Here is a 69,932-nt window from a genome sequence, read left to right as displayed (position 1 = left end):
AAGATGCTGTATGCTGTTCGTAGTTTGACAGCGCAGCTTCACAAAAGCAAATTTAAGCAGCTACCTACCAGGAGGGCTAAAGAGATTGTTTCTGTGTGAATAAATTCCTTGGAAGGCACTTTAAGTTCCACAGAGAGCAACAACAACAGCAACAAAAAAGCATCAATTGTGCACGTGTGTAATACTTCATTAATTTCCACTTTAATGCGAAATGTGAAATGCAGGAGGTCCCTCTCATGTGATTGAGTACAGATTCAGTAAAAAAAATAAATAATAAAATAGATTAAAAGCGATCATAATCCTCAATTTTGATTGACTTAATGTTGTGGTTGAAGTCAATTCACAGCTGCAAAAGAGCAAAGTGCAACAAAGTGAGAGATGGGGGCGATTATAGAATCCCATTTTTAGGGATGCTGGGATTCTTCTAGTAGAAACGCATTTTTGAGGCAATGGTCGGGGGGTTGCTGTATTTTTCTTGTTGAAATATTGCATTATAACCCAATACTGTGGTTTACACTTTTCAAAAACTTTTTTTGTTTGTTTTTTTTCCCCCCAAATTTTAGCGGTGCTTGGATTCATTTTAAGGCTGCTTCTGCAGTAATGGGCTCGCAGTAACTAAATATTAGAAACATATCTGAGTTTGTCAGGGCGAGCCGCAGACGTCACGCGCTCTTCGCGGACCAATGAAGTGGAATCGGCTCATCTTCAGCGGCACCCTGATCGATCCCTCTGATTGGCAATCGCTGACCTGCAGCGTGTCAGCTTGCTTCCTGGCTTGGGTTTGAATGCTCGAAACGAAGACTTTCGATCATTCGTCACCAAGGATGTCGAATGTTGAATGTGGTTGGCCATTGACTGCACGTCCGCTCATGAAGAAGTCTGCCCCCATGTGGGATGACGGGGAAAAGTGATTGATTTTGCAGGGCATAACTGGCAGTTATTATTATTATTATCACGTATCAAAAGTGTTATATAAAGAAAATGTGATTTGATCATACAAATGAAATGCCGTTAAATCTGAAAAAGTCATCTTTAAACAGCATTTTGTATTTTTTTGATGGGGGGGGGAAATGTGTTGGTTTTTTGTTGTTGTTGTTTTTTGTCAACACATGACATCCCCCCCCCCCCCCCCCCCCCCCCAAGTCTTAACATGCTGTTTTTAAAAAGCCTCCCAGGGAAACGTGTGTCTCTGCCCCTGTAGGTTTTAAAGCAGCTCGGTATACTGTTACTGAATTTATTTCAAAGGTTCTGGACCAATGACCTTGTATTTGTTTTTTTGTTTCGGTGCGCTTATAAATAATCACAAATCCACGTCGGCCTACAGTACATCGGGTCATCTCAAGCCATTGAGACCTTGATTCTTTCCAGAAAAGACAAGTGGCCTTGTTGCTGTCACCTCGATTCAAGGTTTCATAAATACTGTTTTCGTGCTTGGCAAAGGTTTTTAGCGGCATTGTGTTCGAGTGCCGAGCTGCTATCTTGACATACTGCAGTATGTAACAGCTCTTCATGATTCATTGTGTGGGTCGTCTGCCTCTTGGCTACACCGCTTCTGACTCCAAATGCTTGTATTTGGATTTTGAAGTTAGACCTGGCATGAGAAGCTCTCCCGTTTTTGTCAGCAAGCCAGCAAATGCATTTGTCTTCTTCTTGTCCACTTGTTGCAATTTGTGCAATGATTCCACTCATTCATTGATCCGCCTCTCTGTGGCTCCATCCTCCCCGTGTTCCCTCTGACCTTGATCTTCCAGGAAGCTGCTGAACGTGAAGATCATCGACGACGAGGAGTACGAGAAGAACAAGACTTTCACCATTATATTGGAAGAGCCCATTCTGCTGGAAGTGGGTCAGAGACACGGTGAGAACAGTGGACACGTTCAACACACTGACATGTTTTCATTTTCTATCCATGCCGCTTCACACGTGTGGGCACGTGCTGCTCATTTTCACTCTTCACTTTGTGATGCCTTTAGTACTTGCCTCCCACATTAGACAAGGTCGTGGTTTCATCATCTATCCATCTATATCTACATTTACGAGCTTTTAACCCCACTCCTAATGAGCCGGTGGTATAAACAGGACCAGTGATTGATAATCTGCCTCATTAGTTCTTTTTTCCAAGCCGTGCGAGGGACACACCCAGGAACCCGGGCTGACACTTGTCCTCCTGCGCAGGAGACACCAACGATAACAAGACACCGATAGGGCCAGAGGACGTGGCAAAGATGGGCTGCCCTTGTTTGGGGGAGCATACGAGCCTGGAGGTGGTCATTGAGGAATCGTATGAATTTAAGGTAAGAAGTCCTCACCAGATGCGGGATCCACCTCAGTCTTCAGGCTGGGATGCTTGTAGCGACTCAATTTTGAATTGACCGCCCATCTGCTCGTGATCATTGTGGTCAGAAGCCTTACTTCGTTCGTTTCCATGTTTTGCTTGTCCGTTGAAATAATAACTCGATTTCTACCGCACTTTTCCAAACAAGTTGCAACGTGCCGTGTAATCCGCAAACAGCGATAGACAATCATTCACGCTCACATTCAAACGTCACCCGAGTGGGAACTGAACTGAACACTGCTTGCACCCAAGTCAGGCGAATGTTTCACAATCAGTGACTTCAAATCAACGTTTTTGTTTTATTCTAAATACCACCACCAGACACACACACACACACACACACACACGCACACACCAACACCTTTTTATTTTTATTTTTTTTAGCATAGCGGGCCTTGTCAAATGTCGTTTTTCCTAAATGCAGCGGGTCATTAAAAAAATGGACAGCACCCCATGAACTCGAATTCTCTCTCATTAGACGCTCACGCAAACCGCAATCATCTTTTGAAGCCGTATCGCCGGCAAGATCAATTGGATGATATCAAGACCATCATTCCGCTGTCTTCGTTCGAGTCAATGTCATCTTTCTCAATTTCAAGATGTATCATTTTGGAGGCTTTAAGTGCTCACACTAAGAGCTCTATTTTCTAGACTGGCGGGGGGGGGGGGAAACAACAGCGTGATGCGGGGAAATAGGCTTTTCCCCCAGAGGGACACTTGATTCTCCCTTGCATCTATTTCGTGAACTCAACGCGGACGACGCTGTGATTGGAGGCAGCGTTAGTGACACTTTTTATGCAATATGCAAGCGATTTTAGGCAGCGCTTCATTCCCTTTTTTTGTCTTGTGTGCAGAGCACAGTGGACAAGCTGATTAAAAAGACCAACCTGGCCCTGGTGGTGGGGAGCAGCAGCTGGAGAGAACAGTTTGTTAGTGCGGTCACCGTCAGCGCAGGTGAGTTGGCGCGTCCTAAACCGTCTCATCACTTCACTCGTCCGTGAGCCAACCTGCGGAAGGTCGACACCGTGGGTGGGATTTAGTTTCAAGAACTGCCGCTCACCGGCATCCGAAATGTTCCACTTTGCCAAGAATTGCTTTTCAAATAACCTAATGACCTCCACCGAGCAAAAAGAGTGCAAGGACAAGAGGTATTGGTTTGTTTGTATGTTTCCCAGCACTCCGTTTATTTGACTTTTCGTACATGTTCCCTCTGCCCCAAAATAAAAACAAATGGTGTGTGGCTTCACAACAAAGGTCATTCATTGAGGTACAGTCCACTGCCTCGTTGTTGTTAGAGCGCACACAGCTAATTGCAGCAATTGCTGCTCACCACGATGCGGTCGGTCAAAGAAGAACAATTCCAGCACTCCGCGATGTTCATTTGGACTTGTATTCTCGTGCTTTTTTACTTTTTGCAAGCAAACATTTCTGCAGCTCCGTGCTCATTTCTTGCAATTCTTTTCCCCAACCCAGACAGTTGATTAAAAATGCATGCGGTCCATCATTAAAAACGGAACGAGCCGGCTCTCCCCTGCCTCTACGATTAATGGCCATCAAGTATTTATGGCAACGCTTGCGCTATGGTGAGCCTCTTTCTTTTTTAATCGGGTTTCATTCGTCGGCTTTCCTGATCTTTCAGATCGGCAGCAGTGAACATAGCATAAGCGCTGATAAAATTTTAAAAAATACATTTTTCTTAACACGTTCTCCCCCCCTCCCCGACCCCGAGTTCACCTACGTTTGCGTGCAGAGTTTATAAATAGAAAGTACACTTCCTACACCTTTGCAAAATAAAGATGAGATCCAGGACAATAGCTGAATGCAAGCCTGGCTTGCTTTTGACTGAAAGTAGGTGACGCTAGGCTTAGGGGAGCATACAGCGTGAGTGATCTTGTGTAAGTGTCTGCGGTGTACAGTAGGTGTCTCTGTTTAAAGGTTTTTGTATTATGTTGTGGATTTACTGTACCTTTAATGATCATTTTGTAATACTTGAGATTAGACTGTGTGTATTGTAAGGACAGACTTGATAATGAGATGATGTATCATAAGGAGCTATCCTCGAAGACATTTTTTAACAAAAGGAGCAGGTAGCTCCTAAGGCTCAGCAGCAAGTTCAACTTCAACAAATCAATAGCTCCCTCAAGTTTTCGACACGAACTAAAGTTTTCCAAAATGTCAATATAACGGAAATGTTCGTCCTTCACTTGTCTTTGTTTTAAGTTGAAACAAAACCAAAAAGTGCAAGGAGTTCGTTCCCAGGGTCAGCGGCAGCGTTGGAAGAGAAATCAAATGTTTGTCACGGTACGGAGCGGGCGCGTACGGGGTTTAGCCTTCATGCCAGTCTCTTCTACTGTTCCTAGGCGACGACGATGAGGAAGAAAGCGGCGAAGAGCGCTTGCCCTCCTGCTTCGACTACATAATGCATTTCCTGACGGTTTTCTGGAAAGTGCTCTTTGCTTTCGTCCCACCCACTGAGTACTGGAACGGCTGGGCCTGCTTCATCGTGTCCATCTCGTTAATTGGCGCCCTGACAGCCGTGACCGGCGACCTGGCCTCTCATTTCGGGTGCACCGTCGGCCTGAAGGACTCGGTCACCGCCGTGGTCTTCGTGGCCCTGGGCACGTCTGTCCCAGGTGGGTTTCGACTGTTGTTACGTCCGATGTTCATCGCCGCTGCAGGAGCAGCTGTTTGGGAAGAGCTGCGTAACCTTTGCCCGAGTCTTAACGAGTTCCAGCGCCTAATAATAACTTCGCTCTGTGCCGAGTCGCTGCCTCTCAAACCTTGTCTGGAACTTTGATTTTTAATATGTTCTGGGTTAGCTCTCAAGTGAGTTTGGGGGTGAGTTGAAGGAAGGTGAAGGTGGGAATTTTGATCATTGGGAAGTGTTGACTTCAATCAAAACGGAGGCCCTTCAAACAACACTAAAAAAACCCATTTGCTGATTTTATTTACAGAACGTATCCGCCGTTGTTCAACTGTGCACTATTTTGTGCTAAGGCCAAAGCAATAAAATACAATGATTTTTATTTTACTTACTTGTGGCATCTTGGTGCCAAGAAACTATGTTTCAGTGAGTTGAGGAGCTTCATTTCGACAAAAGTTGTGCTTTGCCGCCATCTTGTGGCACCTACAGTCTGGCAAATATAAACCATCTCAATTTTGGCTGAGTTTCTTTAAATAACGGTGCCACTACATTGCTGGATTAAAATGTGTCTTAATTTCAGTAAGGATAAGAGGGAAATAATACAGAATGTTTACATACATACGTCGTCTGAGTGCTTGCTTTGAGCGTCACACAATAGATACATTTTTGTTTCTCTTTTTTTTAACCGTACAGTCGAGCAAATGCTGAGCGCTCAGGATTTGTACACAATTCTGCTGACTTACGTCGATGGAATGGTTTCGCTTATGCCACAATGTGCTTTTTTTTTTTTTTTTTTTTTTGCATGCGGGGGCGAGGTTTATGGAAGTTGCCGATGGAGTGGAGCGCATTCGGCCTTCTGCGTAGAGTGCCCTTCAGGTTTGATAATAGTCCGTGGTTTTTATGAGGGTCCGACAATATTTTCAGAGCTAAATTGGTGTTGTCGTCGTTGCCACTTCATGGGGTGATAAAGCGATTGTGCGTGGGTTGCTTTTCGGGAACGTTGATGATTTGGTTTTGTACATGCGACGAGAACATTACAGCATTGATGGCCTTCATGTCAGTCGATGGTGTTGTCCTGGTAACGTAATCGTCAGTCAATTATTTTTAAATATTTAAGGAATAACTCCAAAATCTAACTTGTTTATGGATCACACATCACATTGTTTTAACAGGGTTCTTCAGAAGTACGGTTTCAAAACAGGACTGGGGTTTCAAAACAGGGTTAGGGTTTCACAACAGCGTTTGGGTTTCAAAGTAGGGTTTTAAAACAGGATTAGGGTTTCAAAGTAGGGTTTCAAAACAAGGTTAGGTTTTCAAAGTAGGGTTTTAAAACAGGGTTAGGGTTTCAAATCAGGATTAGGGTTTTGAAGTCGGGTTGAAAAATGAAGTTGGCTTTCAAAGTAGAGTTTCAAAACTGGGTTAGGGTTTCAAAAACGTCAAATTTTCAGTTGTGTTCTATCCTCACGGGCCAGATTGGACCCCACGACAGGCCAGTCGAGTCCCGCTGCCCATATGTTAGACACCACTGTTCCAGAAATGAAAATATGATCTTTTCCAGTATTTCTTTTTAACTTCGGCAGCAAGAGTTTGCGTACTCGCCGCACTGGTCAATCACAGGGCAACAAAAGTTTCCTTGGAGCGGAATCTTTTGCTGTCTCAAGTTGTGTCGGACAAATTGTTTTACCTTTTTTTTTTTTTTGTGCGCTCCAGACACGTTTGCCAGCAAGGTGGCCGCCATCCAGGACCAATACGCCGACGCGTCCATCGGGAACGTGACGGGCAGCAACGCGGTCAACGTGTTCCTGGGCATCGGGGTGGCGTGGACCATCGCCTCTGTTTACTGGAAGACCAGCGGCAAGAGTTTCAAGGTGCAGCCGGGCTCGCTGGCCTTCTCCGTCACGCTGTTCACCGTCATGGCGCTGGTGTGCGTGCTGGCGCTGCTCTACCGCCGCCGTCCCAGCGTCTCGGGCGGAGAGCTCGGCGGCCCACGGACAGCCAAGCTGCTCACCTTGTTCCTCTTCCTCTCCCTGTGGTTCATCTACATCCTGCTGTCCTCGCTGGAGGCCTACTGCCACGTGCCTGGCTTCTAAGACGGCGAGGAAGGCCCGAACGTGGCCCTTCTCCAACCAATCACATTCTTGAAGGTTCAAGAATGTGATTGGTTGTTTTGGGTTTGTTTGTTTTTTTCTTTTTCTATTTTCACCGACGTTTACAGCTATAGTGTCTGTCAACATCACGCTGCCGACAAAAACAGCAATCCCTTTTAACATATTCATCGGAGATATCCTAACATCATTGCTTCCTGTCATCTTTAAGTTTCTAGGCAGTTATTTGTGTTTTTACATTTTTATGATATGAATTTCTATACAATTTATATACAAATTTAAACTAGTGCACTGGTTGACAACTTGCATAAATGGAACGATATCACTGAAGGGAAAGTAATTGTTAAGCATACGTGTGCATTGATATTTATTACTTGAGCTTTCCATTCAATATTCATTGTATATCACGTAACAAATGAACATTGTGTGCGCGGATTTTGTGAAAGACTCGTTTTGGTTTTTCTTCTGCACGCATCAGATAAAGACTTTCCTGGAACTCTATTTTAAAGTACAGTATGTAATGTTTGAACAATGACGTGTTGACGTGCTCCTGTAATGTGAATCTCGGCGGTAATCTTTCAATGCTCTTCATCAGTCTCATTGTTTGGTATTTGTCAGAGCTAAAATACAATTTCTTTCAAAAAAGAAGAAAAATACAACAATAGGTCCCCAGGGCAGAGTGCCTGCTTTAAATTGTGTTTACAATTTGAGCGTGTTTACATTTGTGTGTTTGCGAGAACAAATTGGTGAAAGGCATCTTATCCTAGTTCCACAGATGTTCCACTAATGTTCAGTGACACGTCAGTATTTCTTATCACACTGACACTGTGATCATTTGCTAACTTCACTTGGGGGGAAGCAACAGTTAAAAGCAAAAGTCGACTTTTGCAATGCGTATAAGCACAATCACTGAACTGGTTTGTTGTTGGAGATGACGTGCCATAACAAAAGACAAACTGTACTTACCTGAGTGTTCTTCTTTTCTTCTTTTTTATTTGTAAAGCCATATTTACAGAATAATTTCAATAGAAGTGTTACATTTCAATCTACTGATACGCATGTTTAATGTATAAAAAATGGAAATAAATGTTGGTAATTTATGATCATGTGAGATGTCTTCAATTTCCAGAGTCCAAATGACGCCCTCAAAGCATTGCGGTTATTCTGAGCTGCGCCCTCATCGGCCGCATATGATGAGACACAATCCAAATATCGGGTTATTTTGGTGACTTGTGTTGTCCGATGAGTGACGTGTTTCCGCCCAGGTGTGCCCCAATCTTTGCACTAAAGGGTTGTACCTGCGCGGTAGCTCCTCTTCAAAACCATATTCGATGCTGCGCCCACACTTGGCGGCGCAGAGACGCAAAAACAGACCGAGACAAATAAGAAGCATTTCGACGATGACGACAGCCGAAGCCTCCGAATCCACTTGAGCGCTGAGAAGGAGACCTCGAGGCGCCGCGAATACTTTATGATCATTTCCTGATAAGCGTGAGATCGTTGTCGCGACAACTGCCTTTTGTCATCTGCACCGAGGAGGAGCCAACTAGCGGATCGTCCATGCACTACGCAATGCAGCGGTAGGTGCGCATCCTATAGAGTGATGAAAAAAAGATTTCCCGTAATAACAGCATGATTACAGAAGATATTTAGCAACGGAGAGGAGTACTCGGACAAAACGATGACTTTTGTTGAGCATCGCCCACTTATCAAATAAATGTAGACCGTGGCTGCTTTTTTTCCCGGTCATTCTCAACGTGTGGTACTACTGGCAAGCTCCCTCTAGTGGTAAGTGCAGGAATCGCTGCCCAAGTACCATTCAGTTGTATTTAACTTTTTAGGAGCATACATTTTCTTTTAACCTTTACGAACTGTTTGTTTGAAAACTTGGATTTCGGTACAAATTTTGTATTTGACTTTCGCTCACACTTTACCGCAATGCTTTTATACTAGCGGTATAAACTGCGTCCTATTCATTGAGGCCAACTTAGCAAAATTTCAGCGCGACATTTTATCGTGAAGTACCGCACAATGAACACAAATCGAGCTTGACTTGAGAACTTGTTTGGAAACTTTTGAAAAGGGACTCAAACGCACAACTTTCCCCTCTAAATACACAAAATGATTTGATGAAACAAATATAGATACAAAGGTATGATCAACATTGCAGATAAAAACATCATTTGAGTCATGGCACTGCGCAGTCTCGACGTAATGTTCGTTGTAATAACACAATGAGACCATCCCGCAACGGACTCCCTACATTTGAACGCAGATGCCTGTACTTTCTTCTCCATACTTTGTCACAACAGGCGTGTTACTTTGTTCAACCTTCTGTACACAACATAAAAAAAAACAACAACAAAAAACTACGTAAATACAGAACGGTAAAGTCGATTTCGGTTGTGATGTCGATCGATCGATCGAGAAATTGAGATTTTCCAGAGTTATAAGGCGGGAAGACGTGAACAAGTGACACGGAGGAACTTGAACGATGATGCAACAGAGTCGGAGAAGCAAGATATTCCCCATTTCACAAGCCTTGAATCAGTAGCTTACTTTCTGTCTGTCTACTTAAAGTACACGGTGAAAGAAAGAAAGAAAGAAAGAAAGAGGGAAAAAAACAAATGGGATGATGGACGACGAACGTGAGCATGACGACATGCACGCCCGTGGCCCTTTTCTCGATCTCGTGCGCTCGCCCATTGGCCTGAGATGACGTCATGCGCAGCAGAAACAATAGAGCCCACCTCCCCACACGCACACACGCTCACTCCGCCTAGCAAGCGCTCCACATGCCCGCCCCCCCCCCCCCCTGCTCAGTCAAACAATCCATTTCTCGCTCTCTCTTTTTTTTTTAAGCATCTTCTTCTTCTTCTTCTTTTTTGAAGCCTCATGACCACGCGGGCGCGCGGACAGGCTCGGCGCCGCGCACATCTGGATCCGACCAGATCCGTCGGTACCGGCACGGGCATGAAGACGACGAGCGGTGACGCTGCATATAAAATGACGAACACACTGCCGGGCTGCCTCTCTTGATGTAAGTGGCTCGCTTCGGTCCGGTTCCGGTCGGGTCGGGTCGGCCTTGCGTGCTGCACGCGTGCACGCGCCAAGTGTGACATCTGGGCGCTTGTATTCGGTGCTGCTTTGTGGGTTGAACATTCAGCGTTGAATGCGTGCTTCATTTTGAAAGTCTGCTGACCGGAGAATGTCGGGCTCAGGTTATGTGCGGTGTGTTTTTCTTTTTTTATGATGATTTTTTTGTAATTAGTCATAATTGCTGTTTGAATGAAAGGATTGTGCAGCGCAGGCCTCAGAGACGCAAAGTCTGTCAACATAGTAAAAAAAAAAAAAAAGGTGCGATTTAATAATGGAAAATCAGGTAGTGGCTCCATGTGCTGTAGTTTCATGAAGACAACAAAGATGGTATTATGATTTATTATAAGGGCGAATCATCAAATTATGTTTGATGACATTACAGTTTAATTGATTCCACATCCAGTGCAAAGGTTAGCAATCTAGGGCAGAACGGTGGGCACAAGGGGTCGCCCACGTCTGCCTCGTGCTTCTGGGGCCGCGGGTTCGACTCCCGTCTCCAGCCTCCTTGCGTTCATCTCGGGGCGTCTCGCTTTTCTTAGCGGGGACGTTTTTGAGCAGTCAGATGTTCCGTCAACACGCAAGCAGGCCACAAAACGCCGGGATCTCATGTGCGCACGTGCGTGCCATTGCCCAATGTTTCGATTACCTCATTGCAATGAATGTCAGTTATCCACTTTGTGAAAGTCTTGCGAGTCGGATCGGCGCGAGCGACGACTGTAATTGTGCACTGTGAACAAATACGCACACGTTTGCACATTCTTCATGTTGAACTTATTGTTGAATGAATTCCTCTGTGACAGCGTTAATGAAAAGTGAGCAGTGTTTATCTTGCAGTTAGGGTCACGCGTGGCAATGACTCTCCAAAACGAACAGCGGGGCTTCAGAAGCCCATCCCTCGAGGAGATTATTCTTTAAAGCATACTGTGGCTGTTGGGTTTTGTTTTTGTTCCCCCCCCCCCCCCCCCCCTGCAGCTGGCAGAGGACTCAAATTCCAACTTTATTTTCTAAGGAGCTTTTCTTCTGTCGCTATTCTTAGCGGTCTATATCAGGCCACTTTTTTTTTTGCTCCTTCTGATGAACATGCACACGGACGGCTTCGACAAATCAGAACGCTTTGCAGGAATAAAATGTCACCCTGCTGCTGGTTACATTTATAATATCCACTGATCAGCAGTGGTCTTGTCTGGAAATGACTTCTTTTGGTTCTATACTTTTAGACCCACCTCCACACAACAACAGATACATTTTCTGGGTCTTCCCGTTGCGTAGGTGTCACGTCTAGATGTTCTAATACTTTGGAGGTTTGTCGTGCAACCTAAATTGGGAGTAGCTCAGAATAATGTTGAAGCGCCCTGAGCGGAGACCAATGATTTTTTCCAAAACTACCCGTCCATTTTGTCCATTTTTGTCCCCCTCAACACAAATGGTCCTCATTAGATTTGTGGGCGAGTTGGACCCTATCGCAACTGACTTGGGGCGAGAGGCGGGGCACACCTTGCCGGCCAATCGCAGGGCCACGTAGAAACAGACAACCACTAGCGCTCACATTCGCACCTATGGACAATTTGGCCATTCTGTTCGGTCGCTGCCGAGCGTGTCATTATTCTGAGGTCCTCCGGCTCGCCGGTCGCGAGCACGAGCGCTGATGAAACGCGGAAACGAGGCTGGTGATCACGACGACGCATTTAGAAAATGGTCTCCTAACAGTCGTTTGGCTGTAGCTGAACGATTGGCGCAACGTTGCTGCAAGTGCACAATTTGAAATTAAAAAAAAATAAAAAAAGACAAAAACAATTGGATTGGAAGTCAGCGGCATGATGAATTGTGGCCATAATTGAAAGCGACTCATAATTGCATCGGCCACGCCTCTGAGGCTGCACACACGCTCTCGGTTCCCATTGAGCTGCTCAGGCCACTCGCTGCATTTCAGATGTGCTTTTCAAATCCCGCAACATATCACCATTTGCTCAAATCGAGGATTCACTTCGACTCGATGCAGATGATGTCGATCCTTTGCACCGTGCAGGCTCACTCGACGTTGAGCAACGCTGATTGCGCCTCAACGCTCCGTTTCTGCTCTCAACTTTAATTACTGTGAAGATGCACAGTGTGCCTGGTTCTGATGTGCTGGGAACCAAATAGTTAAAGACATTTAGGATGCGACGTCTGCTCCACGTGCACTTTGGCCAGTTGCCAAACAGAGCGCAGGCCTTTATTACCATTTATATTACATTTTGACCGATTTACTTTGAGCTGCCTTCGCCCTTCGACAAAGAATCCCTCTGCACTTACGCGCGCGACGCTTAAACTCTTCAAATGTTTGGGTTGCGACCTGACACGATGCAATGACACCAGTGTGAATGTCCACATTTTGTGAAAATACAATTCTTGCTTCATGAAAGGAAGAGTGCTCTTGTTCAAATATGTTACGAGCATTTAGCAGGATAGAGAGATTTTCTTTTTAAATAACAAATGACGGGGAAGTCTTACATCATAGTTCATCAAGTCCATTTTTCCCCCTCTATGTTTCTGTTTATAAAAGACTGATTACAAATTCACAAAGATTACAAAAGGTGCCACAATTTATATCAACAGAAACAAAATACAGTATGTGGACGCAGCGGCATGTTTTTTTGTTTTTTTTTTATCCTTTGGTCATTGTCAGGACAAGTTCATCTGTCCATCTTAAAATACAAGGCACATCAGTGCCCTCGCAGCATTCTCCAACCCTGGTGTTCCGTTTGATTATTATTATTATTATTATTTTTTTATGATTGTAAATGTTGAAGTGAACGTAGCCCATCTGTAACATGACGTAGTGCATCGTTGTCATTGTGTGATCATAGAATAACTGCATTATTACGGAATGTGGTATTGCATTGCATGATATGAACGTCAGTCCAAAAGTGTTGGAACAGTGAGGAGGAAAACCCCTTGACTTTTGCTGGACTAAAAGCGTTGGAGCTTGACGTCAAACGATCAATATGAAACAAGAAATCAATATTTGAGTGATGTACGTCTGGCATCTGATACAGAACTTCGACGATAGCGCCTCATGTTCAAGCCGCCTGTTGGGCATGGGAGTCAAATTATTGAGATCATGTTTTCTTTTCTAGAATGTTTCATCCAAGGTATTGACATTACCGTAACAATATGGCGTAGAACTGCACGGCATCATATTTTGCCCCAAAACCAGAATAAATTGCACTGAGAATTATCTCAATGAAAGTAGATTTATCTTCGTTAGATTGTGCTGGTTTAACGAGTTCTGTGGTACGAGTGTACACGCGAAGCCTCATTGTAAAGTTACGTACGGTAAGTGATGTTTGCAAACCCCGTCAATGCACTGGAAGGTCAAATGGGTTTATCGGAATCAGAATCAGAATCATCTTTATTTGCCAAGTATGTCCAATAAACACACAATCTGCAGTCCGACAGCTGCTCCGTCCACGCACAATTTATGAAGAGGTTGAACTCACCGCCATTGTTTGAACCAAACTACTGTATAATCACAACTCCGATTCAGTCATTCCAAACATCATCCCAAGAAGCCTCTACTGTGATTAAAAGTCATCTTTTCGTGCACCAGACTAAAACGATTATCCACACTGTGCCATTTCTTCCCATATTGATTTAGCATAGCCTTGGTCTTTCCTGTTTGGAGTCACACAGCGTGTCCTCTCTGTTTCGCGCCGGCTGCTTTCAGGCACGTGTAATGTATTTGACCACAGGCAGAAGAAACACAAAGATTGTTTTGAATCTTTTACAGGCAGATAACCATCTGTTCCCCAAAAGCTCCCTCAACAGCTTCTCCCCAAAACACTGCACCATCTTTGAAAGCAGACTTAACACGACAATACATCTGCTCTGTGAAAGATGACTACAGCGCCCAGAGCTAATCGCTGGAGTTCTGCTCTTACGTCTGTTGAAGACAAAGCAATACATTGGAAAAAGGGAGCCAAAAAAAAAAAACTCCGTTGCAAGGAACTCAGGCGCCGTAAGAGGGAGTGCTATTTTTCTTTCTCAGGGGCAACATACCTGGCGAGGAAGCGCTATCACTCGTCACATTGACAGATGGGCCAAATATTGCTGCAAGGTTTGCACTTTTGTCTTTGCAACACAAGCCGCAACACGAGGTACACATGGAGAATCTAATGAAGAAGAAAAAAAACGGACACTCTCAGAGATGCGGTATACAGTGGTTACAAAAAGTCTACACACCCTTGTTCAAAAGCCATGTTTTCGGGATGCCAAAAAATGACCAAGCTAAAGCGTTTCAAAACTTTTTCCACCATTCACGTGGCCTCTAAATGATGCAACCCAATTGAGACAAAAATGGAATCTTTTCGAGAGTGGAAGTAAAAATAAACAACTGAAATCACGTGGTTGCACGAGTGTGCACACGCTCATATATTTGGGACGTGTTCATTATTCCTACATCGGACCATAACAACATCCCTCAAACACACTAGGAAAAGGTGTTTTGGTCCGATGAAACCAAGGTTGAACTTTTTGGCCATAACTCCAAAAGGCACTCGTTACTAAAAGAACACCAAATAGTACCTACAGTGACACATGGTGGTGGCAGCCACATGCTTTGGAGCTGTTTTTCTTCAGCTGGAACTGGGGCCTGAGACAAGGTGAAGGGAATTATGAACAGTTCCAAATAGCAGTCAAGTTAGCACGAAACCTTCCGGCTTCTGCTAGAAAGCAAACACATGTCAGACAAAGCCTACTAGAACAGCTGAAATGGATTTGGGGTTATTCAGAAGCACTTTGAACGGTGGAACATTTAACATGAGGTGGAATGTGATTCATGCTGAACAGAAGTTATAAGAGGGTGTACACAGTTGTGCAACCACATTAATACAGTTGTTTATTATTGCTACCGCTCAAGAAGATGAGAAACAAAAAATCAATTACATTTTATCGTTTACATGCCACATTAATAACAGAAAGAGTTTTGAATTATCTTGGTTGTGTTTTTTTATATCACAAAAACCTGGCATTTTTAAAAAGGGGGGTGCAGACTTTTTGTATCCACTGTATATCATTATTGAGGTTGTAGTGGTGTAAAACTGTACTGCATAAAACTGAGAGCCTCCAAAGACTCGAAACATGGACGTTTGTTCTTTTTGGATGATTTTATACACACTTTTGAAAGAATGTCGAAAGATTTGCAGGTTGAGCTGTGTCTGGTAATGCAAAAATTTCAATCGGTAACAGAGAAACTCGGCTCGTCAATCTAATTATCCAGTGAAATTGTGCACCTGCATCACTGTCTCTCTTGAGTGCCGATACTGGAGGCACGCTAGCATGGCCTTCTCCTTTTTTGGTGTGATCCTTGTCTCGGTGACTCCGACTGTCTGCTGTTTAAACAACTCTGAGGGAGTGAAAAGGCCACTAGCCGGCCTTCAGTGACTGCGCGAGAGAGCGGCGATCAGAGAGATAGCGGCTTCCGCCGTGACAAATCTGGGTCAATGTAACCCCCGCCCCTCCACCCCCCACCCCCTCTACCACAGGCTAAGCTGAAAAAGGAAAAAAAAAAAAAAAAAAAACCACACACTCACCCAAGACGAAGACGCCATCAACAGTGCGTGTGCGTGGACGTAAGCATGGGGATACCAGAGATCAGGTTGCCTTCTCTATGTGTCGCTATTTGTTTCGTGTGGGGATGGAGGGCATCCCCAGAATATTTGGGATTCGTTTGTTTGGTCAATTTGGCACACACACAAAAAAAAAAAAACGAGTGATGTTTGATGCATTTCCATATAACCTTGTCTAATGCTCCTAGCCATGCACATTGGTTGGGTTTTTAGTTGTCCACACAGTAAAGGAAGACACTTTGCAGGGCAGGCACTTTATTTTAGATCAACTAAGAAATTGGTATCAGCCAATTTCAGTTCACTATAGCATATAGCAAGGATAGGGGAAAAATCATAAAAATAAATGACAATTTTGAATAATGAATGCAATGTTTTGAGCAGACAAATTCTTAATTTTGCCCGTTGCACGGAGGTCAAATCAGACGGCTGAAGGAGCCATTAAACTGTGAATTACAGTCGTGGCTAAAAACATTGGACCCCCTGGGGTGCCAATGTTGTCAAATCTGCACACAGAGATTAGGGAGGGGCTTCATCTTCTAGTCAGCGACACTGGCGAAAGGCCTTGTCAACCGTCATTCTCTGTGACATTGATGCTGGCGGAGAATCATCTGTCATGTCAATCTGTCAATCTCACCGTGTGAAAAGGCTTCATGCAGTCCGAATGCAGCGCTGGTCTCAATTGGCTTTGCAACTCAGGTGAAAAAGCGAGAACCGCTTTCAAAGAACATTCAAGCCTGCAGCCACCTGTATTACGCAGAACGAAGGTTACTACCAGGTCTGATAAGCCGAAAAACTGCGCTCTTCACAGTATCAAGGACATGAGCCTACTGTACAATTTGCCACCAACTGAACTGCGTGGCCACCGGACCCACTTCCTGTGTGGTTAAAAGTAAATAAAGTATTTAATCAACAGATGAATGAGTCCTGGAGGCATTAAACATCACAGATGATCCTCATTCATCAGTGTGTGTGTGTGTGTGTGTGTGTGTTTTCTGTTGTGGTGTAGTGTTACCAACAAGTCATTAAATGTTAATGCTGACTGTGGTCATTAAATGACTCAAATAAATAGAAAGTTGCCTTTTAGTGAACTGTGATCCATCGCTCCTCTGTGCTGTGTCGCGTTGAGGAAAAGTTGAATTGTGGTGTGTGTGTGGTGGCCTGTTTACTGCCCACCTTGGCCAAGACAAATAAATGCACATCTCTGATTGAGCCAACCAGTTGGCATCATTCTGTTCAGATATCAGCAGTAACCATTTTCAAGTGGACTAAGAGGCACCGTTTCAAATGTTGTGTATGGCCCATCTCCTTCGAAGGTCGCAAAGACGGCCTTTTTTGTTCAGCGCTGCACATTTATCATCGGCCACGGCGCCATCCTTCACATCGGCAGATGTGTCTCGTTAAGACTGATGAATCCTCTGAGGGAGGAAGCTTGCTGCACGTTCATCACGATGTTTGTAAATAAGCTTTTAAGAAGCCATTTTCCATCCTGATTAACATACTCTTGCCCCTTTCTGATTCGATCTTTCATCCTAATGGCACCTCCTGTTGTTGCGGTGTCGAACCTTTCGATATATCGATGAACATTCAGTTTGTGGCGAGTGGCCCTGGCGCAAGGGAGCAGAAAGGCGGACATGCACACTGAAATGGATTTGGCAAAGGGGGTAGTTCCTTGCAACAATGTTCTCCATTAAGGTCAAACATGCACCAGCGGCTGTAATCTTCATATCCCATTTGTGCGGTCAGTGCGGAAGGGATTCCGTGTGACAAATTCACGTTCAATCCGAGATGTGACATTGTCGATGTCGCATCTGTTGACATGTTTTCATTGACCTCAGATACCGGAGGTGACTCATGAAAATGTGAAAAACATACTGAAAACTTTTCCAGCGTTGTGTTTTCTGCGGTGCTTTTGGGGTCTGACTTTACATTTCATCAATAATTGAGGGGCTGTGCCAACAATGAAACGACAAACGGCACTGTTGAAATATTAAAGGGCAATGATCATAATTGGGGGACAAAATCAATGGAATTTAAAGTCTGACCCACATTTTCTTTTTCTCTCTTTCCCTTATCTTTGCCTAAACTCTGCCTTCGTCTTTCTTCCTCTTTACTGGACAGCTTCCCATGAAGCCAGATGCCTCCTCTTCCTCTCGACGAGCGCATCGTGGTCATCCAGCGGCCTAAAAACATAGCCTTGTGTGAGGCTTCGCCTCAAGCCACCCCACATCCCTCCTCGCAGATATCCGCCTCTTCCAACGGACAAATTAGCCGTGCCCCTCGTCCTCACTTTTCTCAGCCTCATTTCTACTCACCCACCTGTAAATCTCTGACTCTGGAATGCAAACGCAGAGCTTCCCGTCCGCAGAGAACCACGGCCGACCGTTCCGTCGTACCGCCCGGCTACAGGCGCGTCCCGAGCCACTGCCACAGCAACGGAACCGTAACACTCAGCCCGCGACTGCCGTCCCACACGCATACTATCGATATCAGATTGACTCTGGACAAAGGCGGAGCAGGAATCAGCAACTCGCTCGGCCGGAGCGGAAGTGCCAAGGGTACACGGGGAAAATGCGCCCCTCGACATTCGGATCAGCGTGAGAGAAGAACCGGCGGTGCAGAGGTGTCGGGCGGAGGTGAGCACAAATCACAGCGTAGTCGACACAGTCAGCTGTCGTCATCCGCCGGAGGAGTCCTGCGCTTTGTCCCCGCACAGGCACAGCAGCACAACCTCGGGGATGTAAAAGAGAAAGAAAAGGCAACTTTTCGGAGCAGACCTGACCCTCAATTCCCCTTGCTGGATCATAAGCATTCCGAGCTGGGAACTGTGCAGCACAGTCTTCCCTACCACGACAATTCCGTCCCCGTTCCCCATGCAGCCATCCTAAACGCCAAGCGTCCCTCTTCCTCTCCGCCTCCACCCGCACGCATCCCCGTCTCCTTCCAAGAATTTAGCCAGCCTCGCGCATCCCGCCACAGAGATCCCCGTCCTCATGTTCTTCACGGTCTCCCCCTGTCCCCCTGCACGTCCCACGCCGGAGGGTTCCCCAGTCCCGACCACACCTGCACCATTGACTGCACCCACCCCTTCGGATGTGGTTGCTGGAGGTTGATGAGGTGCAGAGGGTCTAAAGGGCACGCCTCCAGTTGCCAAGGAGGTGGAAGTAGCTCTTCCGCCTCGTTTTCTTGCGTTCATCATGTTGGCGCAGTAAAAAAAGGAGGCAGAGAAATGGGCCTGAGAAATCTGGGAGGGTGTCTTTCCACCGCTTCCACGTCTAACACTTCGTCAACCAACAGCACTGTGTCTGAACACCGATCAAGCCTGTTCAAGCCTCTCCGCTGTGCCTCCTGCGCAAGTGAGGCCGGACACTTTGAGAGTCCCGCTATTCTTCGTAAAAAGACGGTCGGGGGATGCCTGCCTTGTACCCCAATATCCTCGTCTGCCCCTCTCCGGGCAATACAAAGCTGTGTCACGGGTTGCAATCCCAAAGCCTCCCACACAGGGAGCTCCACCTGCAGCTATTGTAGCAGCGACCCCATAGTGGTAACATTCAACCCTCGCCGAGGTGAAGCCCCAGGACGAAGCATCGGAGCGCCTCGTTCGGCTGCGATGTTCCGAGCTGATGATGATGATGATGATGATGATGATGACTACAGCGTGCGTACTATCAGGCCTGAAGAACTGGCAAGAAAGATGACCCATTCAACAGCCCAAGAGAATCACTGCGCCGGAATAGGAATAGGAGTGGGGAAGACGAGTTCCAAGCGGATCCAAAATGAAAGCCAAAGAACTGGGCTCGTCCGCCTGGACTGCCAAAAGCTCCAGGAGCACGCGCACTCTCAGCTCACAGACCACGCTGGCCGGCGGCGACTACAGCAGGACAAGACGGCCGCCCTGGATTTCATGGGCTGCGGGTCGGGACCGGGGTACGACGAACAACGGAGCTCGCTCAGGAGGCCTCTTCGTAAAGCAGACGACGGAGGAACGGCCGGCGCTTTTGAGCACAACCGAGACGCACCGTATCCTTGTTCGCCTTCTCCACCTTCGCCAGTTTCTTTTTCGCCGCCGCCGTCCGCGCCCAGCACACTCATCAAACCCGAACCCTGGCAGAGAGACAGGGAGGGCGGATATTCTCTACCGTCAGCACGGTCCCTTCACTTGGCTCTCAACTCACTCAACAGAGAGCAAAATGAGGAGAAGAGCAGAAGTAAGACTCTCATTCTGTGTTACGGGTCATAATCGAAAAAATAGTCAAACATGAAAAGTGTTATGCATATTTTATGCATGTTATGCATGCCATGCATATTGCAAAGCTACCATCAGCTACTACATGTCCTGGTTCATGTCCATGTCCAACATGTCCATGTTCCTCTTCCTTACATTGTTTTTCGCTGAGCACCCCCGTTTATAAGCGGTTGCCTCTTTTCGAATTCATGTTGCAATAAATTGCTAAAAAGTGAAAGAAAAAGGTCAAACAATTGCATAGCGAAAGAGTTGACGTTCGCTGAAACTAAGTCATCTTTGTCCAAATCGTTCCACTTCCTGAACATTTGACTAGTAATTCCAATTTATTTTCTCGTGAGAATCCATTGAGCAATAAAAGTCTCTCCAAATGTCATCTTGTCCTCTTCCAGTGCACCTCTCTCTGCCACTCTCCTCTTCGCTGCCAGCCTCCCTGTCTGACGAGTCGGCGATGACCCCCGACGCGGAGAACGCCGTGGTCAGCGCCATCCTGCCATTCTTGTTCCTTGGAAATGAAAGGGACGCTCAAGAACTCGATCTGCTGTTGCGCCTCAACGTCGGCTACGTGGTCAACTGTGACCACGCACCTTCCCCTCTACCACCTCAAATCCGGACTGCATTACAAAAGGCTGCCGGCCACAGACAACAGCAAACAGAACCTTCGGCAATACTTTGAGGAGGTTTTTGAGTTTATTGGTGAGATGTTTGTACTCATTCGTTATGACTGTTTGTCCCGTTCTGCGACTGTAGCTGTCTTCTTCTTTTTTTTTCTCTCTCAATTCAACTTGAGTGGTGGCATATGCGATGCTGCTCATACCTGAAATTTTGGCTCGCGATGCGACGCAAAATATCGACCGAGTGCCGGCTCGTAACGTGGAAACACTCATAAGTTGGGGCACTTGTAAGTCAAGGTACCACCGTACTTAAAACTGGTCTATTCAAGTTTTGCTGTGGGCAAAAAAAAAAAAAAATCTAGAAATGTGAAAAACTAGAATGTGAAACGATGCTATTCTGCTTCGTTGCTACTGTTCAAGTGCCCTAAAGCAAGGCACTTTCCCTTCACAGATTGACTTTGTCATGGTGTATTTTTTTCTGGGCTGTTCGGTCGCAAAAGTGACATCGCCTGTTTTTCTTTGTTTGCTTCATCCACAGAGGAAGCATATCAGAGTGGGCAGGGTGTATTGGTGCATTGCCAGGCAGGCGTGTCCCGTTCTGCAACCATCGTCATCGCCTACCTAATGAAGCACACCCTCATGACCATGACGGACGCCTACAAATACGTGCGCAGCCGTCGTCCTGTGGTGTCGCCAAATCTAAACTTCATGGGGCAGCTTTTGGAGTTTGAGAGGGACCTCAACTCTGGCGTGACTCCTCGCATCCTGATGCCTAAACTTGACGGTGTAGAGACCCAGGTGTAAGGAAGATCGGGGGATCAGGAACATGTGGAACTTGGCTTTGAGGAGCAGGTTATTACAATAGGAAAATGGGGCTGTTTGGCAATTGGTGCACTTTTATACTGTGAAACATGAGAAACTGATAAGTGACCTCATGTTCGTAGCTATTTAACTTGATCTTCATCCCGTACACTTTGTAGATAACGTGCCAATATAGATGTGACATTATATTGCGATCTCTTTTTTCCTTTGATGCCTCTTCCGATTTGTCATCATTTACATGAAGACCCATGCAAACACTATTGAGGCTCTGTTTACGTTATGTTCCGGGCGGTCACGGCGGCCCCGTTGCAGGAAACTGTGGGGAAAAATGGATTATTTGTGAGATGGGGGGGGACTGGCAAACATTTGATTGCCGTGGATACCCGGCAAGATGTTAAAATTGTTCAAACGTTTTCCACAGCAATCACGGCGCAGAAATCTGGTCGGCCCTAGCGAAACGAGTTACACGCAACTTAAGCTAACTGTACGCGACAAGATGTAGCGCAATTTAGAGGTGATCCGTAATGGAACGGGAAGGATATATTTTCCCCGGCACCTCACAATCATTTCGTACAACTCTTATAAAGCTAAGCCATGTGTTTAATTGACCTACAATGCCCGCACACCTGTTTAGAACGCGTTCTCACTGAGAGCGCCGACACACTGTGCAGTATATATATGTATGTGATTAACGGGCTCTTTTGCGTGTTTTGGGACAAGAGTAAAACATCTAGGGCGATATTATCGAACATGAATTGAGTGCTAGTGTACTCCACTCCCCTCCCCCGGGAGAAAACTTAGCAATACTTGAACACAGCAGGGGGGGCAAAATGCCACGGTGCACTGAGGTTTTGGGCAAGCGGGGCTGCTGTGGCTTTCGTGAACTTAGCGTAAATACAGCCTAACACAAGCCATACTTGCATGCAAAATTCCATTGCTGCTCTAAGACAATAGTTTCCAACATGTCGCGACACACACGTTATTACAATGCACTTTACCAATCTGTTCATGATGTTGTCATGCCTGCAGGTTCATTGATGTTTGGGCTCTGTCTCATAAGCCTCATGGACCTCATACAGATATGAGTAGCGTTAATCTGGGAGGCGTGTTGCAGGAGATGTGTCTGATGATTTCTTTGGGTGCTTTGCTTCTCGTCAGCCATCCTGAAATCCAAAATGGTTGAAAGATTTGCGTTCATATGTAAAGTGACCTGATGCATAAAATGGCGGATTAGGCACTGTAGTGCAATTCTATTGCGCGCTAAGAAAGTGAATTTGTCGGTTCCTTGGGAAATGCATATAGATATTTGGTACACCTGCGTAATATTATATGAGCTAATACGAGTGTTGTATCAAGAATTCTGCATTAAGATACAATAAAGTAAGTCATGAATTATTCAGTTTAAAAGACATCGTCGGGTATTACTGAATAATATTTTTGTGATTGTAGTTTTCAGTCAAATTGTAAAGCTGACTGTTTTGGGTATACAGTATTGTTTTTGGGTTGTTGTTGTTGTTTTTTTTTAGCTACAGGTACATACGTGTGACAAAATGTTTTAAACAAATAAAAACACCTCAGTATCAGTATAGTCTAGTACCACAATAGTAAACATTATTAAATGTATTGTGAAGCTATATACAAAATGAATACTGGATACAACTCTTGTATTGGATTGTAGAGATGTAATAGTGTGGTCAGTGAGTACTTTGTGTGTATTATGGTCTGGCACCACATTCACAGCAGACGGATAATGGTAACTACCTTTCAAATGAAGATCATAGGACACATTTTTGTTTCTCTATTTTTTTTCACTTTACTCGTGTCTTCTTTGGTGAATTTCAACTCTCATGTGTTGTTCCCTGAATCAAATTGCGTAACAGAGAGAAAACAGCCATTTAAAGTGTTTACACTGACGAGAGAGCTGACATGTCTCTCTTACTAACACTCCTCAAACCAAATATACTTTTGTTTCGAGATTCTTTCAGAATCATCAGTTTTCCAGACTTGCCAGCGGCCATTGTCGTTTGCCCTTCTCCTGCCTTATTGTACTCACTGTGGCGCTTGCGACTATGCATCGCTGCATTATGAAGGCTTTGCTTTGACGAGGCAAGGTACCGAGAGTCACTGTGAACGCTTCTTCGACTGTGAAGGTCGAGGCCTTAATAAGGTCCACTCGGAATCGATTACTTCTTGATCTTATGTCAGAAGGAAAAACAAAACCACCACTGAAACATGTCTTCATTGTTAAAACTCGCAGAAAGATGACAAACGTAGTCTCTCCTGTGATATCTAAACGTGGGGCTATAAATGATTTCATGTTTATTGTATTCAGCTTCGACTGGCAGGAGTTTGCCCTATACGGCAGCGTGCTGTTAAGACTCCGTGTTGTATTTGTAAACTCGTTTTATAGAAAGAATTGAGGTTTTTTTGGAGCTGATCATAAGGCACGGGAACGATATTGCACCGTTTTAAACTCGTGCTGTATATACACTGTGCTGTCTTCCAATATTGGAAGAAGAAAGACATTTTGCTTGAATCAGTCGTTGCTGTTCCTTAACACAGGTCATTTTTTTGTCTTATTCAAATAAGATCATGAAGTGTTCATTTTACTTGGAGAATCATCAACCAAACAAACAATTCAGTCTTCCCGAGCTTAGACCGCAGTGGAAGAGAGCCTGTTATCGTCACGCCATGATTTTTATAGACTTCCTATGCAAATGGCTGTCGAAGGAAGTTGTTTAATTTCATACTTTATGAACCTACTGTAGAGATATTCTCCTTGGGCCGCAGTCCAGTGTGAGCGTATGTGGGAAAAAATGTTTGCATTTGTAAAGCCGAAAGATTTGCAAGGTGTTGCCGTGTTTTTTGATACCTGTTTTGAAAACATTGTAAATAAGTGCATCGCTTACTTGGTGGAACGTCCTGTTATACTGGTATTTGCATTTTGCCTATCTTTCATCAATGTGTTACTTTCTGTACCAAATATCACATTTCCAGCCACTGGTTATTCAACGTTAAGGATTCAATTGAAAGGCAAAAAGAAAATAATTACCTTCTTCCCTCAGAATTGGACAAGTCATATTCAGGTCTGATGCTCGTGCGTTGCTAAATTGCTCCCCTACCATTAGTGAAAATTCTATGACCTATTATATGATCTACCTGTGATCTCCCCTCCTTTCTGTAAAAGATTGTCTCTTTTCATACTGGAGTACTCAGTCGTTCTATTCAGACAATGTCTTAACCTAATGATTTCATGTGCACTGTGACTAATACAATGCTGCTATATCACTAAGACTTGTTGGTATGTCACATTTATCACAAAAAGGTGCAGAAAGCGTGCTGCCTCAAAGCTATGTGTTCATTTCAGTGACAACTTGGACAGCTGAAGCAACTGTCGTGTCTTCCTTGAAAAAAGGGTTTGGACAAAAAAAAAAAAAAAGAAGAGACATTTTGGACATTTCTTTTAGGCCGTTAATGGCTCGCCGTGATGCGTCTTTTACTGCGGACGCGTTGATCTACAGCCAGACGTGGGGTTGGCAGTGTTTTCAGCATTTCGTGATCGCAAGGAAAGGACAAGGTCAGAATGCAACAAGCCAGCTCATGAACTTGCACACTGGTGACACGGCGCGCCCACCAGAGCCACGCGGTCCCCACGAGAACTCAAAAGCCGCACAAAATCAATCAAAAACGTCAGTGGCTCAGAGGAACATAATTGAGCAATCATCCGATTCAATTCATTCATGCCGGAATAGAAAATGGCCTCCGTCAAACTGCTTTCCACAAGTCACAGTTGTCCAAAATGTATACAATAAAGAATTAAGACTCAGGGGGAACTAAGTGGCAAAACCCAACTGCAAACTAATTAATTGACGCACATGTGTACCTTCCTAACGATAGGTGCCTCAGCTTTAGGAGCCTTCCTAGCTCGTTTGAAATGAAGCTGAAAAATACAATTTGTAGATATTCAAATTCACCCTTTGTATAAACAATATTTGAAACAATTCAGGGGTGTCAAACCAAGCAATCATCATGTAGCGCAAATATGCAAAGCATCAAGTTATACTGACATCATTGAGAGAAAATGTAGCTTTTTACACGTATTTTACGTCTTCTATGCACCCAGCAAGTCCCAATGGGCTAAATGGCGCTGAAATGCGCTTTGGAAGATCAATTTTGTGTTATGATTCCTGTTCCTAAGTAGAGCGCAAGAAAGTGTGTGGCTCACTCCCGTGTGTTGGCATGATGACGAATTCCCATCCAGGCCGAGCGGTTGTGCAATAGACAATGCCTGAGCTGTGGACGGCGGCTGCTCGACTGCATTGGATGTGACTGACAGACGATTTGGAGTTTGATCAAACCGGCACCAACGTTGGTTGTGCAACTGAAGATTTCTCTCATGACCTCCTCTTTCTTTGATGATTCGAAACCAGTAAAATAGGAACCCTAATAGGATCCTAACAGTGTGCAGTGCAAAATGTGACGGCTGGACGGCGATGTTGTTCATGTTCATTTCTAGTGAACACATTGGAAAGCTCCCTTTTGATAATAAAACAAGAAATTAAATATGTAAGCGTCTCCACATTTTGTATTATTTGTATGTTTTCCTTCAAGCAGACGACGTAGAAGTCAAGTTAAAAACTTTGCTGAACATCCAAAACAGCCATGCCCTATGAGCCAACATTCTCTGGAAGTTTAGTATTGAACGCTGCCATCAATACAGACAGCCAATTGTAATTGAGGATTTGGATCATCGTGCCACCCACAGCTGCTTGCTTGGGCATTGCGTAACACTTGGTTTGCTCCGCACAACTATGTGATCAACCCCCTGGAGGCGCGTCGATATGCAACATATTCAGTACCCGGTTGAAATGAACGCCTGCACAATCACGGCGTTAAAGTGCACGTATAGATTGCATGGATTATACTGCGACTGTCTTCTATGACTGTTTCGCTTTCCGACCTGAAATTATAACGATAACGGCATTGTTACATACTGTATCATGGGTACAATGGGTCCATCCGCCACTTTGTAGAAGTAATTGCACGACAGTATGTAGAATGATGAACAACAGTGATAGTAATTCCACTATTAATGGGTAAAAGGACTTCTCATAATTGTTGGGGGAAAACGCAAATGTTGTTGAATATTGTTGTCTTGCGATATTTCCGTTGTGTTCAACGGCAACCGCAGTCAATTGGTGAATATGCATCGCAATTCGATTTCTTGCAGCTTAAAACGCATTTCAGTTTAAGTGACCGAAATAGCAGCGCTCATTTTCTCGCTGCAATACCGTCACTACATTTACTCAGCCCGATTCAATACGGTACGTCAGTGGCTCGCAGTCTTCAGAGAATCAGTGGCCCAAATGGGCTGAAATGAAAACCTTTCAGCAATACGGTTTAATCTTTATTCACAACCACCTCATGGCTTCACAAAGTCAACAATATATTGCCCTTTTACACAAGGCTTATCCAAAACAGCTTATCCAAACATACTGCCCCGCCTATTTCACAGGGAGACAACAAGACAACTGTGTTTGTTTTTTTTTTTAAATCTTTTTGTTTTTCACCCCGAGACAAATTCATTGACGATTTTAAATAGGGAAACTGTTTGTATTTATCTGAATGTAAAGGCAAAGATGTGGCAAGGGAAAGTGAGGAAATGGCTCATCTCAAGGCTCTCTGAGCTTGAAGGCCTCCATGTGTCATGAGGGTAATTAAGTTCTGCTTAATTAAGCATTATTAATCAAGTTAGGAGTAAATCACCGAATAGCAGGGATTAGTTTGCGTATTTGGTAGGAGGAGCAGTTGAAGTTCCTACGAATGATTTTAATCGGTATTGCTCTATTTGTTTCCATCGCTTGACAATGAGATCGCTTTAACATGGCAGCATAAGAACTTACAACAGTACAAATAACCTAAGAAGATAACACAGGGGCTTACATGGGCCATCTTTAGCGATGGCAATAAAAAAATAAAATCGCACAGCCCATTTCATTGTTTGTCTCTATTGGTGTTGACCAGACAACACCGTATTTCATCTACATTTATTTCGATATATATATATATATATATATATATATATTGCGTGTATATTGAGCTGTATCAAACATTTAGCCTTGACAATAGGACACAAATGCTCAGTTTAGCTGGATGCCGTTGGAGAGGTACAGTATTAATTGAATTCATCGAAATGTGTATTTAATGAACATCGTTTTCATGCAGAATTCCACTACAACGTAATGACACTCATAATCATGCAGATAAATCAGCATAAATAAGATCATAAACTATTACAGGCACCTATCGCATGGTGCAGTGCAGACTTCCTTCCAAAATTGCTGCTGCAAAAAAAGAAAAGAAAAAGAATGTATCGAATGTTGTAGTATTGTGTACAGGATTTAGTTGCCTGTATTGGGGGAAATGCTGATAGGATGAACAAAATGTTTGTAAACTCAATTTTAGTTCTTTCTCAGAGTACCTAAATATGATGTACTTTTCTTTTCCATTAGCATCTTTTTATGATGGGCAATATAAGTAAAAGAAATGTCAATATAATTCATTATGCAATTATTGTGATTGGCCTCACAAAACACAAATCATGAGGCCTACCTTTCATAGAAGCCTGTTTAATTAGACCACCAAACACGCCATTTACGCGTTCAAATACAACACACCCAAGTGCAGAAGGTTGAAAACAAGGTTACGAGGTCAAGGTTATCGTTACCATTTCTACAAATTGAATGCCTCTCATTCACAAAATCACACACACACACACACGTGAATATGTGCAACAAAGCATAAAAATAACTGATTATGAATTATTATTTTCCCCCATACAGATTACAATATTTATCATCACAGCAGGTAAAGTGTGACATACCTTGGTACCAAACAGAAAAATACATCGGTTGGTTGGCTCTCCTCGCATCAAATGAATGGGTCTTTATCATTGCTCTCCATTATTGCCACATCCAATATGGCGACACTGCTGATGTACGACGCTGCCACAAGCGTGATCTGTGTGCATACGACCATATGAGCGTTAGGAGCGCAAACGAAAAAGATCCGCGGCGAGCTCGGAAAGACCTCTTTGTCATCACGCGTACCTTGCTTTTCGCTGACACTGTTTGAGATCAAACAATTGCGATAATTCACTCCGTTGCTTAACAACGCCGTTCGACCCCCAAAGAAAACGATAGTTTGGTAGATATTGAACTGTTGATGTGTCGTGTTGACCTGGACAGTTACTTCACGATGCCCTGCTATTGCACTATTTCAGATATTCATTGTAAAATGAACCTTGTGGTCTTGGTGTCTGAAGGCGCAACTTCAACCAGCTTTTAGTGCTACGACGCATCTGCCGACAAGAATTCAAATCAAGCCGACGGGAAGAAATTCCAGATGTTAAAAAAAGGCTGCTACTTGTGTTGTAAAGCATTAGACTGCAGCAGTCCCCATAGCAACAGAGGAGAGGGAGGGCATCCCAGAGAGGGGAGGGGCTAGTGATGATTCAGACCACTGGAGCTGAGATTAACGACACTGGATTCTTCTACCAAATCCCAAACACTGGAATCCCAAATAGGCAAATGCATACATGTCAGATATTGTGAGGAAGACTGGGAAAATCCCCCATTTTCACACTTCCCCTCCACAAATATGGTCAGTTCCACCACCGCCCGGCTAAGAAGAAAACCTCGTCAATGCAGTGGCTCCCCCTCCTCCGTCTGGCAGATACCACTCACTGCAGAGGGGATTGCAGTGCACTGGGCTGTTGAGAGCCGGGGAGCATCCAGGCTGCGGTCTGTGAGGGGTGGGGTCCGGCTACATTGACACCACCGCGCACACAGGCTGACAAAACGGGACAGAAGACGGGAGAGATTGCACCTGAAGAGCAATATCGTACGGGTAAGGAGACAAATGGGTGGGTGGGGAGGGGATGCAAAAGACAACAGGGGGAAAGATCCACGATGATCAGAATAGATTCACTTCAGGTTTGTTACTCCTTATTAACAACGCAGCAATTTTTATTTCTAGTCACGTTGATGAATGTTTGACACACTGAGAAGCAGGGGTGCTCATTTCATCCCCAAGGTTGTTCTCGTTGGCGGTCGAACATTCTGAGGGCCGAGGTGAATGGAATCTGTTACTGTAACGTATTGTGTTGGGTTGCATTATTTGGCTATATTATGACACGTTGACCATAATGACTTGAGATTGTTGAGCTACATATCGGAGTTAAGCGCTGTGTATTGTTGGTTTAGACTCTTCTTGGAGACGTGTGGTTGATTTGAACCTATAAAAATGATTAGACTTTACAAACATGCATAGTGTATTTGAAATTAACTTGGGAGTCGAGGCATTTTACGTGTTAGCAAACGCAACTAGACAAATGAAAAGCCGATCCTTTCTGGAGTACTGTGACTAAAATCGACGGAGCCGAATAGGAAACATGGTAAAGTTAGCGGTTCTGTGCAGTCCTAGGACTTGACAATCTTTTGCTACGTTGGTATCCAGAATGAAAGGAGACACCCCGGTGAACAGCACCATGAGTGTCGGCCAGGCCAGGAAGCTGGTTGAGCAACTGAAGATCGAGGCCAGCTTCTGCAGGATAAAGGTAAACATGGCGTGCACGACATCAACCTGAGAGGTGCTAATATTTTGCCTGTCATGCAGCCAAATAAAATAACCAAAATATGAGAAAACACCTTTGAGTATAAAGCCATTAGGTGAAAGGCAGAATATTTCATACGTAACTTACATTGGATGTCAATACATTTTCCAATGTGGCGACTGTATCGCACTCGTACACACGCTTTTTAGCTACATCTTCAATATGATGCCTTATTGAAATGAATATGTGGAAAATGTGACATATATGCACACCTGTGCCTATTTTGCGCTTGCGATTCTTGTTAACAGTGACTTGCATTGGTCACACTGGAGGCAATTCTTCTGGTTGCAGTGCAAAAAACGATGCGGGGGACACATGACCAAGAAGTAACCTGCTACGCTAGCTTCAGCAACCCAGGGCGTCATTGGCTTTGCGTAGTGCCAGAAAAATAGCAGTTGTTCGCATTAGTGATTTTTTTTTTTTTTTTTTGGTCAAGTGAATTTTTTTCCACATCAAGATAATCAGACTGACAGCGTGATGAGAACTGTTTCCAAACAGGGGTTCAAAATATTCTTGGAAACATTAAGACATTCTAGATACTCAACGGCTACTTTAGTCGGTACACTGCACAACTTAACGAGTTCCAAGATAAGAAAGGTCGCGTAACAACTGGACGTTGTGTGTATCTAAATAGCTACTGGATTACTACCTGCAACTACAACCACAAAAACATGTTAAATTAATACCCCTCTTACGTCTCAATCAAAACTCCAAAACAACTTAACTGTTTACCAGTAAAATACAGCTGCGGAAGGGTGGGGCATGGGCCAGGTTATTACATTTGGGAGCAAATGTGGATAAAGGTACAGACAGATCCATTGATTAGTTTCACTTTTCACCTTTCAAGATAAGGACGTTTAGTGAACAACGCATGAATCAAGTTGAGAAAATATGCAGGAGAAAATTCCCAACTGTCAAGAGCTCCTCCTATTTTGCATTTTATCGCAATGGGGTAGAATTTGCAGCGCATTATAAACAGCTCGCAGCTATTTCGAGTTACATTATTTCAAGGAGCAGATTAGATTCATCCCTGGTTCCTGTGTGATCAAATTGGATTTCCCACATTTCAAGCGCACTTTGTTAGCCGCGCGTCTTTAAGCCCACGCTCATGGACTGCTCCGACGCTCTGCAGGTATCCAAGGCGGCCGCCGACCTGATGGCATACTGCGACGCCCACGCCTGCGACGACCCCCTGATCACACCCGTGCCCACTTCGGAGAACCCGTTCAGGGAGAAGAAGTTCTTCTGCGCTCTCCTTTGAGCTCCATCAGAGATTGTTAGTACCCTTCCAAGAAGTACAAATGCAGAGTACAATGTGCATGTGTACGACCAACTACGGTTTGGTGCCCATGTGCAGTACAGCCCAACACAAAATGAACAAGAGCGAGTTGCCAGTCGATCACGAGTTGCCAGGTCAAAAGGAAAATAAACACGCACACACCACACAAAAATTGTCATCTGTAAGGAAACATCCCATTTTTAAATATGCCACTCACTTTGGATCAACACTAACTCAGAGGGTATATTGATGTGTAAGCATTATGAATGTTTATTTTATTTGGAATGTTAGTCCAACATTAGATTTCTAATAATGGCTGTTGATTCTTTAAAGTCATTTATGAGTGAACTGTCATCAGGTCAAAGTAATATTCAGATTATGTGTGTGTGTTTGTGTGCGCGCTCCTGTCCAATATGTGGTTTAGTGCAAAGGTCAACAAAAGTGTGTAAACACAGAAGCCGCCAAAAACATTCAAACGTGCATCCAACCACCAGCGCCACTTCATTAGGTACACCCCCGCAAGCCAATTATTCATATACAATCCTTATTTTGACATTAGAAACCATCAGAGGTATTATACATGTATTATTCACTGAGTGTAGTATTTTGACAAACAATGCCATAGACCAATTTTGAGGTGTGGAAAATCTTGGGGTTTGTCCATATGTATGTAATAAATTGTCGTCGTCTGTGTCCCACCCTTCCCTTCGTTTTTAAAACATGTTACATGGAGGTGTTTATCCAACAATGTTAATTATTGTGGCTGTAGTTTCCAGTTGCGTCAGTCAGTCGACGATACTTAATAAGCCATTGTAAATAGTTTGCCCTAATAATATTGGGTTACTGTCTTTTGATACAGCTCTTGTATTGAATATCAGATCAGATTGTGCAGGCGTATCTAATCAAATGGACCATGAGGGTAATTACTGTACATACAGTATTAAAATTAAAATACAGTGTAGCAGTTCCAATATAGTTACTGCACATCATTTTCATCCTGAAATGGCATTCCCAGGAAAACACCTGATAACATTCTTCATTTTAAAGGCAAGAATGGAAAATCTTGCCCATTTCCTTGGTTACTGCTAATTTTGCGGCGTTATTTTTGGAATCCTTGCCGAATTATTTCAACATTTGGGAATACAGCTGCGTCATTTGAGAGGAAAAAATCACCACCACAGAACATCAAGTACTGAAATAAAACCTGCGATGAAAACACATCCCTTCGATTGTGGTTTTATTTGACAAAACGGCCACTGCAGTGAACCTGTACAAATGTATTCATTAGCAAAATTTTAACAAGAAAAATCACAGCCAGTATCAGTAATAAGCAACAGTTACGCTACTTTGCACATGCCCTTCAGAGTTTATCTGCCTGGATTCCGTACTAACAGGTGATTTAACAGTTTGAGCTACAAAAAAATATTAAGATGAACACTTTATAGAAAGGCATCACACCATTCTTTAAGACAACCAAAGCAGTCGCCTTGTTGTTTCGAATTTGCACCACAAGTGTCCTTAAGCCATTCCCGGAAAAGCTCCTCGTCTTTCTTGAGTACCAGAAACTGTCCAAAGACGACGTACGCCTGGTGGACGCAGAATACAAATTAAAGAAAAACAGCATTTTACCATTCCCGACATCTGAATATTGTAAACTACGTGGCATAAATAGTTTTACGTTTATGCCCTAAAGGTTTTTTTCAAATATTTTCCGTGGTTAGGGATTTACTGCAGCGCTAGCATAGGTTGATGGTATTTACAGTGTATTTTAAATATATATATATATATATATATATATTTTAAAAAATAATAATAATAAAATTTAAAAAAAATGGGTTGTGCCAGACCTGTCGTATACTGAGGACCCTTGTATTAGTCTAAATGCACGCAAGTGTATAATAATGAAATTGAATATATGTAACCTTGTGAAAACCTTTCTCTTCCAGTCTTTTGCCAAGGACCTCTCCGATGCCGGCAAGCGCAAATACTGGCTTTTCTCCCATTGGCTCGCACACAAAGTCTCGATGTTTCTGGGTTGTCGAAGACATGGCCGCTTGGGTGAAGGTCACAGATCAAAACAAACCTGCGAGCCAAAGGCCACAAGTATGTTTTAGAAATGGATGCCGCAAAGGTTAATTACACTCCCAAAAATGATTCCAGGTTCTTGTTGGTTTATGAAACTTTACGCTCTAGGAACATGAGAAATTGCCCAAGCAATCAGACAGCGCAGGTTCAAGTCCTGACAGTGCCCCAATATGCACCCACTGTGTCAAAAGAATTGACAGTTATTTTACATGATATTTAAGTGACAAGAGATTCCTTAGAATGACCTCGCAACCAAATGGCTAGATACATACGCAGTTGGACTAAAATGCGACAGGGTATAATACGCCATCTGTCCAAGTGTTCGATGACAAATGTTAAGTCAATGAATAACAAGGTACTTCAAACGAAAATGTACACTAATATTACCGCCTGGACTGTAACCAACGCGCCGACGGTACACTCGCGTGTACGGCAATGCAGAACGCGTCTCATCTCATTGGTCGAGGGACTGCCGCTCGTCTCTTAAATTGCAACCTCACTCCTCGACGCTTTCACCGCCATGCTATCGAGGATCTTAACGGTCGAATGCATAACAAGGAACACGGATCGAGGAAACGCGGATTTTTCCTTTGCAGATGTCTTTTCGCTCCTCGACAGTGATGGCATTACAACAGCGCTGCGATGAACATAAACGTTTTTGCAAAGATGAAAGTGAAGAACATTTACCTTTGGTTTGTCATGGACGTTATTTGGAGATTCTGGACACGTGTTCCTTTGCTTTGTGTCCTGAAGCGAGCCCACTAGTTTTTTTCTTCAGATCTCTGCTGCCCACGTCTATGTGACATCACCTTAAAAGAGGGTTAGCTAATATTGCTTTGTGACATGGGGACGATTACTTAAGAGTACATGTCATTTACATTGCCCCACCCAAATCCTGCCATACGGCACAGGACTTTCTGAATAAATGGCAATAGACCACAAAGCAAGCAATCAGCTAAAACGACCAACCGGAGGAACAAAACAACCAAACAAACTTTGACCAATGCAGGTGCACTTTCAAACACTGAGCCAAAGCAAACTTTTGAACCAGTCTCCTAATATGTGCGGCTTTAACATGCAAATTTGCAGGTTGCTTTTATTTTTGTCCCCAATATCCACCTTAACTGTGTAGTAATTTTTTCTCTTTTCACCACTTTCCCTCACTGCCACTGCTTTTTCAGAAGGTTGTCTTGTGTAACAATTTTTAGGTCGTGCTGGGTTTTGCGCCACTTCGGTTTGATATATTTGGAAGACAGTCTTTCTTCCGAAGCCACCAGCACTTTCTCTATGACACATTACACTCAACGCCAACTTTCAGTGGCAGCTTTCACCACACCAGGCGGCTGTACAATGTTGGATTTCAGCTTGATAAAAAAAAAAGTTTAGAGTCAACAGTTCCAGTGGCTGACAATCTGTAAGGCCGCAGTCTACTGTCGGGCTTCGAAGGACAACGTCTTGAGAGAAGCACTACCCAGTTGACCTGGTGACCAACGGTCCCTGCTTTGAAGGCGTTGCAGTGGATGAGCCTGATTTTTACTGTTCTGGGCCCTGAACTACAATAGAGTTTGACAAAACCGGTTCTTTCCTTTACTCGACACATGACACAAACACGACAGCCACACAAATACATTCACAAATAAACAAGAGTACACTGTAGAAGCATTTTGGATGTTTGTTTGGTACATTACTACAAATTTTAACTGTGGCTGATCCTTTTTACAAAGGTGTTCATAAGAGGACTATAATTGGCTCATGATAAGATCTAGATTGTATCTTAGTATACTGTATCAGACGTGCTACTTTTGAATATGTGGTTTAGGTTTAGCACATCCCAAAAAAAAAAAAAACACCACCAAACATTCAAATATGCATCCAAACAATGGCCAATTATTTTTTTCATTGTTTTGATAAAACCTTTGTGCACATAATTACAAGGCAATTGGACAAGTACAGAAGAGTATGGGACAAGGGCCAATTACATAACAGACTAATGAAAAAAAATAAATCAATAAATCAGTACAAAACAAAAGACCAGGGATGATGAGGCGTGCTGAATTTGGGGGGGAGGGGTCAGGGTCGTCTTCTCATGTTTTCATCCACTCTGGAGGGACGTCCAGTTCTCGGTCAATTTAGTGCCCTTTTTTTGCCAGATTGAGATCCCTCTGACGCTGTGGAAGATCACTGCAGACCATGGCTTGTGTTGGAGGATGCTACCACACAGAGGTCAGGAAAAGGCTACTCGAACACCACCGTTTTATTTCAGATGAATTAGGGTACATTAATTGGTGGCAGATGTGTGCCAACTTCCATTTAACAAGTTTGAACAGGATTTGTTCATTCTGAACAAAGCCACATTGCCAATTATGAGGGTGTGCACGCTTGTGCAACCATCTAATTCTATTCTTCCTCCCCCCTGAAAATATTATTTTACAATTAAGTCGTACACATTATAAATCAGATTAATGGTGTAAGAAGTTTCAAAATGATTTATCTTAGTCTCTTTTGGTATCACAAAACCTGGAATTTTAGCAAAGGTGTGTAGACTTTAAATACACTGGAGGAATCAGCCTGCACCTGAACCCCCCCCCCGATGGATTATAGATGATCAACACTGAAATAAAACCTGCGATGAAAGAAGCATTTCTTCATTTGCGATTTTATTTGATAAAGAGCCACTGCAGTGAACATGTAAAAAGAACACGTCCAAATTCATTCATTTCCTCAATTCTTAACAGCAAAAATGTTTTCAGAGCCAGACAAGCTTCAAGCAGCAGTTATACGCTCACACAGCTCACCTGACTGAATTAATTACAGCTCACACATATTAAGGCATCTTATGTTTAAAGTTAACAAAGAAACTTCAGCTTCACTTAACATCAAATGATTACTTCAAGGTGACATTTGAACAAAAAGCCTTTTTTTTTTGTGAGACCTTTTTAGTATTTATTATTATGGTTGGAGCAATTGCAGTCTATTTCTGCTAGTTAATATTTTTTTGTTTGAGAGAAAAATTGCCAGCATTGTTATTTGTACACGTGTTCAGAACAAAGTTGGAAGGTCAAACTTCAAAACTGCTTTTGTGTTAACCAATTACAATGTTACACACACAGCTGAGACGAATGTCAGTTTACAGTTTTTTTTTTCTTTAATGTAGTTTTCAACTGTGCCTAACAGGCAACCCATCAACTCTCTTAAAAATTGGCTGTAGACCAATAAATAGCACATCGATAACAAACAGTGATATGATGTGCTAATGAGCTTCACGTAGCTTTATAAACCTTTCGATACGTTAGAAAATCAAAATCATCAATCAAGAAAGGGTGAATAGCGAGCAGCTTTGTTCAAACCGAGGAAATCAGTCTATAAATAATTTGGCAAACACAGATGTGGGATTGTCAAATAAAGGCTGCAATCAATTTTGGTTTGTCAGCACCCCAAAACTTGCTGAAGATCTTTTTGGCTTACAAACAACCTTCTTGAATTTGAATCATGTGAAGTCAACAGAATCGGGGAGGAGGGGCCTTGAGCTTGTGTTGTGTACATTCAATATCAGCAGTAAAGCTTGAACTCTTGTAAAACAACTTTCCCCAATAACTTTCAAACTTATTTAGATGGTTTTTAAGAACAATTAAAATGTGAAACAGACCGTGAACGTCAGTGAAAAAGCAAACGTATGATTAAAACTTGACTTCAATAAACCTCATAGGTGTGTTGCAGTGTTTGTTCATATATATATATATATATATATACACATACGGTGGATTTAAATCTAGTGAAGAGCCGATGAACCGTTTCAACTACCAAAAAAATAAAAAAAATGGACAGACGAATCCTTTATAGGAAGGCATCACACCATTCTTTAAGGCAGCTGAAGCAGTCACCTTGTTGTTTCGAATTTGCACCACAAGTGTCCTTAAGCCATTCCCGGAAAAGCTCCTCGTCTTTCTTGAGTACCAGAAACTGTCCAAGGACGACGTACGCCTGGGGAACGCACAAGGTGAAAACAGTATTTTAAATGATTCGCTACCACTGGGTTATAAAAACGGGGATGCACATAACAATTTTGGTCTAGTTCCCTGCTTGGAGCGCTTTTTTTTTTTATATATATAAATTTAATTAAAGTCAATATGTTACCTTATCAAAACCTTTCTCCTCCAGTCTTTTGCCGAGGACCTCACCGATGCCTCCAAGAGCAAACACGGGTTTTTCTCCCATTGGCTCGGTCACAAAGTCTCGATGTTTCTGAGATGTCGACGACATGGCTGCTTTGTTGACGGTCAAAGATCAGGTCACAGATAAAACAAGCCTGTAAGCCAAAGACAACAAATCTATATTTCCTGTGATTAAGAATCCAGTCGTCGCTTGGTTGATTTTTTTTTTTTTTTTACACTTGTGTTGCGAGCAAGCTTCAGATATGCTGCAGTTAGAGTGAAGTAGGGGGGGGGGGGGTCAGTCACCAATAAACTCAGTTTTTTACTGAATGGGCAAACAATTACAATAATGTGTGTGAAAAAAATCTAGTCATTTATTTATACTCGCTTTTCCAATGTGTTACGTTATATATTTTACAACACAGTGCTATTTAGCATTCTTAAAACATTATTGATGTGTTTTGCGGGCTGTAACAGACAAATGGCATTTCAGATCATTTCCATTGGGAAATTTGATTTGCTATAAAAGCTAATTAAAAAGATTTTTTTTTTTCCTTCTGGCTCTTTTCAGTGCTTTCGTCTACTTAAGTGTTAGTATAATAATTACATTTGCATAGTTAACTAAGTTTCAATTAGTTTGCAAACGACTGAAATCAAAACAATGACCATCATGTGTAGAATTACGGTTTTAGGTATGTGAATATTTAATGGATTATATGTCATAAATTAGCAGCAAACGGAAACATCAACCCCCTGAACGCACACAGAATTAACTCCAGCGTTGATATTTTCGTAATTACAACAATAACGATAAACCGTTTACGCTCAAGAAACAATGGCGTCATCATGTTGAATTGCGCGCGCAATCGGTTCCAAAGCTAACATGAAACTCACACTGGCTAAAGTCCACAATATGATCGAGCTGCTGATGAGAAAACAATAACTGTTAGCATAGTCAACGTGTGTGTGATCCATGTTCAACTCGCTGTGTAGAAAGCAGTTTGATCGAAACACCAACTATTAGGGCGCCACAATACTAACGGCTAAATGAGCTTGCGCGTTCCCATGTTAGGTTTAGGTTAGCTTTAAGCGAAGCTAAATGTGCGTGTTTGAATCTTACCGGTGATGCCAAACGGCGAGTGGCGTTCCCTGCGATCAAAGCTTTTGTTAGCTGAGAAGAGCTTACCTTCTGGTTCGGCTGTCCCGTCCTGGAGTAATATTAGCTGAATTGAGCCTGCAACGCGCTTCTTCTACTTCCTGCTCGTCTTCTTCGGTGTCTTTTTCTTCTTTGGTGGTTACTGGCAATTGGCGCCATATCGCCACGAACTGGACTGGAGGGTCGTGTTAGAAAATGTAAAAGTGTCTGCACACTAGCGTCATGAGGACAATTTTACCCAGTATCACTTAATTGCTCCCAAAATTATTCATTTACTACTAATAATGTATGGTTGTTCATCGATCTACGCACTTTTCAATTCCTGCTACTTCATCAGCTTTGTGCTCAACAAGACAGGCCATGAGTAAGAAAGGTACCATGCAGTCGGGAGTAAAGGTAATTATTTGATTACAGTATGTACATTATACTTGTGACATTGTTTGTTGAGTGGTGTGCAATGAGTTTTCTAAAATGTAAAGCGTGTGCCTTGCGGGGCTCAAAGTTTGGGAAACAGTGCTTATGGTACTTACTGTACAGTATAACTAATTTATGCTTTAAAGAATCATTTGTATCAATTCCCTACACACACATTTTGAAGCAACATTGTATACTGCTCTATTTAACTTGCTTACATTTTCCCAAAAATCGACAAGTCTAAAAAGATGACCATGTGGAGAGAAATACACACACAGTCCATGCAAATGAGGAGCCTATATTCATCTTGACAATGTGCTCTATATTTTGAAATCAGGTATTCACTCATATAAATTTTAAAATCAGGCATTCACTCATATCAATTTAACACACACTAAAATATTTAAGAACAATACTGAAGTTACTGCTTGAGAAATTCACAGTATTAATGCTCAAGAACAGAAGACAGCATATTAGATTTTTTTATTGTCTTTCCTGTCATATTTGTGCGCATTAATGACCATTTTAGAACTAGCACTCATGTAAAATGTGTGGTGCTCTTTGGGATGAGGAAGAAACATTGTAACAGATCTGGACCAGTTAGTGCAACGTTTACAGTTTGCTCGACAAGTTGTAAACAAGTCTAAAGTTCGGACATGATACTGGGTGCCAGGCTGCAGGTCAGCCCGGTGCCGTCGGGCTCCACGTTGATCTTCTTCACGACTCCATCCTCCACCAGCATAGCATATCTGCAACACACGTGAGACAAATATCAAGTCAAATACGACATGCGAGGATAATGTACCTCACTGCGCTGGCGACACGAAGTTTCCAAAGTGTACAGCGCTGTCGCAAAACTGAAACAACGAGTACCTTACCTCTTTGATCTCTTGTTTCCAAGCACCTGCACAATCTGATCACTGTCAAGTACCAAGTCCACAGCCTGCGAAGCAGAGAGAAACGCATGCAAACACGGTTCCAAGAAGTCGCCGTCAACAGCACGTCTTCATTGTTCGGTTTACCTTTGTAAATGCTCCAGTTGGATCAGCCAGCATTCGAACCTGTGGGAGAAAATAAATTGCCTGTCTATCAATAATCATAGCACAGTGAAAAATAAAGACTCTGGACACACAATAGCAGCGAGAGAGGAAAACGGCGCGTCTTCTGAAGCGTACCTTGCCATCTGCTCCATGCTCCTTTCCCCAGGCAGCCATAACAAAAGCATCATTCACAGACACACAGGCCACCTCCTGGATGCCTTTACTCTTCAAGTCCGCTGCCTGCTGCACAAAACCTGGGAGGTGAGTCTGAAAGCCAAAACAGAAAAGAGCCAAGTCTGTTGGCACACATTACGGTTACCACGACGCGACACGACGACAAATTTAGTTGACGCTTGCCTTGGAGCAACCAGGGGTGAAAGCTCCAGGTACAGCAAAGAGGACGCCTTTCTTCCCCTTAAAGAGTTGATCCATTGCCACCTTAGTTTCTGGCTTGCCCTCTTGGACTTCCACCGCAGGAAGAGACTCACCCACCTGAGAGGGGAAATAATACCAAGTCAATTTGCCCACTACGGAGAATTGCACGTCACGTGTGTAACTAAATTAATGACGTTCTTGTGTTATTTTATCATATTCAGTTGACAGTATTCCCTAATCTAATCGAAAAGTAGTCCTACTTTTAGGCCTTTGGCGCCATCTTGTGGCATCTAAGTGCCAAGGCGCTATGTTGGCGTGACGCATCTTGACTGAGAGTTGTACAAGCAGGGGAGGAGCTAAATTTAGCCAAGAAGGCGAAGCCTTAGAAAAAGCTATGATCAGGTAGTTGTTGCAGTTACACGTCCGCTTTAGGCCAATTTTCTTTTTTAATCATATAATCAGTGAGATATTTATCTTTCAAGGTAATGTAAGAGGAGTTAGAAATCATATTGAAGTGTTTTAGGATCAGTAGTTTGTTGTATTCGGCTCTAAACATTACAACCTGAATTCTAATATTTGTTCCATGAAATTGTATTTATTTATTTATTCATTTTGTAATGTTTCTCTTGGCTGCCCTGCTTCCAGTAAGTGTATGGTTATTGGATATATATATATATATATTTTTTTTTTTTTTTTTGTCCAATCAGATTTCAGCCTCTATGTGTTACCATGTCAGTCTAATCTGCCCAGGCCCTTCAGAATAACTAATACTTACAAATATAAATTAATAATTAGCATCGCTGGTGACAGGATGCATTGTATTTAAAAGTTTGATGTCTTTGGCAGGTTATAAATATTGATATTGAAGCGCTCCAGATGATGTCCGTGGCACTGATGTGTGCGATTAAATTGCATTTTTGTATAGTATTGAGGCTTTCTATAGCAGGGGTAAAAAGAGAAGGATTAAGTCAGGTTAGTCCCCCCCAAAAAAGGTTCACATTCAAATGTACCACTGTTGAAGGCTACGGTGGGGTCGCTCTAGTTGTATGTTAAAGGATCACTGCCTAAGTACAGCTCAGTTGTATTTAACTTAACTCATTTCAATACATTTGCATTTAATCTTTAAGAAGTGTTCACGTTTTCCCAACATTCGACAACATTGAGGTAGAATATTCGACTTTGCAATGCACTTACAATATATAGCAACATTGAAGTAGTTAAGCGCGCGGCACGGTGAACAACTGGTTAGAGCGTCTGCCGCGTAGTTCTGAAAATGGAAGGATGGATATTTAAGCGGTGTTGATGTTCAAACTGTGCATAAATGGTTTAGTGAAATGCAATATTTAGTACTTTTTTTTAATACGTGGTCCTGCTACACTTCTGTAAATGTTGCTCGAGATGATCGCTTAAGTCTTTTTTTTTTTTTTTTTTTTTTAAGTGGTACTTTGTGTAAAACGTTTGAGAACCACAGCAGTATTTGCAGTTCTTGTTGAGCGTCGCTAGAGGGCGACAAACCAAACAGGAGGAGCTCCGTGGTCGAAATGGCCGAAAGACTTTCCTGAACCATCAAATCTGAAAGTGACGGATTAGTGGCGCATTTTTTTAATTTGAGAAAAAAGAAGAAAATAAACTGTCCAAAACGCTTGACCAGCCCCGACATAGACTTAGATAGTATGTATTTATAATTGAATAAGCGTGATGTCAAAACACACACATGCGTCATTAGGTATGATGTAACGAATAAGTGACATTATTAAAACTAGTACTATTTACATTACTACTGTTTATTGTGCTCAATGTGACGCCCAACCACGCAATGTTTAATACATATACGTATTGTGTAATTTAGCGGAGGCATTCCATAAGACAATGTATGCAAACTACTGGCAAACAGGCCGCTTTAAAGAAACGTTGACTTCACGTTTTTCCATTTTCGGCCGTCGCCGGGAGCAGCTGACTAGATGACCTGTAGGTTACAAACTCCGTGAGGATAGTAAACAAATGTATTGCTAGTTAAATGCTGTCATGGCGACATCACGGACGTTAGCACGAGAAGCTACCAAAAGAAGAATAAGGACCATGTTGAGAGTAGTCCATATATTTAATGTACATTTGCGAGTACAGCAAGATGTTGTTCATGTAAACGCGGTCTTACCTTAATCGGCATTTTGAGCAAACAAGAAGAGTGGATCAACCTCACGCAATGTTCGACACGGGTGCGTTTAAGGACGGTGGGAGCGGCGGAAAGCATGTTACGCTAGCTCGCTGTTCATAAAGCTTATGTGACGAAGAGGCGTGTCGAGACGATGATTTCTGTCGAGGAGGCAAACACGCCTCCGAGCTGCCTTCAGGTACCACTAGTGGCGACTGCAACCTCACCTTGACTTCCGTGCCTTGGCCAGGCCTCGACTAAATCTTGATAAACTGCGCCATCTGCTAGCTGGAAGCCATGCGTGTGATGAGTTGCCAAAAAAAAAAAACTTTGATAGCATTTGAACGCAACACGTTGAAGTAAGAGACCCAAGGTGCCTTTGTTTTGTTTTGTTGGAGCAAAATCTTTGAAATTTGCAACATGGACAAGAATTCTCTTACTTCCACATAATTAACCCTTACATAGTGTTCGGCTCAAGTTTGGACCCCCCCCCCACCTTTTTTTTTTCTTCTTTTTACTTTTGACAGTAATAGAAAATATCCCTTAAATGTCATTCTTCCCCTGAAATTTGACGACTTTTCCTAGAGTGACCCAAAATACAGAAAATATGCAAGTCATTCTTTTGTACATGTGCTACAAAGTTTGACCCCTGTGCCCACATTTGCACCGTGGATCTTTGAAGGCTCATGGGGGAATCTTGAAACTGAAAGCATAAAACAGCCTAAGAAGCATCAATCCTATTAATTAATTAAATACAAGGAAAAGAAGTCAAGCAGAGGCCGCAAGAGCTGCACCTACAAAAACAAAATACTCCAATGTAGCAAATTAAGATACTTTCCCTTTATGCTGGAACAGCAACGATTCATTTTTACAATTGTTTCTTTCAGACAGGCTTTTAATACATTTTGAAAAAGCTCTGCAGTTCATGATTTGATAATTATCAGGATATTTTTGGCCCAGGTCAAAATTGACACTGAACATACTACTGTACATGTGCATGTAAAATGACCACGATGTATATGAGGTTAAACGATGATTATTATTTTTTTAAAACCACAAATACTGTACAAGAGTAGAAATGACACCAATGATATGAGGTGGGTAGTGTGTCAATTTATTTCATAGCACCTCAAAATAATCCACTCCCTGTTGCCTCAAACAGTGGAATAAATATCACTTTTATTCACAGTGATTTTAATGTGGACATGTTTAGACAAGGACATCAAAACTATTACCCAACTTTAAAAGAAAACAAAGCCTACACAGAAATTCACAGCCAGCAACACGCATAAAAACAAAACAGTGTCAACAAACAGTATATTGAGTAAAAAATATAATTTAATAATTTAAATCATCTGTCAAAATACAAACATTGATTTGAGCTTTTAAAGTTTAGTGGCTATTTCTCATAACTGGCAATGTTGAATGTACAGGGCGTCTGTACAAGGAAACAAGTGAGTTTTGGTAACTTATTGTATTGCTAATTTATATTAAATCTACACAGAAACCACAAATGACTTTGTAATTGCAATTGCAGCACTGCAAACGACTCCCATTCTGTCAGACATTGGGTTCCTATGACCACGTTGCCACGTACCTAAAACATAACAGTATTAATATGAAGACACGAGCTTCACGTAAAAAAGACGTTTCTTCGTCTTCTACACGTTTCAAAATTTGGTTAGTCAGCAAATCAGTATGCTGTAGCCAATAAAAAGTTGAACAACTTTGCAGGACAAGATCTTTAAAAACGTTTGTTGAACTGGAAAACATTTAATGTACCCAAAATGCTAATTTAAATGAGCAAATCACAAGATCTGAACATTTTGTCTCCACAGTTATTTGTCTGTTTGGCATACTACTACACTTCTCTCGCCTCACATATCTGCTGGAAACCACATTTTGATCCCTGCAATATAACAGCTTTCAGAAAACACAGTTAAGAAAAACATAGCATTGCTAATTTCCTAAATGAACATCTTAAATCTCCATCCCACAACAGTATGTCAAGAGTAGAAATCCAACCCATTCACATCAACACACCTTTAAAATCTTAGAAAGGAACATGTATGGAAAAGGAAAAAAACCAAACAAATTTCAATACACTCTAAGCTGCACAAATACTGTACATTTGTAATGAAGGAAATTGTCACATTTGCTGGCTTCATCACTTTCCACTATAAATTGCATGTTGCTAGTTATATCACTGTAACTGTACATGGCTAAAAGATTAATGGCACTTTGGCCAATTTTCAGAGGATTCAAAGGAGGACAGCAGGTGCATTGAAGGTGAAGCTCGCAATGACGATCACTTATTTTGGAAGTCTTACCATACAAACAATGAATAGGTTGAGGCTTAGGGTACGGAGTCAGACAAGGGTTCAACGTTCAATGTTGCATTTCGAGTTGCCCTGAGCCCATTACGGGCGCTTACAAGTTAGACACGTACAAACACAAAGTACATTGAAACAACTGATTACTTTGCAATGCACTTCCTCACTGCAGAAAATGCACATGAAAGGAACACGTTAAACTAATTTTTAGAGCAGCATGGCTGAGGTCCATAACAAGGGTCAAGAGGACAACAGTATGGAAAACAAAAATGAGGCAGGTGCATTTCTTTCTGTCCAACCTCGATGTTGCCACACTCAAAAGTGTGGTTGCAAATGGAAGCCATTTTTCGTGTGCTAACAGGATTAACAAACAAATTATAATACCGTCCAAGGAGAGGATTTCTAGGGGACACTTTTCATGTGCACTTCCCCTAGATTATACATTTCAAAAGAACACTGCCACGTTTAAACCTGTGGTTCCAAACTTCCCACATTTTTAACAGTTCTCTCTTACCAGGTCCGAACCAGTCTATGGATGAAATAAAATAAAGTACTTGGGGTCCTGAGAGTGGAGAACTACCAACCCATAACAAACTAGGAACTAACCACATTATCCATTTTAAGGTGATCGACAATAATCAAGTCATTATATTGCTTTTAGCATATTGCGAGAAAGTCCTGGAAAAAAAAAAAAATCTGCCTACAACGGCACTAAACTATAGTAAAATAATGCACCCTGTGTACTAAAGTGGACCCTCAAGTCTTTGCCGGATATGTTATGGCTTTTGTGAGTCACCGTTGCATTCGTTGCAAAGTTCAAAAGCCACATGACTGAAGTCGGTTCTGGATGACTTCCACCTTCTCCAGTGGTTATGCAACTGCAGAATGATGCTGCGATGAAACGTCACGGAGGCCACTGCAAGTAACTTGGCATTCAGGTTGTGTCACTTCTCAGTTTTTCTCCACACAAATGTGGATCTTGACAGTGCTTACTGAAGCTTGACAGTTACAACTTGAGAGCGGGCACGGTCTTTATTTGTAAGCTGTCTCTCTTTCCTCTTGTAGGCTACAATGTTAAAAGAATCCCTGTCCTCATGAATAATTCTCTAATAAAATCTCTCTTTTGAGGCAAACAATTCGCCCACTGATCAAGACTTAGATCTCTGCGTCATCCTACGTTTGCTGCTGCTCCCTTTAGGGAGAGTCCATCATGGCTTCCAGCATCTCCAAGAATAGTTTGTGCATGGGTGTACCACCACGGGTCTTGATGCTGTAGAAAGTAGTCAGAGCCCGACCGGCGGTCTGCCGGAGGAGCGGCAGCGTTAAAAGGAGGCGGCCGGCTCGCTGGGGGTCGTCCGGGTGGCGCTGACACTCCAGCTCCAGCAGGGCCTGGTGGAGGAGGTCCCGCAACTTCTGCACGGCCTCCATGTCCTCGATGTAAACAGAGTCTGAAAGAGCAACAGGGAGGACGTGATGACCCACTGTGTTTACTCTCGCAACTTTCCCCAACCTTTATTGACTAAACAGTGGATGTGTATTTCTAAATGAACTGCTGACTTGCCAGTCATCTTGACTACTTTTACCCATACATTAAAACACAGAGCTCAGCTTCCTCTTTCAGACTTGCCTGTTTACGCTTCCATTATTTTTTGTAGCAGTTATGCGTATGTATGTATTTATTGGCATGGAAACTGTATGTACAGTATAACCAAACAAGCATTTCCTGTGTTGTATTTTAATGTACATTGACATTATCCAAACTAATGGTGCTTGTTGTTCCCAGCATACACAACATTACTTTCACACATTCATCAGTTGGAAAACAATGATTCCTGTCAGTTCAAAGGTTACAATGCGTGTCTTGCAATAATTGGCATCAGGCTGCTTTGGTGAAGCCTCCAGCTAAACGCACGTTTTGTACGGTTTTGTAAAAACTTTTGGTAGCGTCACCATGTTCTACATATCATTTTTACACTAATTTGCCACATCACTTTTTACAATTTAAAAAATTCTGTTCAAAAAATATGCATTTACAAAACAGTTTATATCTAGTTTTGATTGATTCTGTCAAGAGACAGGTGTTACGATGAAATGATTGCCAAAGTTGCAGAACTGTTCTGCATCGTACTAAGAAGTGTATTAATAATTGAATTTAATTTGCTATGAGAGGTGTAAGAACAATCTCTCACATCATCTCACAGTATGATAATGCGTAGTTACTGTATTGTAACTCATTTAATTGGCCGGTAAACATCTGTCTGCACAACAACACGAGATGTACTGTACCTGAGTTAGTAAGCGCGATGGCTTTTAGCATGACAAACTCCTCTCGGTCCACACTGAGGGCACGGAAACGTCTGGCGAGTTGACTGATTGCCGCATTTAGCTCCGTTAGGCCGGCAACACGAGACATTTCCTCATCAAGGACAAAATCCTCGGCGAAGACAACCTCATCTTCACAGCCAAGCGAGCGGTACGCTACGCCCAGCACCAGCACCTCCAGCCAAACCGACTGTAGCACAGACATCTGGTCTGCTAGCGACAGAGACAAGAAGCCTGCGGGGGAATAGAAAAAGCCAGAGGGAAGGTTCTGAATGCTAAAGAGGAAAACTGGCAACAGGCCTCTAATTTGAGAGTCAGCTGAAACAACAAGTACTGGCAGCAGAGCTTTAGAGCACCACATACTGAGATCCACTTGATAAGAACACAACCTCCAGCATATAGAATAGCTAAGCATTCTATGGCCCAACCGCCAGTACAGTTACAAAATGAAAACATACCTCCTCCAAGGAAGTTGTTTTCTACGCCACTGTTTGGCTGTTAGTGGGCTAAAGTTATGCTGAAACTATGGGATTGTTCGCTCTGTATTCCACCTGCATCTCTTACCCGGAATGTGTTTGGCCCAGCCAATGATGACGACCAGCTCGCGGTCAGCAAGGTCACAAAGGGTCGTAAGAGTGCGCTGGGCTGTGTCGGGCTGGAGGGGGTCAGGCATTGCAAATAACTTTTCTGGCTCTGCAACTAACAGGTGGGACACGATGATGTTGGAGGAACCTGTACACAAAACACCAAAACAAGATTGGGGGGGGATTAAAAAAAAAAAGGATATTAGAATATTCATTAAGCCGAATGATATGTTCGTACCCAATAATTTAACAGAGACATTTATACATTTTAAAGGACTAGCAGAAAACATTTGACTAGATCTGGTTCCCCAAATTGTAAGCAAAAATTAAATACATTTATTATTAATAATATGAAGAAAATTATGCAGTGACTATATTATAAGACAAACTAAGTATCCAGTCCAACCAGAGTTCGGAACAGTTAAATATTCATATTTATGATATGGATCGAGTCCATCTGTAAAATGATGGGCTTGGTTTTGTGAGGAGACTAATGGACTGGCCATTTTAAAAAAATTGTGTGTGTGCCTGAGCAAACATACAAATGTAACCGTGATTATTTACATAAATAGAAGGACTTGAGTGTAGTACAGTAGGTGGCAGTGTTTGCAAACACATTCTGATGACTTTTGCCATTGTGTTTGTCACCGATTTTGTTTTAGTTCTGCTCTCAAATTGTTGTGCGCAGTTTGATTTATGTAACAAAAATACCTACAGAAACATTACAAACCCTTTTCATTGTCCTTAGTTAGTGATAGGGGGACGCTCTGGTATGTTGCGTTCTCCACTTCTGGACGTCTTTTGTACTTCTGTCGTCCACCTCGCACCCTATCAAGACGAACTCCTGCAAAAGGACATTAAAAAAAATATTATGTTGAGAAAAACACAAATAGCAAAAAAATTCAATAAATAAATGCACCAGTGACCAGCCAAATAATCTGCTTCTGGTTTGGTGGAAGTGACGCTCACCCTCTTTCAGCATGCCCACTTTGAGGCACTTGGTAAAGCGGCATGCCTGGCAAGCCTTTCTGCGCCTTTTGGTGATCTCGCACTCGTTTGATGCAGGACAGCTGTATTCAATGTTACCTTCATGCAAGAATAGAAAATGATCAGATGATTAAGTAGTCAATCATCAATGAATTGACAAATTCATGAAAAGGACCTTTATACCATCGCCAGAATGCAAAATACATACAGTAAACCAGCTGAACAGCGGTTGTGACTTTGCATTTATGTTGCATAACAGCATGTGAGTGACTGTTCAATTCTGATTTGGAAATAAAATCGGGAGTGAATAAAGGTAGCCCGCCTGTAATTTGCCCACAGGCACCTGAAGGACTAGAAGATACCAAATTATCTGGTCTGATGAGACAACAATTGAACTCTTTGGCACAAATGCTTCATTCAAGAAAACCACGCGCAGGTCTTTATCTGGCCGAAACCATCCCTAAGGTGAAGCATGGTCGTGGTGTGGTGATGTTTTTCAGCAGCGGGAACTGGAAGGCTAGGCAGGATTGAGAGAAAGATGAACGCAGCAATGCGCTGTGACACCCTGGATGAAAACCTGCCACAGGAGTGTTCTCGACATCAGGCCGGTACGACGGGTCATCTTTCTGCAGGACAATGACCATAAGCACACAGCCAAGATATCAGATATCAAAAGGAGTGACTTTAAGACGACTGAGTCGAGTGGCCCAGCCACAGCCCAGGCTTGAATCAGACTGAAAATCTGGGATTTGAAATGGCTGTGCACCAACACTTCCCATCAAACCTGATGGGGTTTGAGAGTTGCTCCAAATAGGAATGGGCAAAACTGTCCAAAGACAAATGTGCCATGCACGTGGCATCCTTTTCAAAAAGATTTGAGGCTGGAATTGCTGCCAAAGGGCCATCAACAAAGTATTGAGCAAAAGCTGTGAATGCTTATGTACGTGAGTTGTTGTTTATCCGAATCTAGTGCAAAGATTAAAAATCATGTTGTCTTTATAGGGTGCCGTGTAGAATTTTGAGGGTAAAATGAATTTATTCCATTTTAAGGGTGTAACATAACAGAATATGGAAAAAAGTGAAGCCATGTAAATATGAGAGCTTATCTTCACTTACACTTAAGTTTCTTTACTTAGTGTACTGCAAAATAAAATTAGATTAAAAAAGGGTATTTGCATGCAGATAAAGAAAAATTACTTTTGGTTTTAGTTTATGCATGGAAATCATCCCTTAAATGTGTTTTTTTTTTGGTTTGTTTGTTTTTAAGTTAACAACAGTAGTGTTATGGTGGTGAAGGTCAGGCCTCTACTGTTCGAATGGTGTACTGTCAAGGCGAACCTTGTGCCGTTTCACATCTCAGTAGAACCCTAATTCCAAAACATAATCGCATATCGAGTCAAACAAAAACTACATTTGAATTCACTAATTGTATCACCCCAATGTCACAAATGAATTGTGGGTTTTCTGCCAACTATGATCCAGGATCTGCCTGAGGTGAAATGATATGAAACTGCTTCAAATATGGGACTTCTCTCTGAGAATTGTTGCCAGTAAACTGTTAAGCGCTGGATTGAGTTAAGGATGTCCAATGCGAAGTGACAGTTGAATCGTCAAAATCCGGAGCTCCCTTTTCTGGGTTTGAATTCATCTGAGGTGGATGAATACAAAATGGAAACAATAGTTTTTGGGAAATCATCTGTTGCTGTCCGTTTACCCCCATGGCATTACAGGTCACTTGCACATGCTGTGTTGCAACATATGCTGTCATCAAATAAACACCAGCTTATGTTCATGCCACATAAAAATGGTAAATATTCAGGTCTTCTGCAGTGAGCAGTATTGTAATATTGTAATGTACATTTACTGGACCGGCCTGTTGCCCATACTAAACTTTCTTTTACAAAAATCTCAAACGTATTTTCATCTATAAATCACTGCACTATTTACTATATTTTACTCGACACGCCAACGCAGAAAAACAAATTCATGTACGGGGGGGAAAGAAAAGCTGCTCTACAGCTCTGCCATACCTTGGATGGTTCTCTTGAAGAAAGCTTTGCAGGCTTCACATGAAGCCACGCCGTAGTGGTAGCCTGAAGCCACATCCCCGCACACCAAACACAGCCTCTTGGGTAACGTGCTCAGCGCATACTTGCACCGCCCGGCACCGTTTCCGGTCGATCCCTCGTCCGCTCCGTCTCCGCTCTCGTCTTTGAAGTGGCATCGCAAGGCTGGCGTGTAGAGCGGCGGCGAATAGCGTTTAGCGCCGTCTCCTCTGGTCTCGCCACCTCCGCTTTGAGAGGAGTCGGAAGAGGCCCCGCCGGGACTGGTCCGACCTCCCCCGCCTCCCTCCGGACTGCTCGGTTCAGCCTTGATGTAGACGTCTGACCGGCGATCCCTGGAAGACATGATGTCTAGAGGGCAAGAAAAGACACAAATAAAAGTATAAACAGCATTTGGGGCAGCCGTAGCTCATCTGTAAGCAAACAAAATAAAGCTCAAGGGCGCTACGCCCTTTGTGCAGCGCATCACTCCGAAATGGCTCCTTGATGTGCCTGCATGTGTGGTCTAGTTGTGTGTGTGGTGTGAAACAACAATATACAGCAGAGTGAAAATTGAAATACGATTGCCATTTATAAACAACAGTGTGATACGATTGAATCAATGTTGCTGCATTTCAATCCCATCGGTTAACTTTAACTTCACATTTTCATCAAAGTGTAAATGTTGCCCAACAGGGGTCACACGACCCTGTCAATATCCAACAGCCACATAAAGCTGTTATGAATTTCCCTATTGTGGGACAAATAAAGGATTATCTCATCTCCCCTCAACTATACTGATCACTACTGAATTATTTGGCATAGTTTTCATCTAAAGTTGTCAATGAAGTAAAACGTGCTACTACACAGAAAAGCCTGGTTTGTTTGTGCACGTCAGCTATTATTTTAAGGCATGGAATAAATTAATGGGATTCTGCCAAATCCAAGCCTTCCGCACCTATTGAAACTGCACTTTAAGTGTGGCCAGTGTGAAGTCTTCGGCACAGGCATCTCCGTAAATTAAAATAGCCAAGGTGACTGCATGAAGGTCACACTGCTCGTAAAGCGCGCTCGCTCTTCACTTTCCAGACGCATACCTAATGTTATAATATGGAAGGCTGCAAGAGTGCTGCAGCAATGCACGTTCGCTCCTCTCGATGGAAAAAAAAAAAAAGTAACATTACAGCAAACATGTTTATGCACACAAAGTCCATACTGTACATGCGATAAGGTGCACGAGGACATTCCCATTAACCATTAAAAATACTGTCAGAAAAATGTGAAACAGTTTGGCCCATACTAAAGGAATAAATATTTTCCATCTATGGTTCAATTGATTATTGCATGTTAATAGACTATTGCCCATGAGCAGAGAGTGAATCAAGACTATAAAATGCCACCATACAGGACTGAATTTTAGCTCTAATTTGGCATGTCTAAGTTTGTCATCCTTACAATGTCTACTTAAAAACAACAACAACAGAGTAATAAGCATGGTTAGATCACCTTGAGCAAGTTGCATTAGGCTTTAAAGTGGTGGTCAAATTCCCGAGACTTGGGCAAAAGACAACAAATCGGTCTTTGACACGAAACGTAATAAACTCTAATGAGCACACATACTTTGGGAGCAAGCAGATGGGTTCCATCTTATTTGTGTCACATTTGCAAGACACCACTCAATAGACTACCAGGCCAAATAAAGACAAACATTCTCCATGATCTATCTATGACTTTGCTTGGAAGAGTATTGAAGTGTGATTTAGGATCATTTTAATTCTGTTATATTTTGCACCCCATTATTGACACTGTTCCATTTAGGTTTGTCTATTACATCAACACACAGTGCATTTAATAGTTGTGGCGATGAAAGAAACTGCAGCATTTTTTTGAAGGGGGAAAAAAAAAGGTCAGTGAAAAGCTAAAGATAAAATCTGAGTCATTCATAGAAATGATAAATGTAGCCATGGCGGGAGTGTGACATACCATCATCACACAGGGATCACAGTGACTTATCTACCTGCTAAATCCCAACAAGCTCCAGATATCAATCACAACCAAGTGACTCTGTACGCTTTACATTTATTGCCGCAGCAATAAAGCCCGTGCAATCACAGCTGGCAACTTTGGTAGGAGTTTGCCCCCTCCGTCCTGTGAATGCGGCAGTTAGTGTCACTGCAAACGTGGATCTTTAAAAGTGTCCGTTTCTCACCAAAAGGGATGAAGCCAAATGTATAACTACTGTGGAATTGCGTTCAGCCTGCCCCAAGTTCTTTCCCGTGCGCACCGCTGCACACGCCGACTTCTGCTTGGCTCAGTCACGAACATCTTGAACCCAAAAAAAAAAAAAAGCATTTTCAAGCCTATGGAGCCGTCCGAGTCAAGCGGGCTGAACTGTATCGAACCCAGTTTAAGTTGCCTCAATTCGCTGGTCGGGTGTTTTGACTTGCCACGGAGGCTTCGAATTTTCGTTGATCTCTTGTCCTAACCTCGAATAAAAACAACAGTCGAACGCACCAACATGTTAGCATTGGCTCCCACATTAGCCAAACGCTTCAAGTTAGCTTCCCTGAGCTAACCAGCTCGCATTTGCTAACGGTTCATTCACAGTGACCGAGCTACATCCAGATTTATTTTGGTCACTGACCCAGACTGGGCTACGTCTTACCTTGTAGGGGAGACTATTTCAGCGCTGAGGTCTCCCGGCTGCGTGACAATATGGTTCAGATAAGTCCAAGAAGCAATATCCCGATTGCCTGCTACTAGCTCCGCAGTAGTGTTGCTAATATGAGCCGAGCTGCTAGCTGCCTGCTAGCTGCTAGCTGCTAGCTGCTAGCCACCTCTCCCAGCCAAACAGCTGTTTGGGCAACAAACGCTTCACGAGACCATTATTGTACACCACTCCGACTACTGTACTGTCTTGACGCCCTTTTAAAAGATAAAAATGAAATTAAATGCATGAATGCTAAGAGTCGAGTATTTGCCATAATCATGCATTCTCATCAGAATTACTTTTTCTAATTGTATTATTAGTGTTGATTATCTCCTTTTATGCTACATAACAGCGTCGCAGTTCCCCAATGAATTGAACTATAAAAGACTAAAACATGCAGCGCATTCAGGGCGGGTGAGTCACAGTTATGCTAACCCCAAATCCATTCATGTGTTTCGAAATATGAGGCTTGGCCTGCAACAAGATTACTAGCTGTATGGTGGACAGAGACGGAATGATGTCATGGTTTCTCTGGAAGATCAGAGCACCTACTAAGTGGCCATCAACAGCCCGAAGGGGGAAGATTTGAAGCAGTGATGGCGTCATAGTGGGCATTCACTGCCCCCCATCCCCCACGGCAGGGGTCTGCAACCTGCAGCTCCACAGCCGCATGTGGCTCTCTGTGACTTTGGGAAATAAATCAAAAGTATTGCCTTTTAAATTACTTTGTTCAATTTTTTTTCCCCTCCAAATGTAATACTACATTTGAAGATTATGGTGCTCTTGTAACCTTCAGATACAACGGTTTTATTTTTCTCTGTCACTCGAAATATGCATCACAAGTGCCGATATTGAGCTATTCGGCAAACCACGGATAAATCCAACAAAAGAAAAGTTTTTGAAGAAAACAACATTTAATGATATACCCTACATGAACTATATTTAAAAAAAATAAATGAAAAAAAAAAAAAGAGATAAGCTTACAATTGTGCGTGAAAATGAAGGTGACGTCTACAACCCTACGTAAAAATCGCATTAAGCATGCAAAAGAAATATTCTAATTGGTTATTATTTTGTGTCTGCTAGTGTAGAAGCTTGGGACGGCCAAGCATTCAGAGACGTCACGTCCTTCGATGCAGCGTTCAGACTCTCGTCCCTCGCGAGGGTCTGATAGCCGGGTTAGTCATAGACACTGAACGCGCATTCGCTTCATTTGCACCACACTCGTGCTTCTCTCCTCCCTTCGCATCGAGCGAAGGTGTGCTGTAAGCGGCCACGACCAGCATGACAAGCTGCTTCCTTTGATTTTTTATTTTCTTTTTCTTCAGTGTTCTACTCCCCATTGCAGCCCCTCAGCCCCACGACACTCACGATAATAATAACGAGTAATAACGAGGGACGCCAGACCCCCGTTATTATTGTTGTTGTGAAGCGCAATTCACCGAGCGTTGGATTGTTGGTCCATTAAAAAGGAACGTGATCTTAAAGGGGCCGTGGGTAAAATTTAAGAGAGGGGGCTATTTTGGCTCCCATTCATTGGAATTGAATCTGCCACGATGATCATCACTGGCGAAAATGACAAGCTTCGCTATTCCATCCACTGTTACATCATCAATTATGAATATAGTAATGTATTGTATACTTTATAGAGCGTATTATCTTTGTGGCTTTGCGGCGGCTGAGACTCGCTCGCGTAAAACCCGGAAATGCCGTGTTGTACCGACCACAAAGTGGGCAGTTACGTGAATATTAATTGGCAGAACTTCGTCACAACTGGCAGCGTTTTCAAATCCGACCGGTTTACAAGCCTTATGCCGTTTATTGACTTTTGCGTTCAATCAACAACCTGCATAGATGTCAAACTTAAACCATGTCACAGACTCATATTGACGTATTTTATGCATGAAATAGTAGACAAAAATGGATTCTGATGGAAGGTTGGCGACCCCAGCCAGTCATTTACCTAACAATTCCCACGGTGGCATATCCGTTTATAACACTTAATATTGTGTGTGTTTAACACCTCACATTTTCTGGCAATATGAGTTGCATGTTGTGGTACAACCGATGGCTTACTTTATTAGTTCACAAAAAAATACGATCATCAAACATTTATTGAGCGGCAGAATGTGTTCCACTAATGCCCCCCCTCCACAATGTGCTCTGATGCCGACACTGTTTTGCAGGGACAGGGATTCCTATTTTTTAGTTTATAATAAAAAAATAAAACCTAGAAATTTGGCTTATTTTTCTTAATTTCACCAGGCTGCATACAACGCCAATGAAATACACACCTATGAAATAAAGTCGTCATTCAATTGGGTCTTCAAACCACTTGAGCAAATGCAGGGTTGAAAGTGTTTGGACCACAAACAACGCGGAAGGCAAGCGAACAAATAGCTTGCCAACAAACAAACCCAAAAGAGCACAATAAACCACACCAAATGCCACCAAGTCAGACCCCGGCTTTAAAAGGTCACTTCACTACACGATTGCGCTGTAAATATGTTATCAACTTTCCAAACATTATGAATTGCTTGCTTGCTTACAACTATCAGTAGATATGAGGGAGCATTACCCGTTTGCCGGAGCGGAAGCTTACATGCGCTACGTGGGCCGCGGCGTCCGTTGTAGGTCGTCGACAGCTGCTGTCGGGACGCCTGCGAAGTAAATGGTTCGGGCTGAAAGTTACTGAGGTTTCAAATCACCAAAAAAAAAACTGTCGTAAGAAAGACAGCAACGGTGAGTGCGGCCTGTCGAGCCTCTGAACTTCAATCCGGGCCCGATAAACATGACCCCCGTGTGACCAGTGGCAACAAAAGCATTGGCGAACATAAAAGAACGTCACTTCATCCCAGAAACGTGTGCCACGCAGAATGGATTCAGATTTATGGACAAGACTCAACAAACCGCCGCCCCCCTTACGCTGCGTGATATGCTCCAAAGGTCAAAGTCACAGGAATGCTTCAAGGACACACAGCAAAGCCGACACCTCGTGGGGAGCTGAAGTTTGGTCGTAGCTCTTTGGCACGCATCACGGTACATACTTTATGTATTTCGGTCTTTTATTTAAATCTCGCGCACAGCAGCCTGGCACGCTCCGACGGAATGCTGACGCTGAAGCCGACACACCGTAAAGTACAATGTCCTTTAGGTGTGACATTGTTTCCAAGCTCCTTTTCTTGGCCGGTGATTATGCATCAAACAAGCGCACTTGAAGTCACGTCGAGGTTTTGGATGTGCTGCGCACCGTGCAGCCGCCGGGAGCGGCGCCCAGGGGTGACCTTGCCTCCTGATCTCGAACCGGTGAAAGGTTAATTGCCAAAGTGGATTACGCCTTCAGATCAGCGATCTCAATCCTAGACCAGCAGCCCTCGGTTACATTCGGGAGGTCAGTGTGCTGAGAGGCAGGACGTCCATTAACTCCGAGAATGTTCACGTTCATAAGTTAAGGAGCCTCAACTGTGGACTGTGGAAGAAAGTGGCGAGTGCGTGCACAACACGGCTCGCTTTATCTTATGGGAATCACAAGACTGCACATTTTGTCCCAACGGACAAGACAGTACACCCTATTTAAAAATACCGTCTGGAGGTTGATCAAAGACACTGGGGCTCGATTGTGGAACTTTAAGGCCTTTCATGACGTCTAGAAGTGGCAAGTGCTTTAGTGCACAGACACAAGAGTTGTCTTACAAACGGAAAGACAACTCAATGACAAATTCCCACGCCAACTTCACTCTGTCCGACGTGCATACAAATCAAGGCACCTTTATTGGAAAAAAAAAAAAGAAATTAAAAAACCGCACATGCACAGCGGACGAATAACCCCAAATATGTATTTCGAGTCGCGCGGGTTTATTGTGATACTCACCGAAAGCGCCTTTTATACGCGGGGCCGGGCAGGTCCGCCGTCCGTTTGGTCGCAATATCGCGTTCGTCACACCTGACGGCGACCCGACCGAGCAATTCGGGATGCCAGCTCGCGGCGACACCGTCGTCTTGGCCTGCTCGGATCCGGACACTGCTCTTCAAATCTTCGCCTTCGACTCTCACAGCCGAAGCTGGTGTTACATGGTCGAGTTCGCGGCCAGGGAATACTGCATCCTGTTGTGGCAATTTCACAATAAAACACTGGCGACACTTGCCGCTAAACCTTCTGGACGTTGCTCACGTTCGGCAATTTTCGCACTGGAGATTACATATTTGGATATTTAACTCAAAACGTAAGTGTACATGGACTATCTGGCAACTAGTACAACTGGAATTGCGATAGAATTGCTTTTTATCTTGACGTGTTAACAATTAGCTTCCGGTCTTCCAGATGTTTTTTTTCTCACTAACTTGGTATTCCAAATGACGTCAGATCCCGTCCCGTGCCTCGGCTGCTCTCCCTGCCCAAATTTGCGTCTGCTCTCCGAGTTACGTCCACCAGCGTCATCAACTTCGGAACGGGGGAAGGAAATTTTTATCTCAAAAATATATTTAGGACAGCGAGGTTATTTTAGATTCGTTTTTTTAAATTATTTTTTTAATATGTACAGATATCTCCCAAATCTTAATCAACCAACACACAGTGAACAACATGCAACAATACAGTAGTGTGATGACACATTTCATATACATATATATATATATATGAATATGATAGTGTTGGCTTTTTCAATTCAAATAGTCCCGAACGCTGTAAAAGAGACTTGTGGAAAGTATGCCGTCGGTCTTGTGACACTGGCTCGCGGGACGACGAATTTCCTCCGTGGATCGTGTAACACGAAACCCTTAACGGGCGACATCAGAGTTTGCGTGCATCGCAACTGTTTAGCAGATGGATGGACGTTTTTTCCCCCCCCCCCTCCAAACACTACAGAGAAAGATGGCTGCGCCGGCACGAGGCTGTAGTCCATTTTAGAAATATATATGCCATTTAAAAAAGATCATCTAGGAAGCTGCATTTGTGTGTATTTAGTCTAGTCGCCCCCCCCCCCTTTTTTTTTTTTTTTTTTTTGACTAGTCGCGTCAAACGTGCGCCTCGTCGCGGTCACGCGTGCAACGGGCTGTGGGTGCAGGACGGTCGCGGCGCGCACGCACGCACGCGAAAGGAAAAAGTGACGGCGGTGTCACCGCGACCTTGAAGCAAGGTCATCGAGTCTCCACTGCAGACGCTGCGATTGCGCGGCACCGCATCGCGCCGCTGCAGTGTCCACGCCGACAAAACCGGTCCCGCTCCATCGGCCTTGTAGCATGACTTCAAATGGAAGCATTGGATTTAGTGCATTATGCAGTCGAGCCCGATACTGGATGGGGTGTATACATAGTGCGCATGGCAGCTGGGGTCCTTCGGGCGCCACTTTCAGCAGGTCCTGACCTTAGACAGGTGCCAGCTGATACACTACATAAATACCAAGACGCCATTGTACAGGAAAAGCACATTACTGCATCAATGAGTCATACGTGGCAAGGCAGCTAGACGCTGCACTTTATAAGCATTGCGACGAGTATACAAATTGGTGAGCAGTTGGAGGCGTTAGTGCTGCAGTCTTTCTAACCTGCATAGAATCGAGAGGCAGCGCAAGTAAACCACAACGCGAGAAGATATGGCTCAGTCTTCCTCGATGATGAGCGGTTAGCTGCCGGTTAGAATGCGCTTGCTTGTCGGTTCGCAGTAATGGTCGACACTGCAATGTCACAGAGCTTTGTTCGGTGGAGTTTGGGACAGTATCCACCCCAAACGTTGCAAGAACACACTGTAGGCAGTCTGTGCTCAACTGAACATGTGTTTAGAATAATATGCACATTAAGACAGCATATTTTCAGTTGCAGGTCAGAAGGAAGAAAAGCGTGCGGGCGAACGAGTCGGTATGCGCCCTCTGGTGGCGGCAGCGGGGAGAGCAGGAGCATTCCAGCAGCTGAGTGTGTCAAGGCGCGTGCGGGCGCGAGTGCGCGCGCGCCCGTGTCCTCCAGTAAAAGGTCACCCACTGCCAGTGCGCATCATCGCAGCCTCCCGACTTCCTGATCGCCACGCCAGAAGGCTGCCTGCCATCTTTGCGCATGCTACAGTAAACTGTCCCATTTGCTTGATTTACCGCACAGTGCGCCCTGCATATTGCGCGTTCAACAACAAAGACGACATTTGATGTGAGATCAGTTATTTGCTTCATGCATAAGTTCAGGTCAAAGTGTGTCGCAAGGCAGCTTATTTTCTCTGCATTTGATGGGGTAACTAATATGATACAGTGCAGTTGTACACCATTCTAACGTGCAATAACAAAATGAAAAGCCACTGTGTCGTTAAAAATGGAGCATGACCGTCATTGTGAAGGCAGCTTGCGTTTTTGATCTGGGCAATTTGGTGCTGTTTTACATGAGAGCATTGTTTTCCGACCTTTATTGGGCCAAGACACATATTTTACATTAGGGGGGCGGGGATCTCATGGAAACACCACGTAATAAAAATGGACCCAAAAAAATAAAAATTAAAATGTCTGCCATCTAGTGGAAGAGCATTTAATTGCCTGTCACTATATAGTCCCTCACTATATCGCGGTTCGCTTTTTGCGGCTGCGGTGCATTGCAGAATTTTTTTCTTTCTAACATTCTTACAGTGGATTATTCGCTAGTTTGGGATCATTTCACACTTAATTAAAAAAAAAAAAAAAAAAAAAAAGCGCAATGTGCCTATTGTAAAGCACAACTGGCCTGAGTCACAAAACTACATGTTTATGGTAAAGTAAACATTAGCTAACTGAATTTTGACGACCACCGCTGTAGAAGACATTGTAATCCCTCCACCCGGAGAAGGATAGACACAGCCGCCGGTGCACTTTCAATCGCATCATTGAACCAAGGTCACAGAATAAATGCAAGTACATATTCACACGCGACCTGCCGTTTGCCACAAGTGACGGCGAGTCGCTCCACGTGCAGAGTGGCTCACGGGTAGCTAGTTAACAGGCAGCCAAGTCGACAACCTCGCTGACTCCGACGCCGGGCCCCGCCTTTTAAAATCACACGCAATCAGTCACAGGTACTGTCAAACATGAGGATGTGTAGTATTGGTATTATGCGTATAGTGGCTACTTCATGGATTTCGTCTGTCGCAGGGGTAGGCTGGAATGTAACCCTCACGATAAATGAGGGATTATGTTATGTTGCTTACATAGAGAGTAAAAAAAAAAAATATATATATATATATATATATATATATATACATTGTATTAAATAAATGATTTTCCAACCAATGAATTGAAATGAACGCTACCGTGCCGTGGCGCAGTGTATTGTATTCCTTTCCTGGCTGTGAGTGTTTCACCTGCCTGCAATCATCATCACATGCACCTCTTGTGTATATTTAGTCTGCATGTGCGCCATCTTCCATGTGCCACTTGTCCCCGCTATGTGTGCGTTTTAGAAATGTATTCTTGGCTTCTACCGTCTCGTCTGTTTGCCAAGCTCCTCTGGAATTGTCTGCTGATTTCGGAGTGCCTGACTGTCACAACATTTTTGTTTTGTTTTGGTATTTATATTAAAGGGCATCGTGTATTGTTCCGAGTCTTTTGAGTCCTCCGACGCGTGAGTGGTTCTTGTCGGTATGTGTGCTATTCCAGTCTTGCAGCTCGGGCTTAATTTGTCCTCACCAGCATACACAATGTGGACAAAAGTATTGGAACACCTCGCTGTTAAAGCCTCAGCAAGTGAGAAGGGAGGATATTATGTGTTTAGTCTCCCCTTTAACAAAAGACGTTGAGCAATATTTGGGCGTTAATAGGAAGATTTGCCAATTCATCCAGAACATTCACGAGGTCAGACATCACTTACATTGGACCTGAACGAAGGCATGGCTTACAATCTCCATTGTAGCTCTTCCCAAACATATTTGAAGGATTCTCAAGTGCTTCCACATCATCCCAACATGCCTTTATGGACCTTGCTTAATGCACAGTCATTCCTCAGAGTCAAAGTCGGAAGACGAGATCAGTCCAGTCGGGCTTGGATCTATTTCTGTATGTCACGCTTAATGATATTCTTCAAGCTAGGTATCTATCGCACAATTGAAAAGAAAATCTGCTCTGACATGTGTCCTCTGCAGTTTTTTTTTTTTTTTTTTGGACACTACATGAGAAATAGTCACAATCTTAACTGGTCCACTACCCGCAGTACCGATGACATCAATCAGCAATGTCATCATGAACCTTGTTTCCACAGTAAACAGTGCAAAACACGGTGGTTGTATTTTATTCTAAAATGACATACAGTAAAGGCCGTCAAAATACAAATGCTGTCTTTTGTAGTCATTTTTTTTCAAATTTGCGTGAAACACCGCAGAAATGTACAAATGCAGCACTCAAAGGTTTGTTGGCAGGCATCTGTATGAGGTCAGCACCACCAAAAATAGTCTGATGTTTGTTTTGGTCATCCTGATTGTTAGTCTTTTTTTTTTTTTTTTTTTGCATTATTTTGGACGGTTCAATAACAAATTAATAAATCAACGAGGCAGCTAATTATAGGAACGGTTGATCCTCTCTCAGCCCAGCAGAGCGCAGCAATTCCTCAGGCAGCAAGTCAAAAACATCATTTGAACATTTAAAGGCATATGTGCTCAAGTCAAGAGGATCATCTGCAAAACACATGCGGCCAAAGCTTGTGCAACATTTCAATTTCATGTGCCTGTAAATATGCAATGCACATAAAGAAATTGTTTGTTTGTTGTTGTTTTTTTTTGGTCACACCTTTTTAGTCCGCCCCACAGTGGGCAAATTGGGTTACAGTGAATCCTTTCTTGTGCTCGCAACAAATGCTCTCTTCTTCGTTTTATAGTTGAGGCTTCAGCGGTATGTTTGGAACTGGTCGTGGGGTTCCATTGTAGTCCTTTCTGTCGAGACCGGCTCTTTGGTTTCGATGACTTTTGGGGCTCCCCCGTGGGGCAGGCCCCCTGTGGCGCCTTCTTTTGTGCGATTGGCCGCGTTTTGGATTTGGTTGCTTTTTGTTGTCGAATTGAGTATCTAAATGTAAATGACCGCTTTGGGCATCAGATGACTCATCAATGAATGCTAGGTTTTCCCCAAAATAGTCAAGCGGCTGAGAAAAGAGGGGGTCCTTCTTTTCTTCAGGCACCTGCTCAGACCGAGTGGTTTCAGATTCGGATGCTGATTCGGACTCATTGGAGGAAGTATAAGAGGAGTACGATTCCGAATCGGTTTCGCTCTCATTCTGATCTTCTCCCTCAGGAGCCCCAGGAGCCGAACCGCCGTGGGCGTGGCGGCGATCCCGGCGCCGCCGCCGCCTTCGCCGACGCCGTCTAAAGGGGTCATCAATTTTTCCGGAGATCCGAAAATCCATATTCTGGATGTTTTGAGTCCAGTCAGTGGCGTGGGCTCGCAGTTCCTCCATCTAAGACAGGGGCATCAAATCAGCGGTGATGAAAAGAGCTAGAAGGCTAAAACCAACAGGACGGAATAAGTACCTCTGCTCTGGTCTTCTTGGAGAGAACTCGAAGCCAATTTCCAATCATTGACAGAATGGATGCGAAGTAGGCAAGACCCACCAAGATCCAGAACCATACCAATGGCTTGTACCAGTGGTCACTGCCTTGCAGCCCCGAATCCCCTTCAAGAGGAGTAGCCACGGTTACGATCAACACTTCTGTACAACCTTGACTTCCGTGCATGGTGAATACAAATTTCACACAGAAGACACCGACACAACAGGTGGGACAAGCAGTACTTTATCTCAAATGAGAAAAGAAACGGGAATAATTCACTGGCTATATGAAAATTGTCTTAGAAAAGTGAAATAAATGCATCTCTTTCTCTTTTTTTTTTTTTTTTTTTTTTACTGAAGTTCTGTCACTTAAAATGTACAGATTGGGATCACGAAATCCCGGATTGGACAGGTCCGGAAATTTTCAGAGACGGGTGTAGTTTACCTGCCACATAGTCTCCAAACCCCACTGTTGTCAGGGTGATGACGACAAAGTATGCGGACTCCAGCAGGGTCCAGCCTTCCACCCTTTGGAAAACCAGGATTGGCACGGCAACAAACAGCAGGCAGCCCAGCAGGATGGACAAGATGGCAGAAATCACTCGCACAACGGTTGGACTGATACGCCATTTCTGTCAGCGGAGAAGAAACCACAGCGCTGCGGGTCAAACAAAACCAACACGCGGTGCAAGTCGAGTTCAATTGGGGTTCTGACCAGGAAGAGCTTCTCTATTTTGGCAACTGTCTTCCTCAACCCGGTACCCAGATGGTCTCCAACTCCAGCAAGCAAGATACCAAAGAACGGAATTCCAACCAAGGCGTAGAAAATACAAAACAGTTGACCGCCTTCCGTCTTGGGGGAGATGTTTCCAAAACCTGGATAAGCAGAATCAGACGGAAGAATTATCGGGTCGCCAGGCGGGACGTGCCGAGCGGTCTTGCAGTCGAACACCCACCGATAGTCGTGATGACCGTCCCAGAGAAAAAAAAGGCGCTGGCCAGATTCCACTGGCTGACATAGGTGGCGTTACTGCCAGGATCCACACCTGCACCGATGGCCTCTGCCACCTCCTGGCATGGAATTGTGGCAGAATTCAGTAACGAGTCCACCATAAAACATTACAAATCACTACATTATTCCATCCATTTATTGACAAAAAAAACATGACTGCTCCATTCTGAATCAATAGAGCTGCTGCTGACAAAAAAATAATTATTTGTATGAATCCAAAAATGACGCTGATGAATTTCACAGTCGGCAAACATCGTTACTTACATTGAACGGCACATTTCTGAATTCTGATTACAGTGTGGCTTTATGACAGCGTTGGCTGTGGTTGCGTGTGTGTTACGCCCTGATGGACCCAGAAAGCTTACCAAAACAAAAAAGGCAACTGTGAAAAGCATGATGTTATGAAATTGAATTTATGTTATCCAAAAAAAAAAAAAGGTTCAAACCCGGAACCTTTGACTGTGAAGCGGACGTGGCCGAACGTGACCAATTTTGGAAGGAAATGCAAATGGAATGCAAGTAACATTCTGAAATCATATAAAAAGAAAAAAAATAACAATTTACGAATTGGAATGATTGCTTTGCCCCCCCCATTTAATATTGAACAAGTAATAATATTTTCCTCCTCAGAATGTATGCATCATGTGCATGTTACGTAAATGCTCAGTGTAATGGGCATGATGCCACAAACCAATGCGGTGTGCGGCCGCCGCTGACTTGCACTCGCTGAACACAACTATGCACTACGGTGGCTCGGAAGGGTCAAAGAGGTGCTGAATAGTGGAGTGGCGCACCCGGGACGAACAACTCGTGGAGTGGACGGCGGCGGGGTGTCACTTCCAGCAGAGAGGGCAACCATGCTCACTTGTTCGTGTTACCTTTTGACGGGTTGCTACATGTCATTATGCTACAGAGTGCACGTACAACAATACACAATTGAACACTGCAAATCTGCAACCGTCAGAGCTCCTAACACGAAGCCACCAAAAGCAGACTTTTGGTACCAGTGTTGGATTTCTAGGAGGCTATGAGATCTCGAATGAGTGCACTACCTCTATGAGCGCTTGCAGGTTTTCTGGGCCAACACATGTGAAGTTCATCAGGAATTCCTGACACGTGCCCTGCAGCCGCTTGTGCTTGCCTTCCTCCAGCGGCGCCTCCAAAGCCCGGAACACCATGGCACCCAGCACCAAGTACAGCAGCACCCCCGTGAGGATGGCGAGCAGGGTGGAGCAGCGCATGGCCGCACTTCCGCTCACTTCAAATGTGGGCGCCGGTTTTCCTCTGCCGGGGTCTGCGCCGCTGTGGCCCGGATCCCAGCTGCTGCAGCTGAAACGTCCCAAAAGCAGTGGACTCAGGCCCCGCCCCATTTCTCACAAACAACGCTGGCTACAACATTATTAACTATTAAATGTATGACCTGCTTAATGAAATGAACAAACCCAGACATGGTCAACAACATGCAAGCAAAGACAGGTGCCGTTTTAGCTCCACAAACCTGTTACCGCGACCACGCCTTCGCCTTTTCCAGTCTTTCTTTTCACCGGGCCTAAGGAAGGATTCCCTTGATCCGAAACCGCCGGGGAGCCCGTCCACATCACACTTTGTTGGAGGGGACACTACACACAGGCAAGGACACATCGGGGGATTTTGAATGAGAAACAGACTCCTTGGACACTTTGGACACGTTTACAATCTAATGCTGGGCTGTCAAATTCAGTCATCGTACTTTTCGTTTCCCTCACCGGGCCGTGACATCTGAGAAAAATCATAGAAATGTGTTATTCCTGTATTGATTTGTTCCTACAGTGTATACTACTGTACTGTATATTTTTGGTAAAAATTGTATTTGGAGTCAGGAGTCGTGGAAAATAGTGGCAACCAAACATTGAAGTACACAAGTCAATGTATGTTTTCGAAGGAAAATAAAATGCTTGTAATATCTGTTCAAAGTAAAATCATAATAATTGCTACAGATCTAATTGAGCAAGAAACATGTAAACATCAGGATTTAGTAGGCCACATAAAATTAAGTAGTGGGCCAGATTCAGCCCCCGGGCCTTGAGTTTGAGAGCTGGGATCTGATTAAAAAAGATCGTCCCTGGAGAGGAAATAACGCTGGAGTTTCATTTGCGCAGTCAGAGAGGCGATCATTTAGCAGCATGTTTAGCGTTGTGCTTGCCGCTGGCAGCGGAATCGCACTGCGTTGCTTTGCATTGCGTCCCATTGATTGGTTCATCCCTCCGCCCGTCTTCGACACCGTGACTGTCTCCACTCGCCGTTTCCAGGCCACGGGGCGAGAGGCGGGGTACACCCCGGACCGATCATCAGTCCATCGCAGGGCTTACGCACGCTGTACGTATTGGCAAGCGTGAACGTCCCCTTCAGAATACGGCCAATTCGCAGTCTTCGGGCGGCGTCACGCAAGGATGATCTGAATTTCGATGCACGAGGTGGGGGCATCAGAGCCAAACGTAAAGAACTTAAGATGTCAAATAGGCTCAAGCAATGCACAGCATTGATATTCTGGATCGTGGGTGGAGGAAACATTGAAATGCCACACAGAGAACGCAGAGCAGATTTGAACCCACAGACCTTTTGGCGTAAGGCACCAGTGCAAACCGCTCAACCCACCGTGCCGAAACCAATTGAGAGCTGTTTCCAAATCTGACACCTTTGAAACCTCAGTGGTTCCACCACTGCAAGCCAGCACATAAATAAACCTCGTGTTGCATTCAAACTTCGGCACTGTAAATCCCAATTGAGCATATCAACGGTTGAGCATTTTGTTGTTGTTGTCATTGTTGATCTCATTATTATACAATTAAATGACAACAATATTACAAATGCAGCCATTCTGAAAAGATCACCAAGACGTCTTTTAATGTAAAAAGAACAAAGCAAAAACAACAAATAGAAGATATGAGTAGGATCCAGCTGTGAACCTTGACTTTGAGCCAGGACAAAAATGTTCACGGAAGAATTGAGGATACATTTGCACAATTAAATCGTATCCAGAACGTTATTTTTGAAAACAGACACCCTTCAGCCGACAGCTCTCTTGGCTTGAAGACAGCAAAAAAGTTCAAATCACTCACTTACTCACACTGCCACAGGTCTTTATAAGTCCTACATGTAATATTCTTGCAAAATACATGAAACATGAACATGTTTCGACATTAAACACAGCAGCGAACGCATCTGCGACTGCAGACTGTGACACAATCAGATAAAACCCCACCCGACAAAGAATTACTATGTGGCTCGCATTGGGTGCCAACAGCACTGCAGATGTTGCTGAGAGCAGCTGCATGCGAGCCATGGCTATAATATATAATAATATATATACATATATAATCATCTTCTTTTAATACCTGAGGGGGGTCCAGAATGTGCTCACTGCTACAAGTGCACCTACCTTAAAAAGGAAGAACAAGAAGAAGCCAGAGTTGCAGTCACCTCATGCAGCGTGAAGTGATGGCTTGAGGTGGGCACATATGGGGAGGGTGCCTGCGCAGACTCTGTGTGTGTGTGTGTGTGTGTGTTAATGTGGGTGAGGAGGGAGGCTGCTGCTCAACACACAAGGGAGGAGAAAATACTCAATCAAGCTGACGTTATGAGGGTGAAGAAAGCGGAGTAAGAGTGAACTCAAAGAGAGAGAGGGGGAAAAAAAAAAAAGAGGAGCACACTGTGAAATGTGATGTCGAAGGGTGGACATGACATCATGCGGTCGGTCGCCTCTTTGCATGGCTGCCCGTAGAGATTTAGTGTGGGATCGATGCCGAGCTTCATTGAGGTCTGATCGGTGCCGACTGGGGAGCCAGCGCAGCGTCCCTGCTCTCAAAGACCTCACATACTGCTTGACAGAAGTGCTGCGTGTCTGTGCGTGTATCTTTTTTATTTTCATCGCCTCTCGGGGACATAGATCCGTTTGCCACCGTCACTCGTGGTGGCACCTTTCAGTCTGGGGCCTGAAAATTAGGTCCCCGTGGAAAAGAAACAATTTGAACTCCAGTACATTTTGAAGAACTTGGATTGAATGCAAATACATCTCGATCAGGGGTGTCAAACTCATTTTTGTCGCGGGCCACGTTGTAGATACGGTTTTCCTCGGAGGGCCATTTTGATTGTAAAACCATATCAATGTTTAATCGCCTCATCGTATTATTACACATGGACAACAAATTGATGGATAACGAGTTTTGAAATCAGAAGTCAAGGATAATGGTTTGTTCATCTATTGTTCAAGTAACTGCAGAAGGGGTTTGGAGGCAAAACATGCTTACAATAGTTCAGTACTATTTATTACATATGAATATTATACAAAAATTTGGAACAGATTTGAGCAACAGTCATGCAAGTTGACACACATGATTTGCTTTCGCGGGCCACATAAAATGATGTGGGGGCCCGGATCTGGCCCCCGGGCCTTGAGTTTGACACCTGTGATCTCGACGGTGGGTCATTTGATTTTGAAGTTTTACAATTTAGTTTCTTGTTTAGTCCCAATAATAAGCTTTACTTTCAATTGTTTCCACAGAAAATGTTTTTGACACCAGTGATGAAGAATACGGGAATATGCGGATGTTGCCGGGGGGGGGCGACATTCAGTGGCGAAGTCGAAGTTGGAGCCACCGTTGTCAGGGGTAACAATGGACGATCAAGTCAACGGAGGTAGGCCACTCGCCGCGTCGGCACAACCGCGCAAGACGAAAACACAGTGCAGACACCGAGAATCACAGACAATGAAAACGCACGAGTCATTGCAGCACCTCTTGCATTGTGCCAGCAAAACGTGACTATGAGATGCGCTTACCGGCCGAACCAGAAACTCTTAAGGCCGAAGACCGGAAAAGTGTGACATTTTGTGTGCCAAAGAGCCCCTAAAGTCTCCACGACACATGGACACCAGAATGTGTATCTACGTCTGCCAGAGTGAAAGCACATCACTGTCGATAGATTGGCGACCATGGTACTCCTAAGGCCCGCTGCACACCCGGCGACGCAGCCAAAAGCGACTGAACTGGACAATCGCGAAAACAACCCAGTCGGCGACTCCCGGCTGCACATCAGGCGATTGACCCTCGTTTTTTTGAGATGCCACGTACCTCAATTGCGATCTCATTTTCCCCCCATTGAATCACAACTAACATAAGCATGCATACGCATGCCACAAGAGGGCAGCAAACCAATACTTTTGTCTCAATGAAACTCCTCAACTGACTTCAACATCGTTGAACGTTTGTGTTCTAGGGCCACATTGGAATTGTAAACAGTACACATTCGTGTAAGAGGTTGAAAAAAAAAAAAGAGAAAATGCGACAAAATACCCGTAGATGCTCATTTTAAAATTGCTTAAAAATAGAAATGTACAGTATATTTAAAATTGATTATGGTTATATTAGATAAATTACTAAAATATATTTTTTTTCCAGTCAATTTGGACCTACGAACTACGACCGCGGCAAAACCTCTCTGGCAGTGTTAATTAGCCCAACGTGAGTGTCATTTGTAAAAGCAAAATGGTGTATTTGATTTCAATGTTATGCCCGGTGAGTGTCGCTCTGATTGTGAAAATAAATGAGTGATGCCAGCTTATAAACGTGATAACATACTGTAAATACACACAAGCACTAACTAGGTCTGCAGACGTTTTCAAGTACAGTGATGCGATTGT

General features: G+C 43.5%; 7 protein-coding genes across 20 annotated transcripts in view; 2 read left to right on the top strand and 5 right to left on the bottom strand.

Moving 5' to 3' along the window:
- Window positions 1-7,069, top strand: part of slc8a4a (solute carrier family 8 member 4a) — a 14,772-nt gene extending 7,703 nt beyond the window's left edge. The window contains exons 3-8 of one of the 10 annotated variants that reach the window (XM_061702279.1): window positions 1,752-1,846; window positions 2,179-2,294; window positions 3,190-3,289; window positions 4,420-4,422; window positions 4,696-4,968; window positions 6,690-7,069. In XM_061702279.1, the coding sequence (XP_061558263.1) occupies window positions 1,752-1,846; window positions 2,179-2,294; window positions 3,190-3,289; window positions 4,420-4,422; window positions 4,696-4,968; window positions 6,690-7,069 (967 nt within the window). Of the gene's footprint in view, window positions 1-1,751; window positions 1,876-2,175; window positions 2,295-3,189; window positions 3,302-4,419; window positions 4,423-4,695; window positions 4,969-6,689 lie in introns of all 10 variants that reach the window. The other 9 variants (XM_061702278.1, XM_061702277.1, XM_061702275.1 and 6 more) reach the window with 9 other exon arrangements.
- Window positions 7,070-10,008: 2,939 nt separating this feature from the next.
- Window positions 10,009-32,666, top strand: si:dkey-175m17.7 (uncharacterized). Its single transcript, XM_061703237.1, is given in 7 exon segments — window positions 10,009-10,124; window positions 17,908-19,994; window positions 20,422-20,603; window positions 20,605-20,725; window positions 21,182-21,443; window positions 29,983-30,082; window positions 31,272-32,666. Coding segments are annotated over 6 exon segments (2,865 nt in total). The 5' UTR covers window positions 10,009-10,124; window positions 17,908-17,923; the 3' UTR covers window positions 31,401-32,666.
- On the bottom strand, window positions 32,573-34,395 carry LOC133416110 (barrier-to-autointegration factor-like). Its single transcript, XM_061702770.1, has 3 exons — window positions 34,191-34,395; window positions 33,341-33,501; window positions 32,573-33,004 (listed from the first exon to the last, which is right to left on the bottom strand). The coding sequence occupies exons 2-3, from the start codon at window positions 33,464-33,466 to the stop codon at window positions 32,858-32,860; spliced, it is 273 nt and encodes a 90-aa protein (XP_061558754.1). The 5' UTR covers window positions 33,467-33,501; window positions 34,191-34,395; the 3' UTR covers window positions 32,573-32,857.
- Window positions 34,396-36,400: 2,005 nt separating this feature from the next.
- On the bottom strand, window positions 36,401-38,969 carry LOC133416128 (barrier-to-autointegration factor). 2 transcript variants are annotated; one of them, XM_061702803.1, is made up of 3 exons: window positions 38,775-38,969; window positions 37,638-37,809; window positions 36,401-37,484 (listed from the first exon to the last, which is right to left on the bottom strand). In XM_061702803.1, exons 2-3 carry the CDS (start codon window positions 37,761-37,763, stop codon window positions 37,338-37,340), a joined length of 273 nt encoding a protein of 90 aa, XP_061558787.1. In that variant the 5' UTR covers window positions 37,764-37,809; window positions 38,775-38,969; the 3' UTR covers window positions 36,401-37,337. The 2 variants fall into 2 exon arrangements, with proteins under 2 accessions (XP_061558787.1, XP_061558786.1); XM_061702802.1 differs by having other exon boundaries at window positions 38,841-38,965.
- A 723-nt stretch (window positions 38,970-39,692) lies between these two features.
- Window positions 39,693-42,957, bottom strand: prdx5 (peroxiredoxin 5). Its single transcript, XM_061702801.1, has 6 exons — window positions 42,795-42,957; window positions 40,622-40,756; window positions 40,400-40,531; window positions 40,247-40,285; window positions 40,103-40,167; window positions 39,693-39,973 (listed from the first exon to the last, which is right to left on the bottom strand). Exons 1-6 carry the CDS (start codon window positions 42,888-42,890, stop codon window positions 39,868-39,870), a joined length of 573 nt encoding a protein of 190 aa, XP_061558785.1. The 5' UTR covers window positions 42,891-42,957; the 3' UTR covers window positions 39,693-39,867.
- A 927-nt stretch (window positions 42,958-43,884) lies between these two features.
- esrra (estrogen-related receptor alpha) lies at window positions 43,885-57,859 on the bottom strand. 4 transcript variants are annotated; one of them, XM_061702422.1, is made up of 8 exons: window positions 57,641-57,859; window positions 56,348-56,429; window positions 51,048-51,431; window positions 49,000-49,116; window positions 48,761-48,874; window positions 48,011-48,178; window positions 47,411-47,680; window positions 43,885-46,572 (listed from the first exon to the last, which is right to left on the bottom strand). In XM_061702422.1, exons 3-8 carry the CDS (start codon window positions 51,424-51,426, stop codon window positions 46,319-46,321), a joined length of 1,302 nt encoding a protein of 433 aa, XP_061558406.1. In that variant the 5' UTR covers window positions 51,427-51,431; window positions 56,348-56,429; window positions 57,641-57,859; the 3' UTR covers window positions 43,885-46,318. The 4 variants fall into 4 exon arrangements, with proteins under 4 accessions (XP_061558406.1, XP_061558410.1, XP_061558408.1 ...); XM_061702426.1 differs by having other exon boundaries at window positions 56,372-56,429; XM_061702424.1 differs by lacking the exon at window positions 56,348-56,429.
- A 4,715-nt stretch (window positions 57,860-62,574) lies between these two features.
- LOC133416146 (potassium channel subfamily K member 4) lies at window positions 62,575-65,496 on the bottom strand. The gene is made up of 6 exons (XM_061702846.1): window positions 65,308-65,496; window positions 64,200-64,314; window positions 63,959-64,119; window positions 63,689-63,875; window positions 63,227-63,369; window positions 62,575-63,153 (listed from the first exon to the last, which is right to left on the bottom strand). Exons 1-6 carry the CDS (start codon window positions 65,494-65,496, stop codon window positions 62,575-62,577), a joined length of 1,374 nt encoding a protein of 457 aa, XP_061558830.1.
- Between the last annotated feature and the right edge of the window lie 4,436 nt (window positions 65,497-69,932).

Source organism: Phycodurus eques, chromosome 17, assembly GCF_024500275.1.
Source record: "Phycodurus eques isolate BA_2022a chromosome 17, UOR_Pequ_1.1, whole genome shotgun sequence".
NCBI classification, from domain to species: Eukaryota; Metazoa; Chordata; class Actinopteri; order Syngnathiformes; family Syngnathidae; genus Phycodurus; species Phycodurus eques.
The sequence above is the reverse complement of the archived record's forward strand: the minus strand, read 5'-3'. Positions and strand labels throughout refer to the sequence as shown.

What these genes read in the sequence shown, in the direction of transcription:
- LOC133416110 (XM_061702770.1), bottom strand. Translation starts at nt 33,466, where the DNA reads ATGTCTTCGACAACCCAGAAACATCGAGACTTTGTGTGCGAGCCAATG. An exon ending in AAGAGAAAGGTTTTCACAAG is followed by an intron (nt 33,005 to 33,340) that starts GTTACATATATT and finishes TGCGTCCACCAG; the next exon opens with GCGTACGTCGTCTTTGGACA.
- LOC133416128 (XM_061702803.1), bottom strand. Translation starts at nt 37,763, where the DNA reads ATGTCGTCGACATCTCAGAAACATCGAGACTTTGTGACCGAGCCAATG. An exon ending in AGGAGAAAGGTTTTGATAAG is followed by an intron (nt 37,485 to 37,637) that starts GTAACATATTGA and finishes TGCGTTCCCCAG; the next exon opens with GCGTACGTCGTCCTTGGACA.
- prdx5 (XM_061702801.1), bottom strand. Translation starts at nt 42,890, where the DNA reads ATGCTTTCCGCCGCTCCCACCGTCCTTAAACGCACCCGTGTCGAACAT. An exon ending in TGCTCAAAATGCCGATTAAG is followed by an intron (nt 40,757 to 42,794) that starts GTAAGACCGCGT and finishes TTCCCCTCTCAG; the next exon opens with GTGGGTGAGTCTCTTCCTGC. An exon ending in AGCATGGAGCAGATGGCAAG is followed by an intron (nt 40,286 to 40,399) that starts GTACGCTTCAGA and finishes TTTCTCCCACAG; the next exon opens with GTTCGAATGCTGGCTGATCC.
- esrra (XM_061702422.1), bottom strand. Translation starts at nt 51,426, where the DNA reads ATGTCTTCCAGGGATCGCCGGTCAGACGTCTACATCAAGGCTGAACCG. An exon ending in CTTCAAGAGAACCATCCAAG is followed by an intron (nt 49,117 to 51,047) that starts GTATGGCAGAGC and finishes TCTTGCATGAAG; the next exon opens with GTAACATTGAATACAGCTGT. An exon ending in AGTGGGCATGCTGAAAGAGG is followed by an intron (nt 48,875 to 48,999) that starts GTGAGCGTCACT and finishes GTCCTTTTGCAG; the next exon opens with GAGTTCGTCTTGATAGGGTG.
- LOC133416146 (XM_061702846.1), bottom strand. Translation starts at nt 65,496, where the DNA reads ATGCGCTGCTCCACCCTGCTCGCCATCCTCACGGGGGTGCTGCTGTAC. An exon ending in ACCTGCAAGCGCTCATAGAG is followed by an intron (nt 64,315 to 65,307) that starts GTAGTGCACTCA and finishes ATTCCATGCCAG; the next exon opens with GAGGTGGCAGAGGCCATCGG. An exon ending in GTTTGGAGACTATGTGGCAG is followed by an intron (nt 63,370 to 63,688) that starts GTAAACTACACC and finishes CTCCTCTTGAAG; the next exon opens with GGGATTCGGGGCTGCAAGGC.